The sequence below is a fragment of the Babylonia areolata genome, chromosome 3 (assembly GCF_041734735.1).
Source record: "Babylonia areolata isolate BAREFJ2019XMU chromosome 3, ASM4173473v1, whole genome shotgun sequence".
In the NCBI taxonomy this organism is placed as follows: Eukaryota; Metazoa; Mollusca; class Gastropoda; order Neogastropoda; family Buccinidae; genus Babylonia; species Babylonia areolata.
This window is the reverse complement of record NC_134878.1, coordinates 30268404-30332810: the sequence shown is the minus strand read 5'-3', so window position 1 is coordinate 30332810 and position 64407 is coordinate 30268404. Positions and strand designations below refer to the sequence as shown.

The following is a 64407-nucleotide window of genomic DNA, read 5'->3' as shown; positions in this document are numbered from 1 at the left end:
AGACTGGGCTTTTATAGTCTGGAAGTGAACTGTCCAATTTCCTTCAAAATAAAATAAAATAAATAAATAAAACAAAAAGAAGAAGAAGAAGAAAGGCACTGAAATATAAATGAAAGGAAAGTTATTGTGGTTTGGTAGTATTGATAAGTTTTAGACAATCTAGTGGGGGAAAAAACAGCAAAAGGATGAGTATCGAGTTAGCCAGGTGGCAGCTGAAGACCCAACCGAAGTCAAGTCCCCAGCAATCCAGTGCTTCAGGCTCAGTGGAAACGAACATTGATTGACCCACCCAGCCACGGCTCACCCCGAATTTCTATATTGTCGCTGGTCTATTTGACAGAACTCAGTGGTGGTGCAATGAACGTTTGGCAGTTCTGCAAAGACAGCAATGCTGAACGTTAATTGGTTAGCGTAAGTAAAAAAAAATTCAATGTACAGTCCACCAGTCATGTTACGTTTGTGTGTGTGTGTGTGTGTGTGTGTGTGTGTGTGTGTGTGTGTGTGTGTGTGTGTGCGTGTGTGTGTGTGTGTGTGTAAGATAACTGAAGATCAGAATGATGTATTTATGAACAAACTCATGAAACATATTTACATACAAACATTGGCCTACACAGCAAGCACCAATAACAGGCCTGTGATAGCCTAACTGACTGTGTTTTTATAGTCCGGTAATGAACTGTCCAATTTCCTTTAAAAAAAAGAATAATAAAAAATAAACAGAAACGAAGAAAGGTTTTGGAAAAAAAAGGAAAATCATTTTGGTTTAGTGGTATTGGTGAATTTGTTGTTAGACAATCTAGGGGGAAAAAAACAAAAGGATGAGTATCGAGTTAGCCAGGTGGCAGCTGAAGACCCAACCGAAGTCAAGTCCCCAGCAATCCAGTGCTTCAGGCTCAGTGGAATTGAACATTGATTGACCCACCCAGCCACGGCTCACCCCAAGATTCTGCATTGTCGCTTGTCTACTTGACTGGACTCAGTGGTGGTGCAATGCACTGCTGGCAGGTCAGCAAAACCGCGTACGTCTATGCTGAACGTTGATTGGTCAGCGTAAGTAAAAATGTACAGTTGATCACTAATAGTACGTGTGTGTGTGTGTGTGTGTGTGTGTGTGTGTGTGTGTGTGCGTGTGTGTGTTCCTGCATGAATTGAAGTAGGCTACTATGAAAGAGGATATCAAACAAAGTAAATTTATCGTCTTGAAAAAAAGCATCTACTGTGACATATGTATGTGACATAATTTATGTAGATAACATATATCATTACAAATCATAAATAGGTGTGTGTGTGTGTGTGTGTGTGTGTGTGTGTGTGTGTGTGTGTGTGTGTGTGTGTGTGTGTGTGTGTGTGTGTGTGTGTGTGTGTAAAGCTGTATGAACGTGTGTAGACTGATACATGTGCATATATGCATCATGTGTATGGATGTGTATGCACGTCAGTGTGTGTGTGTGTGTGTGTGTGTGTGTGTGTGTGTGTGTGTGTGTGTGTGTGTGTGTGTGTGTGTGTGTGTGTGTGTGTGTGTTGTGTAAGTGTATGTGTGTGTTGTGTGTGTCACGGTGTGTTGTGTGTGTGTTTGTGCAAATAACCAAACAGGGAGAAAACGTTCCATAACTGAAGATCAGGAGAATGATGCATTTTTTATGCGCAAACCGCTCATCTAATATGTTTACAAACAAATATAGGCCTTCATAGCAAGCACCAATGACAGACCTGTGACCGTGAGCCTAACTGAACAGCATCAGACAGACTGGGCTAGTATAGTCCGGAAATGATCCGTCCAATTTCCTTTTTTACAAAAAGAAGGAAAAATAAGTAAGGCTATGAAAAATGAATGAATGAAAAATCACTGTGGTTTGGTGATACTGGTGAATTTATAGTTAGAAAATCTATTTGAAAAAAGAAAAAGAAAAAAAAAAAAACCAGAACCCAACATACAAACAGCAAAAGGATGAGTATCGAATTAGCTGAGCGGCAGCTGAAGACCCGACCGAAGTCAAGTCCCCAGCTATCCAGTGCTTCAGGCTCACTGGAAGCGAACAAAGTTCGATTGAGCCACCCAGCCACGGCTCACCACACTGTCAATCGTGTCGCTGGTCTATTTAACTGTACTCAGCGGTGGTGCAATGCACTCTTGGCAGTTCTGCACAGACAGCTATGCTGAACGTTGATTGGTTAGTGTGCGCGTGTGTTATCCTACCTGTATTTAGGCAGGCCACTGTGAAAGAGGATATCAAACCAAGCAAACTTAATGTATTGAAAAGAATCAACTCTGTGTATGTGTGTGTGTGTGTGTGTGTGTGTGTGTGTGTGTGTGTGGGTGTGTGTGTGTGTGTGTGTGTCAGTGTGTGTGTGTGTGTGTGTGTGTGTGTGTGTGTGTGTGTGCCTCTGTGTATGTGTGTGTGTGTGTGTGTGTGTGTGTGTGTGTGTGTGTGTCTGTGTCAGTGTGTTTGTGTGTCTGTATGTGTTCTTGCATGTATTGACTCGGAAGTAGACTACTGTGAAAGAGGATTTGAAACAAAGTGAACTGACTGTATTGAGGAAGGAACTTCATCTACTATGATGTGTGTATGTGATATCTATGTATTTGACACAATGTCATTACAAATCATAAAAAGGTGTGTGCGTGCGTGTGTGTTTGTGTGTACTATGTGTGTGTGTACTATGTGTGTGTGTGTGTGTGCGCGCGCGCGTGTGCTTGTATGTTTGACTGAAAATGAACGTGTGTAGAAGCAAACATGTGCATCAGTATAAATATGCATCATGTGTATGGATATGTATGTATATCAGTGTGTGTGTGTGTGTGTGTGTGTGTGTGTGTGTGTGTGTGTGTGTGTGTGCGTGCGTGCCGGTGTGTGTGTATGTATGTGTGTGGTTTGAAGCTGATATCACGCTTTTGTTCCCACTGATGACTGACTTACTAAGTCAGCCTGGTGAAAAACCAACATCTACTGTGACATGTGTATGTGACATATGTATATAACATATGTTATTACAGATCATAAATAGGTGTGTCACGTGCTTCTATGTGTGTGTGTGTGTGTGTGTGTGTGTGTGTGTGTGTGTGTGTGTGTGTGTGTGTGTGTGTGTGTGTGTGTGTGTGTGTGTGTGGTTTGAAGCTGATATCACGCTTTTGTGCCCAATGGTGACCGCTGACGTACTGAGTCGGCCTGGTGAAATACCAGCAAAAGTATAAAGACTGATTGGTTTAACAACACGATATTTCAGATTCCGATAAGAGTCAGCCAACAAGAACATCACTGGCTGGTGACTGACAACAAAGAAGGAAAACGGAAGAAGATAGAAAGAGAAACGAAAAAAAAAAAAAGAAGAAGAAGAAAAAACAAGAAGTGGAAAGTCGTAATAAAAAGTTGATACAGAAAGAGGCTGCACAGAATAACCAAACGAGGAGAACACGTGAGCTGACTGATGATCAGAATGATGCATGTTATTGACTGATTAATTGATATGGATACTCATCTAGCGCCTATCCTTGGTCAGAGTCCAAGCTGGAAGCACTTTACAAACATGGGGTCATTGGCACAACAGGCTGCCTTCCATGGTAGAACCCACTGACGGCGGACACTGGGCGCTCGTCACTTCGTTTCCTGTGTCATTCAATCCGATTTCAGGCATGCACACACTGATACACACTCAGACAGACATGTGCATGACCGTTTTGTGTAATTACCCCGCCATGTAGGCAGCCTTACTCCGTTTTCGTGGATGTGCATGCTGGGTATGTTCTTGTTTCCACAACCCACCATACGCTGACATGGACTGCAGGATCTTTTAACTGACGTGCGTATTTGATCTGCGTGCGTATCCACATGAAATGGGTTCGGGCACTACTGAGCAGGTCTGCACATATGTTGAATTGGGAGATCGGACAAATCTCCACTCATCCGTTACCCACCAGGTGCCGTCACCTAGATTCGAACCCGGGACCCTCAGATTGAAAGTCCAACGCTTTAACCATTCGGCTATTGTGCCCTGTGTGTGAATGTTATGTGCAAACTCATGTAATATATACATACAAACATAGATCGCCTACCCAATCAGCACCGACGACAGGCATACAACAGCCTTACAGACTGGGCTTTTATAGTCTGGAAGTGAACTGTCCAATTTCCTTCAAAATAAAATAAAATAAATAAATAAAACAAAAAGAAGAAGAAGAAGAAAGGCACTGAAATATAAATGAAAGGAAAGTTATTGTGGTTTGGTAGTATTGATAAGTTTTAGACAATCTAGTGGGGGAAAAAACAGCAAAAGGATGAGTATCGAGTTAGCCAGGTGGCAGCTGAAGACCCAACCGAAGTCAAGTCCCCAGCAATCCAGTGCTTCAGGCTCAGTGGAAACGAACATTGATTGACCCACCCAGCCACGGCTCACCCCGAATTTCTATATTGTCGCTGGTCTATTTGACAGAACTCAGTGGTGGTGCAATGAACGTTTGGCAGTTCTGCAAAGACAGCAATGCTGAACGTTAATTGGTTAGCGTAAGTAAAAAAAAATTCAATGTACAGTCCACCAGTCATGTTACGTTTGTGTGTGTGTGTGTGTGTGTGTGTGTGTGTGTGTGTGTGTGTGTGTGTGTGTGTGTGCGTGTGTGTGTGTGTGTGTAAGATAACTGAAGATCAGAATGATGTATTTATGAACAAACTCATGAAACATATTTACATACAAACATTGGCCTACACAGCAAGCACCAATAACAGGCCTGTGATAGCCTAACTGACTGTGTTTTTATAGTCCGGTAATGAACTGTCCAATTTCCTTTAAAAAAAAAGAATAATAAAAAATAAACAGAAACGAAGAAAGGTTTTGGAAAAAAAAAGGAAAATCATTTTGGTTTAGTGGTATTGGTGAATTTGTTGTTAGACAATCTAGGGGGGAAAAAACAAAAGGATGAGTATCGAGTTAGCCAGGTGGCAGCTGAAGACCCAACCGAAGTCAAGTCCCCAGCAATCCAGTGCTTCAGGCTCAGTGGAAGTGAACATTGATTGACCCACCCAGCCACGGCTCACCCCGAGATTCTGTATAGTCGCTGGTCTACTTAACTGAACTCAGTGGTGGTGCAATGCACTGCTGACAGTTCTGCACAGATAGCTATATATATGCTGAACGTTGATTGGTCAGTGTAAGTAAAAATATTCCCAGTTGATCATTCATACTACGTGTGTGTGTGTGCGCCGCGCATGTTTTATCTTCAGTTTAACGTCTATTCACTATAAGTGTTTTTAGACGGAAAGGAGTAAAGAAGTGGATAAAGGAAAGGGAATGCATGTGAATATTAGTGTATTCATGTTATGTATCAGAGGAAAAGTATAAGGTCTAAAGAGATTGTGGTGTGTATTGAATGAGGTGTCATGGGAAGGAGAATATGTATATGCATATCAACAAGTATTAACCTACAACAATGTAAATGTGTGTGTGTGTGTGTGTGTGTGTGTGTGTGTGTGTGTGTGTGTGTGTGTGTGTGTGTGTGTGTGTGTGTGTGTGTTCATGTGTGATCCTGCCTGTATTGTAGGCTACTTTGAAAGAGAAGATAAAAAAAAGCAAATTTAATTATTGAGGAAATCATCTACTGTAACATGTGTATGTGACATGTGTATGTCATTACTCAAATCATAATTATGTGTGTGTGTGTGTGTGTGTGTGTGTGTGTGTGTGTGTGTGTGTGTGTGTGTGTGTGTGTTTGTGTGTGTGTGTGTGTGTGCCAAGTGTGTGTGTGTGTGTGTGTGTATGAACGTTTGCGTGTTGAACGTTAATTGGTCCATGTTTATGGATGCTATGCACGTCAGTGTGTGTGTGTGTGTGTGTGTGTGTGTGTGTGTGTGTGTGTGTGTGTGTGTGTGTGTGTGTGTTTGTATTCAGTGTATTTCTTTTTATCACAACAGATTTCTCTGTTTCAAATTAGGGCTGTTCTCCACAGGGAGAGCGCGTCGCTACACTACAGCGCCCCCCATTTAAATTTTTTTTTTTCCTGCGTGCAGTTTTATTTGTTTTTCCTATCGAAGTGGATTTTTCTACAGAATTTTGACAGGAACAACCCTTTTGTTGCCGTGGGTTCTTTTACGTGCGCTAAGTGTATGCTGCACACGGGACCTCGGTTTATCGTCTCATCCGAATGACTAGCGTCCAGACCACCACTCAAGGTCCTCAGTGTGGAGGGGGAGAAAATATCGGCGGCTGAGCCGTGATTTGAACCAGCACGCTCAGATTCTCTCGCTTCCTAGGCAGACGCGTTTCCCGGTCTAGGCCATCACTCCACTCCACTGTGTGTGTGTGTGTGTGTGTGTGTGTGTGTGTGTGTGTGTGTGTGTGTGTGTGTGTGTGTGTGTGTGTGTGTGTGTGTGTGTGTGTGTGTGAATGTTTGTCAGTGTGTGTGTGTGTGTGTGTGTGTGTGTGTGTGTGTGTGATTTGAAGCTGATATCATGTTTTCAGTTGTACCCTCTGATAACTGACTTCAGTGCTAAATCAGCCTGGTGAAAAACCAGCAAAGTGTAAAGACTGACTGATGTAACAACACGATGTTTCAGATTCTGATACGAATCAGCCAAAAAGAACATCAAACGAAAACGGAAGACAGAAAGAGAAAAGAAGAAAAGAAAACTCATTTTATAGTCTGGTGATGAACCATCCGATTTTCTTAAAATAATAATAATAATAATAATAATAAGACGATGAAAAATGAATGAATGGAAAATTACGTTGATTTGGTTATGTATAGTTAGACAATCTTTAAAGATAATCTATGAAAAAGAAAAACAGCAAAAGGATGAGTATCGAGTTAGCCAGGTGGCAGCTGGAGACCCGACCGAAGTCAAGTCCCCAGCAATCCAGTGCTTCAGGCTCATTGGAAGTGAACATTGTTTGATTGACCCACCCAGCCACGGTTCACCCCAAGTGTCTATTTTGCCGCTGATCTTTTTGATTGCACTTAGTGGTGGTGCAATCACGGACCTGTCTATGTCTGTGGATGGAATGTGGTTTTACACAATCTTCACGGACATTGCTGCACCTGAGAGTCGACTGGTCGCCGTATGTACAATTACGTAGAATCACAATATGCATTTGCGTGCGTGCGTGCGTGCGTGCATGCTTGTGTGTGTGTGTGTGTGTGTGTGTGTGTGTGTGTGTGTGTGTGTGTGTGTGTGTGTGAGTGTGTGCGTGCGTGTGTGTGTGTGTGTGTGTGTGTGTGTGTGTGTGTGTGTGTCGGCCGGTGAGTTACACTGTGTGTGTGTCCAGGGACGATGAGACAAGAGAGTAAGCGGGGACTCCATATTGATAAATAACAAAAAACAAACAAAAAAACCCCTCTTATATGGAGAGAAAAATAAACCGAGTGGCCTTTTGTGGTTGCAAGTGGAGTTAGTTTGTTTTTATTTTATTTTTTATTTTTTAGAATTATTATTATTATTTCATAATAATAAATCATATTTGCAAACCTGTTTCAATGTATACCATAGGAAAATGTTCTGTACTTCTTCGGAAAGAGTGAGAAATCCTCTTGAGAAATTTCCCATAATGATGATGATGATGACGACGATAACAATAGCCATGGGCATTGCAATTGAATTTCGAAATTATTCGGTTTAAAGATGTCATTTATTTCCCTTGAAAACACAAACATGGCAGTCACGGAGGGACCACTTAGTAAATGGACAAATGTCATGAAAGGCTGGCAGTACCGCTGGTTTGTTCTTGACAGTATTTCAGGCATTTTATCGTACTACACTGTGAGTAAAATCTTTCTAAGTTCTCTAGAATGTAGAATCGTTCCCTTTAATTGAAAATCCACGTTTGTTGTTGACAACAGTCGCATGATAACGTTAAAAGATGACACGCCTACTTTCCCTTTTCACTTCACTCAGGAGAAATCTGTTTGATAATTTTTGTTGCAGTTTATAGGAACTGATATAAATTAACGTTACTCACATGAGCATTTTACATACCACCTGAACCCTGAATGAGACAATTAAATATCTGCAACCTCATCCTACAGTTAGTACTGGATGCTGTTTGTTTGTTTGTTTTTTTGGTGTGTTTTTTTGTTGTTGTTTTTTGGGTTTTTTTTTTGTTTTTGCTTTTTGCTGCCCTATCATCTGCATCATTTAAGTTGCATTACTCCCATGCCGGTCATTCTGAGCCCCCCGCCCCCTCCCTCCCCCATACATGGCCACACCTGGATTTATCTGTCAGGCTGTGTGGCAGTCCACGGGGAACCATCAATGTTAGGTCGCCAGGAGGCCACACACCAGAGGAGACCCTGCACTGTTGCTGAGTCACTTCAGTGGTGCTTTTTTTTCTAATTTATTGTACTGAGGACACCACCTACCAAGCCCCCAACAAAAATGGCTTAGTTGTGGAGCCAGATTGAGTTAGCTTGGAGTGGAAACTGCCACCATATCCCTCCAACAACAGACCCCCATGAATCTGCCAACACTGAAGACATTGACAGTACTCACCCCTATCATGGAAGCGGAGGGGTATCGAAACTGAGGTCACCATGACAGCAGGGCATGAAAGGAAACATAATTTGTGACTTTTTTTTAATCAATATTTTGAAGATGAAAGAGGATGGTAATGATGGATGCTGCATTTTTTCTTTCTTTCTTTTTTCTTTCTTTTCTTTTTAAGATATTTCTTTATTCTATAGCAGATGTAGTGTCACATACATTGATCAGTTTGCGTGACCTGCTTGTCTGTTTTGTTTGAAAGACCTGTTAAGCATGGTAAGCAAATCAGCTACGTTGTCCATGGCATTGGTTATAAAAGAGCAATAGTAGGATCAGTACTGGCACCACAACTTACGGATTCAGAATAAAAAGAAACCATAACGTTTCTGGTTTGGCATAAAAAATAGCTGTCAGTTGATTTTTTTAAATCTGTATTTTTGTGCTTCAGAGTCTGATGAAAGCAAGCTTGCTTATTTTCTTTAGAATATTATTTCATACACTTAGACTTATTAAGTTAATAGTACTCTTAGCACGTCTGTATTGTTGTTTCATGTCATGTCATTTTGGATTAAAAAAAAAAAAAATCATTACTTTTCAGTCCAAGGAGAAGATGGTAAAAGGAACTCGTCGAGGATGTGTGAGGCTGAGTGTAAGTTTTTAACAGATCAGTTTTTGTTTAATATTTAGAAGTAAAACTTGAAACTTAAAACTTGAATAAAAGCATGAAACATTGATGCTCACACACACACACACACACACACACACACACACACACACACACACACGTCTGTGCACAAGATTCAGTGCTATATAAATACCATTATTATTACACACACACACACACACACACGCGCGCGCGCACACATGCACACAGTACACACAGGCACACTCATACTCTTGGTGTGCTATTCAGGAAGAAGCAACAACATGCCTTGCCGGTGCTTTATTATTTTTGCCATTGTCAGAATATATTTGAATGATTATTAGTAATCCTACTCAGTGGAAAGACAGTTTATACTTCTAACTGATTGTGTGCAAATAAATACATGTCACGTATACAAATTGTAGCCAGAAAGGGCAATGAGCAGTTGTTTACTAGTGATAGAAATCTGCAACACCATCCATATCAATCAAATAATCCACTTCAGGCTTTAGTAAGGCATCAATTTTGTGATTACAACAAGAAGCAGAAGAGCTCTGAAATTTGAAAAAAAGAAGAAAAGAAAAAAAAGGGACACTAACAGCACTGAATAATGTTATGCATTGTCTGTCACATAGAAATTAGAACAAAACATCTTTTAGTTTTGTTGTTGTGGCTATTGTTGTGTGAACACAGATTTATGAATGTTTGCATATCTTTGCAAACAAGTGGAATGATTGAATATGTGCCTTTTTAGCTTGTGCATTTTACAAATGAAATTAATTAACTTCAGGGTGCCATCATTGGAATTGATGATGAAGATGACAGCACGTTTACAATTACAGTGGACCAGAAAACATTTCATTTTCAAGGTATGTTCTTCTAACTGATTGTGTAGAATTTTTCAAACATAATATGAGCAAACAAGTTAACAAGCAAACAAATAAACAACCACACAACCACACATACACACACACACACACACACACACACACACACACACACACACACACACACACACACACACACAGTGTTTTACAGATTCTGTGTTGTGATATTATACAATACATGATATGAGAACATACATATATGTTATTTATATGGAATTTATGAGCACATCCTCTATTTTCTAAGAGAGCAGTTCTATCAGTTGATCAATAATGTAGTGAAAGTTTTTTTGTTTTTGTTTAAATTGATTTGAAAAACATAATGTAAGCAATGCTTCATAGAAATCAGACCCAGGTAGTGTGTGTGTGTGTGTGTGTGTGTGTGTGTGTGTGTGTGTGTAGATATAGCAGTTGGTATAATTTCTTTTCGTATCTTGGACTATACAAACAGAGAGATCTATGACTGTCCATGATTACACAAGTTGGGAATAATACTTTTTGATAATGCACAAGAGTGAGAAAAAAAATCCTGAAATTGCTACTCTCAAAACCGGAGATTGATTCAATGACTGTGAAAATAAAAAGCACAGAAAAATGCCTGTATAAGTACAAGGCTGCGCACAGGAAAACATGCAGTTGAGAATTGCATGTTATGAATGCAGTAGAACTCATTGTGTATTTTTTGTCTCGGGCCTTTCTGTGTTTCGCATTTGTTCTCATTTTCTGTCTGATAGCCCGTGATAGTGATGAACGAGAACGGTGGATCACTGCTTTAGAGAGAGCAATTGAAAAGCAACTGTCTTCAGCATCGGTGAGTACATGCTAAGATAATTAGTTCTTAGACTGACAAAACAAAATGGAATGTGGAGCAACAGTTGCCATAAGCAAGACACACACACTTGTGCCCAAGTTATATTTGATACATGAGACACGAAAAGACACTTTCTCACTCACACAGCATATTGCATACACACACACACACACTCACACACACACACACACACACCCACACACACACACACACACACACACACTACACCACACCACACCACAACACAACACAACACAACACAGCACAACATGCTTGCATGCGCAAGCAACACAACACAACACGCTTGCACGTGCAGGCAACACAACAACACAACACAACACATGTTTTATGTATAGAGAGTGATAAGTCGATAGATATGAAACACACACATATGCACGCATGCACGCACACACATGTATTCATCTGTGCATGCTTGGCATAAATAGGTAATCACAATGCATTATGGGAATCTGCAGGGGTCAAAGTGAAGAATGTAACACTAAAAGCGTCCCTGAGCCTGGGTTGATTTAGCATAGGTTTTGTATAAAATTTTCCTTTTCATTTTTGACTAGAATTTACTCAGATTGGTAGTTTAGTTGATAGACAGCAGTAATTATAACTTAAAGACAGATATATATGTGTGTGGTTTGGTGTGGTGTGTGTGTGATGTTTTTTATTCATTTTTTCTTAAAGAAAGCTTTTGGTTGAATTACATTTCAAATTATTGCCAGTCTTGGAGAGTAGGACTTCTACTTTCACAGCATTGAAAGTTTTCTAAAGATGTGTGTGTGTGTGTGTGTGTGTGTGTGTGTGTGAGTGCATGTATGTGCGTGTGTGTTCATGTGAGTGAAACAAATTAAGTTTTTACAGTTATGAGAATGTGTGTGTGTGATGGCATGTGTTTGTGTCAGTGTGTATTTGTGAGGGTGTACACACACAAATGCACACACGCACTGGTCAAGTCAAGTCAACATTTTTATTTCAAGATGGTAATTGAATAAGCAACAACTGCTTTTTTACATCAAGCCATCTAGATAATAAACAAAACAAGTATAGATAAGAAAGAAAAGAAAAAAGAGGACAAATATAGAAGGGGAAAAAAAAGAAAAGAAAATACTAGCATTGTGCGATAATGAAATGCACAGTAGCATTCACATACCCCCTCATATAACACAAGTAAACCGCCAGCCAAAACATATACAAAACATTTCACAAATAATGGTTTAGGTGGCAGCTGATAGATATATATTTGTGTTATTGTTCATCGTTGGCACAGTTCATAAGATGATTTTTGATATTTTTCTTAAACACATTCTTATTCTTTATATTCTTTGAAATGAGTGGAAGGTTATTCCGTAAGTTTCCAGCAGAGTATAGGAAGCTGGATTTATACAGGTTATTTCTAGGTCTGGGTATACATAACATATGGTTGTGTCTGTGGTCATTAGTTTTAAAAGTTTCTGTTATCTTTCTGGGAGCATTTCCATATATCACATTATGCATACAAACAGCCCTGTTGAAGACCAGCCTGTTGTGGAAAGATAATACATTAAGTAGTTTATAATCAATATGGCTCAGAGAGCTCGACTTCAACAATACTAATTTTAACGCTCTTTTATACATACGATGAATAAATTTTAAGTTTGTATTGCTGCAGTTGTCCCATAGAGTTCATGCATAATCGATAATTAGCAGAACATGTGCACAGAAAAAAAGCTTTCGTGAATGAACGTCAAGGATCTTTTTTATTTTTGCTAATGGCGTATTTTGCTGGAAAGATGTTTTACTATGTAAGTCATATGGTCAGTCCAAGACAGATCTTTATCAATAAAGACACCCAAAATCTTATGTGTTTCTGCCTCTTCAATTCTGTTTACACCTAGGAAAAGTGGTTTGAATATGTGTTTCATCCTTTGTCTTTTTTGTCATGCAGCTACATACTTGCATTTAGTTTTCTGTGTGTTGAAGGACATATGATTTAATTGTGTCCAGTCACTAAGTCTCTCAATGTTGTCTTGAAGATCATCTGTGAGTTTGCCTGCATCTGAATTGCTGGAATGAAATGAGGTGTCATCTGCGAACATTTCACATTTACATGTCATGGAACAAGGCAAGTCATTAACATAAATAGAAAACAATATTGGCCCGAAGATGGATCCCTGTGGTACTCCATGTTTGATTGATTTAAATTTTGAGGTTTGATTATTTACTGCTACTGTTTCCTGTCCGAAAGAAAAGATTCTATAAGACAAGTAAAATCCGGTGTTAAATTATAAACTTCTAATTTACGTATTAACAATGAATGACTGATTACATCAAAGGCTTTTTCAAAATCTATAAAAAGAAGACCTGTAAATTTATTTTCATTAATGTTGTGCAAAATACTGTCAGTAAGTTGTATTAGAGCAGTGTGGCAAGAAAGGTTTTCACGAAAACCAGACTGATCTTCGTGGATTAGATTGTTATTGACAAGGTACGCATTCGAACCTTTTTGCAAGTGTTTTTCGATAGGTTTTGATAGAACAGACAAGACAGAAATTGGTCTGTAGTTTGATGGATCAGATGAATCACCTGATTTGCGGAGAGGAATGACTCTAGCTTGCTTGAATTTTAAAGGAAAATATTTCTTATCAATACACAAATTATATAGATATGTCAGTGTATCAACAATAACAGTGGAAGAAAGCTTTAATACCAGCCCATCCAACCCGTCCAAATCACATGTGCCAGACTGTTTTAGCAATTATAAACTCTTACTAACATCTAAGACCGTCATCGGTTGGAGACTAAATGGAACATTAATTTCCTTTGAATGAACATACTGTTTTAAATCATAGAGGTCATTTTCACTGGTTCTATCGTTTGGTATAATTTTATCAGCAATGTTTGCAAAGTGATTATTTAAGTGATCTGCTGTTATATCTGTGATAATGTGTTGGTTTTTTGATACATGTTTATTATTTAACATGTTAATGGCTTTCCAGATTTTACGGGAATCTTTTGTGGAAACCAACATTTTTTGAAAATAGTGACATTTGGATTTACGTTTCATTCCATTTAACTTATTTCTCTGTTTCTTAAATTGCTCCCTTGTTCCATAGGTATTAAGATAATCTCTGTAAAATATTTTTCAATATTGATTTCTTTAGTTATCCATGGTGGTTTTGTTTCTTGTCTAGCTCTTTTCCTTACAAAAAGTGCATGTTTGTTGTATACAGCAGAGAATGTATTTATTAAAAATTCAACTGCTTCATCAGGATCTCTTATCTGGTATATGTAATCTAAAGGTGAGTTTGCTAGATCTGAAAGAAAAGCATCTTCTTTTAAAGTTCTTGAAATTCCTATAATATATTGTCTTATGTCCCACCTTTTGAGTTCTAATATTATTTCTGAACTATGTGAGACAAATAGGGTAATGGTCACTACAGCCACATGGTGGAACACATACCTCGACAGTGTTTTGTTTTGTAGTTGTGATCTGTTAATGTGGATTTGCTTACAGTTACACATGTTGGTCTGTCAGTCAATTGTTCTAGGCCATGCATTGAGTAGTTCTGATACCATTTTGGTTTGGGTTTTTGTAAATCTAAATTGAAGTCTCCCAAAATGATAGTTTCATAATTAGATATTATCACATCATCCACAACAGAACTAAACCTATCCTCCCAGTCTGTATTCTCTGATGGGTTTCTATATACAAATCCTGTTAAAAGAGATTTATTGCCATTTATCTTAATTTCAACCCAGACTGTTTCTACATTATAAGCTTCAAGATTACTTAGTCGTTTAAAATTTAACGAAGATGCAAAATATATAAGTAAACCTGTAGTTTTGGGTTTCGTTGGGTCTGATCGAATAATTTGGTATCCTGGCATGTTCATATCTGCATCTGAAATGTGTGAAGACATTTGAGATTCAGCAAAGCAGAAAAGATGAAAGTGATTACCAGAGTTATGAAGGATGGTAGCAATATCTTCCTTCTTGTTTGTTGCATTGTTTATGTCTAAGTGGCCTACCCAAAGTCCCTGCTTGGTTGGCCACGAAATTGATGTAACTGACATGGTTCAAATCATTAGAAGATCAAAATTAATTGCGGACGATGGTAGCCTTCTAAGTTAACACTTGTGTATAAGTACAAACCCAATATAAAGTGACCAGGTCACTACAATTAATAAGTTAACATGAAAGAAGACAAAATCACTGAAGCAAAGTACAGTGATAAGCTTAATAAAAGTTTAAGAAAACGAGGAATTTAAGCAAGAAACAGTTCGTGCTTTCAAATACTGAAGAAAGGTTACAAAAATGTGGACAAAAAGAAGTCCAGTATGAGTACAATGACAGCAGGCAAAAGGTTATCAACTGCTGAACAAGGCAATCGTTTCGACATTCGTGACTGGTGCATGAGGGCCTGAGTATTTACAGTCATAGCTGCACATTGGTCAACATCTGACCACTGTACACTTCCCATTCACACAACCAACCAAATACCTATTGTGTAGAACATATTTGCATATTCATTTACACAAGTAAACAATATTAGTGGAGTTTATCACAAAGGAAAAAACACATGGCTAATTATGTATTGGATGGACTTTGGAAGCAGGGGAGTGTGTGTGTGTGTGTGTGTGTGTTTGTGTGCATGTGTGAACATGACGTTTACTTCTGAAGTGACTTATTCAGCCAAATGTGTATTACTATTATATATATAAATACATATGTATTTGTGTGTGTGTGTGTGTGTGTGTGTGTTGTTTTATATGTGCATTTGATTATTGTTTTTGCTACAGCAAAAAAGTCATCATCTGATTACTCCTGAACAATTTGAACACAAGTTGATGGAGACAGATGCTTATCTTCAACTGCTCATTGAGCAAAATGAGGTAACCATGGACTTTTTTGCAGGTGTATTTTTCATCTGTGTGTGTGTGTGTGTGTGTGTGTGTGTGTGTGTGTGTGTGTGTGTGTGTTCTTAGATTTAATGATTTTTCACTTTGAGCGATTAGTGTGTGTGTGTGTGTGTGTGTGCATACTCGCGCGTGTGTGTGTGTTGTCTAGGGTAATAGGGCAGATGCCTGTCAACAACTGCTTGGCTTCAGCTCTTCATTTTTGTATTTCTCTTTTGTCTGTCTGGTTTGTCATTGTCTCCCTGTGTGTGTGTGTGTGTGTGTGTGTGTGTGTGTGTGTGTGTGTGTGTGACCATTTTGTCAGAAACCAAGTTGTCGTGAGTATAACTATAAGTGGAACACACTTTGTTGTGGCAGGTCATGAGTACCTAATAAAACAGAGCCTCGGGTGTGTTTTTTTCCTTTGGTGTGTTTCAGTATCTGAGTTCTTGTAATGTTTACAGTCTGCTTCTTCATTCAGATCATGTGGGAGCGTTTGAGTGACTGTGACGGTGCAAGCCAGCAGTTTTGAGTTAACTGTCTCTCTTTTTCTCCATGTTCCTCTGCTGTTCTGGAAGGAGGAATTTTGTTTAATGTCCCGTCACACATATCGGTGATTGAAGACATTTTGTTAAAGTATTTATGAATACATTTGAGTATTATCGGTTGGAAGGGGTGGGAGATGTGAATGAATGGAGAGTTGAGGGAAACTGGGTAAATGAGGGTGAAATGTGGGAGAAATTTGAAAAAAAGAAAAGAAAAAATATTCCAAATACAATTTCAGGAAATTACTTAAAGGACTTCGTAAAAGAGAAGTCGTTAAACTGACAAGCGAAACAACTGATAATGAATGCAGATAGTCAAAAACATCAACGTTCTCAGTCACTTGTGAAGACACACTTTCGTGTACATAAGGCTTCATCAAGCTACAGTAAAAAAATTATATGCTATTCTGTCTCTGACCTCCTGTCAGTCTCTTCCACCATACCAAAGTACTTGTTTTCTTGGATAGCATGGAATATTAGTTTTGTACAGATTTTTTTTTTTTTTTTTTTTTTTTTTCAGACTGTGCAGAGAAGAATCAATGGATGCGAGGATGTGGCCACAAAAGAGAACTACAGTGTTATCAATGTCACAGCTGATGTAAGTCATTTAAAATGAAAGAAAAACTCATTTTGAATACTTTCTTTTGTGTGTGTGTGTTAGCTGTTTTTTCTTATTTTGCTGTTTACTTTATTTTGAATCTGTTCTCTCTTGCTTCAGAATTTTAATTTTAACTCTGTGGTGACTTTTTTTAGGTGTTGTGTGTGGGGGGTGGGGGTCGGGGCGGGGAGGGTGGGGGTATTGGGGAGTTGTCGTTTTCTAAAACATTTCATGATGTCGATAGCTATGGTTTTGCTTTGTTGAAAAGAGAAGAGATAATTATGCCTGAATAAGGATGAAATTGCAACTTTCGCTACATCCTTTGATTTCAGAGTACATGAGTTGACTGTCATTTTGGGATGAATATGCACCCTGCCGCCCCCGCCCCCCCAACCCCCCAAATGACACACACACACAGACACACACACACACACACTCACACACACACACACAGTGACACATACAGACACACGTACACACACACACTCAGTGACACACACATACACACACAGTCACACACACACACACACACACACACACAATGACACACACACAATCAATGATGTACATGCACACACACACAAACACAAACACACACACACACACACACACACACACACACACACACACACACACAATGACACACACACAATCAATGATGTACATGCACGCACACGCACACACACACACACACACACAAGACCAAAACACACACACACACACACACACACACATGCACAACACACACACAAATGCTTGGACACAAAACTCCCCTGCTCCCAAAGTCTTTCTCTTTCCCCCTCTTTTTCTTCTGTCTGTCCATGCCTGTGTCTTTTTTCTTTTTTCCCCCCATATTTCTGCCTCTGCTTCTGTCCTCTTTATGTTCTCTTTTATCTCTTTTATCACCCTCAAGGTTTTATTGAATTGCTTTTATGTTTTTAATCATGTCATGTTCATATGTGGGTTTTTTCAAATGTGTGTGCGTATGTATATACATATAGATATATACATACATATAGATACATACATATATATACATACATATATATACATACATATAGATATATACATACATACATATATAGATATACATAGAGAGAGGGAGAGAATAATATATCCAAGCCCAGATGTCTTAGTTTTCCATAAAGAAGTGGAAGAAGTGTAAAAAACCAAAACAAAAAAACCCAACCCAAACTAACAAAAAAAAACCACCCAACAAAACAAAACAAAACAAAAAAAACCCCAGCCTTGGTTTAACTGTGAACCTTTAAAACTGATGTATGCATGGGATGGGCTGAGTTGGTGGTTTAAAAAATCTCTACTTAATGTCGGTCATATTGTTCCTCCTAGACAGAAGTTAGTATGCACAGTAAGCCACAGCTGTTTCGCACTGTATAGTGCTTTTATTGATTTTTGGTATTGTTGCAGGCCATGATTGACGCTATCAAGCATGCCATTGTAATGCTGCAGATTGCAAAGGTAACTTATTTTCTGGCAAATGTCTTAGATACTTAGATTTGTGTATTTTGTTTACTGTTAATATGTACCTCAGTTCATATTTTGTTTGCTGTTAACTTGTGTGTACTTCATTTATTATTTTGCTTGCAGATATTTTGCTTACTTACATTTGAATATGGATTCTTCTGTTGCAAATTCAAACTATATTGGCAGGTAAGTCTTGTATTGTTGTTATTTTTGTTATGCTGAGAAAAGATCTGATCTGAGAATGAGAGAGGACAGTTGAGGTTTTCTGGTTTACTCTTTTGATGCTCCTGTTTTGTGTCGTATCACAAGTCTGCATATACCCAGCATGCACCCCCAAAAAAACAGAGTGTGGCTGCCTTCATGGCAGGGTATATAGATAAAACAGTCATAAACGTTAAAGTGTTACATGTCTGTTTGATGTATGTGTATGTGCATGACTGAAACCTGGCTGAATTATCCAGGAAACAAATGATGAGCGCCCAGTGGCAGCTCTGTCGGCTCTGCCCAGGTGGGCAGTCTGTTGCACAAATGTTTATAAGTGCTTAGAGCTTGGTCTCTGACTGAGGTGAGGCCTGTATATGTATCCTTTATCATCATCACTGATGTTGGGGCCCAGTAGTCTAATGGTTGAAGTGTTAGACTTTCCATTTGTGTTGGACATTCCATGAGAGGGTTCTTGGTTTGATCAGGGAAACAGGCAATTTGATGTATTAAGGGTGGTGATTTTTCTGATTTCCAGCATCAACATATTTGTAAACCTTCTAGTGCCTTTACCCCCCACATGTGAATGCAATTGCAAAAGATTAAATAGGCATGTTAACGATCTGTAATACATGTATGTCAGTGTTCAGTGGGTTATGGCTGCCTCTATGTCAGGCATAAAAGGTCACACATGTAAAAGGCCACTTGAACATACAGGTAAATGTAGATAACTGCAGCCCATATGCCCAAAGAAAGGAAAAGTCAGTTTTTGGTAAAAAAAAACACACAAAAAAAACTGTTTTCTGTGCTTCAGTTTTACGCTATGAAATGAATGTGATTGAATGTGGTGTACCAAGAATTTTTTTCTGCCACATCAAAATCTCACCAAAACAGTGGATTTTGCATAAGATGAAGGAATCTTGCAAACCAATATAGTTTTTTTTTAATAGTTTTTGACATACATTAGATAACATTGTATTGCACCCTCTGATTTCATTGATTTCCACGTGAATATATTCAGTTTGTAAACTCATTCCTCTCATTTTTTTTTAGCCCTTGGTATTCATAGTATTCACCACATGGCTGATACTTAGCACACTGTTTTGTTTTATGCTGGACATTCTGGGTAGCTGTGTGTGTTAGGATATACAACCTGATTTTCTTCAGGGACAAATGGCTGCCAGACTTGACTCACCCCCCATCAAGGTGAAACTTCTCCAACAGTCATTGATACTGATAATCAGAGTACTCTCACTTGGAAGTGCAATGCTGGCATGCCGTCAGAGTCTCTGTTCAAGCAGCATGTGCCGCATACTTGTCAACCCTGTTTCAATTCATTGGCTTTGCATCAACCTGCTCTTTGTTTCCCCATTAATGAGTATTTCTTTGAAACATTTGCTCGGTGCAGTCTTCAAGGCATTGTGCAGCCCCCAAAGAATTATGCAGTGTTTAAAAAGAAAAGAGAAGGAGAGAAAGGAGAGGGTCTGTGGGTGTCTGGGGACAGGGCAGCAGATCACAGGGTTATCTGAATGATGTATCCTGATCAGGGGAAAGGGGGAAACTGACCACGTCACTGTTCATTGCACAAACTCCGTGATTCTGGTTATTCCAGCTGACAGTGACCATAACTGACTGGCCTGTTCATAATCTGGCTTGACACTTTTTTTGAAGTGAGGGGTGGGTTGGGAATGGGGGTGGGTTGGTGGGCTGAATGCAGGTACCACTGTCAGCGAACATTTATCGTTCATTTTGAAAATGAAGATATCCAGTCGGAAAATGCAGATGATGATTTTTTTCATCTTTGCTTGTGGATATGTGACATGACAGAAATGTACTGATGATTGATGGGGTACCCTCATTAGTTTAAGTGATAGTCTTTGGCTTGTCTTTCTCTGTCTGTCTCATTTGAGTGGGAAAAAGGCTTTGTTGATGTGCTCCAAGGTGATGTAACATTAAAAAATACACTGATTTTTGATAAAAGATGAAATGTTTGGCTAATCTGTTGGGTTGACAAGTATGAGGTGTTTTTCATGTAACATCCTGATCAGTATGTAACGGGACACCTCCTCAGTAAACTCACAAACTTTTCTGCCCATGGAGTTCAGCTTCAGGCCTGGATTGTTAGCTTCTGGCTGCTTTATACTGAGTATCAGGGGATACGTATTGCGCATTGTTACTTTCTTTCTTTATCCCAAAGAACATGTACTGATTTTTGCAAATCTGCATGCTTATTCTGTGGCCTCAGCGTGTACTGACCAGTATTTTGGGCATGGATAGAAATGAGGTTGCTCAGATATCTGAACCATGTCAGTAGTCTGTATTACTTGTCTTAATCCTTTTGACTCTTTAAGGAGCAAGGGGCCCTAGCAGGCCACACTGCTTGTCCTGAAATGTCGCAGGCGGAGGTGGAAGAGTGCTGCTTTTGTGGGATGCCTGCTTCACGTTTTGGTCTTTGGGCTGTGGAATGTAATACTCTACTTGATAACATTCTGCCAGGATTGCACTGAAACGGTGCACGATGCAGGGCTGAGACATGAGCTGAACTTATCACTGTCGATGTCTTCTTGCACTGTTTCATGTCCCTCCACCAATTCCATACTAATGAAAAAAGAGGAAACGTTTTTGTATGTGGTTAGGCTCACCGGTTTAACCCTTTCACTGCCAGTCAATTTAGAGTACGAAATTCCCATGTGAGATAAAGACAGAAAAGACAGTGACTAAGAATAGCTGAGGATTCCCTGTACAATGTATAGAAAATATGGCCTATCCTACCACCAAACATTAAGAGCAGTAGGTTCATGGATAACAGACCAATGAATGGTCAGCTTTCAGTGATGTGGGTCCTCTTCCACGCCTGTGCATAAATGTGAGCTTGGCGGTGAAAGGGTTAACCCTGGTGCCCTCAAAATCACCAGTTCTGTGATGTTATATATTGACCTGTCTGAGGTTGCCCTTCCTTTTTATGTGTTGTTGTATTGCTTAGATTTGTTGTAGATAAACTTGCCTACCTGGTAAAGGTACATATTTCCAGTAGCACCAGGTTTAACTCACTCGGGACGACAAGTTTTCTCCCTTGCTTTTCCCCACAGACAGCCCATTTGTAAGGGTTTGGAAAAAAATTACAAAAAATACAAAATACACAAACTTTCAGAACTGGTTTATTACGTGTTGAGCTGTTACATAAAAAAAAAATCAAATTTCTCATCTTATGTTTACAGTTTTGCCATATGTAGAAAATACTGCCAATTTTTCACCCCGAATCACCATACCCAAGCTCGCTTTCTGCATTAAATTCACTTTCTTCTTCGTCATCATCCACCTCTTCAATGTCCGACCCTTCAGTTTGTAGCATTTCAAGTACTTTGGCAACCCTAAAACGTTGCCGTCGCTGCCTTGTTCGCTCCAGAACATTTTGAGAAGAGCCCGCTTTGCTAACAGGCTGGCACGCGAGCAGACGACCAGTCAGTGACTTTGTCAGCGTGTGTGCGAGACGGGCCACACATGGCAGGCTGGCCAATCATACCATTCGATTGTGGAGTGACCCAGAATAGCGCACTCTGCTTGGCTAATCACAAGATGACGTGTACAGCGAGTGATGGATTTTTATTTCTTGAAAATGCTGTTCCATTCCGTCGTCTGAAACCGAATACATTTTATGTAGGAATGTTCACGCATTCCTTCGTCCGGAGAGAGTTAAAAGCCGGATCCACAATCGCATGCAGTGATGCACACAGCAGCATAAATGTCCATGCTTGCACATGTATGCACACATTTTACCCATTGATGTATGCTTTTGGGTCAGATGTAACTCACTGGATGCATGGCTTTGCTGTATATAGTTGAAATATTAATGATGAAATAGAATGATGATGCTAATGACAATCATAATGATGATGATTGCTACTGTTGTTGCTGAAGTTGATGTTTTCACCATCACTGCTTCCTTTTTTTGTCATCACCATCATCATCATCTTCATCGTCATGATTGTCAACATCATCAGTGTTAGTCATTAGTATAGTATCATCATCATTATGTTTGTTGTAATGAAACTTAAAGCAGTAATTAGTACAATGTAATATTACTGTTGATGTTGTTGTTGTCATGATAAGTCCAACAGGAAAAAGAATATTGAATCTGTATTCACTTAGCTTCTTATGTTGTCATTGGCTGGTTAACTCTGTTTGTTAGTTGTGGATTTTCATGTGTTCTGTTGTAGAAAGGCTTCCAAAAGAAAATGGTATGGCTTGGCTTTTTTTTTTCTTCTCACTCTTCTAATTACTGTGGAGTGCTTTAACCATTGAAACTTGACACCCAGAGTACAGCTGAGTTTCTCCTCTTTCTTGTGCAAAAAGACTGGCTTGTAACCTATGCTTTGCCCAGGAAACTGTATGCACATTGCCCTTTCTGCACCAGTTGTAACAACCCAGATGTATGCCAGTCAAGCCCCAGCTCCAAATACCCTCTATCTCAAAGTGTGTGTGTGTGTGTGTGTGTGTGTGTGTGTGTGTGTGTGTCTGTGCATCACAGGTAACTATCATTGCATAGCATTAGCATCCAAATAAATAGTTTTACATAATCGTTTTAATAGTTAATTTTGATGGATAATAATGTGATTTGTATTTATTTTTGCATGGTTACATGTACCAGAAACGAAGAGAAAATGTGTTGGGGTGTATGAATAGATGAATGATTTCTATATATATATATATATATGTTCATCTTTATTTATGTATATGATGTGCTTACATTTGATAAGATTTATACAGCGAAACTCGAACTGTTTATTTCTGCAAAATGTAAATATTACCACAAGTGTGCATGTGTTGTGAGGCTAGTGTAGTGTGTATGTGTGGGCAGGGGGTGGGTGGGTGAGTGTTTGTTAGTGTGTGTTTGTCTGTGTTTGTTTGTGTCTGTGTCTTTGCATGTGTGTTTTAGCATAATCTCTCTCTGTCTGTCTCTCACACTCACACACACACACACACACACACACACACACACAAGCACGCACACACGCACGCACGCATGCACGCACGCAGAGCTACTCATTCACAGACAGACAGATACAAACACAGACATATTACTTCATGTATGTGTATTCTTCAGATATTCCCTTTTCCCCCAGCTTTCTTTTCCCTGATGTGACCTGTCTTTACCTGTTCCACTGTCAGTTAACACTGTTTAATTGTGCCTGTCCTGTGAGGGGAGTGGGTGAGGGGGTGGGGGGTGGGGGGGGGGGCAGTGGAATGGAACCATCATTGTAACCAAAGAAAAAAAAAAGAAGGAAAAAAAAAACCCACTAAAGAAAGAAAAACAAGAGAGGCAAGGCCTTCAAGACTCACTTGTGGCAAATTAAGTCCCCTAGCATTAATTACAGAGTAATTTCCCTTTTTTACTATCTGCACCAAAAACGTTTGCAAAATAAATAAAACTTCCATGCTTAGCAAAAGAAGTTCCTGTTTGAACAGAAAATGATAATAATGACTGCTCTTGTTGTTGTGTCAGAATATCAGATCAAAGTGCCAAGTTTAGAGAATACAAAAAATATAAATATAACAGTAAATTCAGTTTGCGTATAATTAGACTTCATTTTTTATTTTTGTGTGCCCATCCCAGAGGTGTAATATTGTTTTAAACAAGATGACTGGAAAGAACTGAATTGTCCTATTTTTATGCCTAATTTGGTGTCAACTGACAAAGTATTTGCAGAGAAAATGTCAATGTTAAAGTTTACCACAGACACACACACACTCACACACACACAGGCAACTGAACACCGGTTTAAAACATAGACTTACTTTGTTTACACAAGTGAGTCAAAAATTACAGACAGTTATATTTCATCTCTTATGGTTCCAGTGCATTCTCTTGCAAAATAATCTCACCTTAATTGTTTATTACAAGCTGACATTGTTCTTTATTCCTAACTCATTCATCAGTAACTCAATTAACACTACTACTAGTACTAAAGATAATATATAATGATAATGATAGCGCACATATAAATTACTTTTAAACATCTCAAAGTGCTTTACAGTAACATATCAGTTGGACACAAACGATGATGTGTTTAACTATAAAAAAAATGGGGAGGGGGGTAGATTAAAAATGATACTGAACATTATTATTTGTAAGACTCACTATCTTATGAACAGGGAAAAAAAAAGAAGATTCATATCTAGATGATAAAGTAATTGACTAACATTTTAAGATGTAAAAGAAATAGTAAACAAACTTCTTTTTTTTTCTGATTGGAAAGATAAGGGAGGTGAATGAGAGAAACTTGAGAGGGTACTTGGTACTTTAGGAATGTTGAAAGAAGTTTATGATTGATTACTTAAAACTTTTTTTTTAACAAATGCACAGGATCTTTTCCCAATTTGATAAATAAAAAGAAAAGGTCAGCTTAAATTTAAGGAACGCATGGTACCTTTACTGTCAACAGAAATTCACGAAGACATAAGAGTTTCACTTGTATCTGTTTGTTTTGCGAATGTTGGTGGTCATCGTCAGCAGTGTAATATATGAAGTTATACAGGGTTTTACTAGTTTGATATTAGTCAGAACTGATCATTCTGTTTTGTGTTTAAAAAGAAATATTGATTTTTTTGTGAAGTAAAAGTATAAATCAAGATCATTGTACATTTTCAAATTTCTTGTTTTATCTTCCAAAAACAAATGGAGAGGATCTGTTTGGTTATTGTTCCTTGTTCGGTTGTTGCGATGTCATATTATTTGGAAGCAGTGATTGCCTGTAACACTGTCGCAGGTGTCAGTGTGGTTATGTTAGCACCTGTATGGCAGGTCATCCAGAGTTCGTTCATTCTTTAGTTTAACATCTTTTCACTGTAAGTGATATTAGACGAGGGTAGTAAAAAAAATTGAGTGGGAGGAAGGGGGGAGGGGGGGGGGGGATTACTGTGTACGCATGTGAGTAAGTGAAAGTGTGTGTGTGTGTGTGTGTGCGTGTGTGTGTGTGTGTGTGTGTGTTACATATAGAAAATGATTGATTTAAGTTTTGTTAAAAAAAAAAACCCAAAAAAACAATATAACATATTTCTAATGAGAAACCAACAACTATAACAGCGAACCAACTGGACTATTTAACAAGGAGTTGAAAAAGTCATACATTATCAATGGACTGCTGAAGATCGTCAACACTGAAGATTTCAGTTCAGGGATTTGAGACTTTAACATATCGCAAGTTTGTATATGATCGGCTGTTATGTGAGCACCACAGATGCAAGAAACATTACTGACATATTTTGTCCTAAAACAATTCGTTTTCCATCTGCAATCTGTAATACTGACATGGGCTGTATTAATTATGTGTAATTATGACATATTGATTTTTTCATTGCAATCTGTAATACTGTCATGGGATATGTTCTGTGTAATTAGACATACTGATTTTTTTCCCTTGCAATCTGTAATACTGTCATGGGGTATATTATGTGTAATTATGACATTGATTTTTTTTCCTTGCACTCTGTAATACTGTCATGGGGTATGTTGTGTATAGTTATGACTTACTGATTTTTTTTCCCCCTCATGTGTCAGTACATGCTGTTGTAAGTTCTTACGTATCTTTCTGTGTGTATTGTTTTATGGGAGGTGCTTTGATACCAGTATACGAGTACTGTATGTTGTTGTTGTTGTAATTATCATGATCAGTTTGTTGTTGTTGTTGTTGTTGTTGTTATTATTATTATTCACTGTACACCTATTTTGCCAAATGAATATTTTCTTAAAAATGGAAAATTGATTGCTTAAGATAAGGGACTAGTCTACCCATATTACTGGACTCTGGTGACATGCATGTGTTTGTACTGTCAACTACGTTGTTAGCAACCCCCACCCCCACCCCCAACCCCTCTTTAAACAAGTTTCACCCTTACGCTGGTGATGGGTGTTTACTAGGTACTCTGCTATTCCTTTAGTAAGTGTCACAATAGAGTACTGGTTGTGCGGTCACTCGTGTTTACTGGGTACTCTACCAATCCTTTAGTAAGTGTCACAATAGAGTACTGGTTGTGCGGTCACTCCTGTTTACTGGGTACTCTACCATTCCTTTAGTAAGTGTCACAATAGAGTACTGGTTGTGCGGTCACTCCTGTTTACTGGGTACTCTACCAATCCTTTAGTAAGTGTCACAATAGAGTACTGGTTGTGCGGTCACTCCTGTTTACTAGGTACTCTACCATTCCTTTAGTAAGTGTCACAATAGAGTACTGGTTGTGCGGTCACTCCTGTTTACTAGGTACTCTACCATTCCTTTAGTAAGTGTCACAATAGAGTACTGGTTGTGCGGTCACTCCTGTTTACTGGGTACTCTACCATTCCTTTGCTAAGTGTCACAATAGAGTACTGGTTGTGCGGTCACTCGTGTTTACTAGGTACTCTACCATTCCTTTAGTAAGTGTCACAATAGAGTACTGGTTGTGCGGTCACTCCTGTTTACTAGGTACTCTACCAATCCTTTAGTAAGTGTCACAATAGAGTACTGGTTGTGCGGTCACTCGTGTTTACTAGGTACTCTACCAATCCTTTAGTAAGTGTCACAATAGAGTACTGGTTGTGCGGTCACTCCTGTGTACTGGGTACTCTACCATTCCTATAGTAAGTGTCACAGTAGAGTACTGGTTGTGCGGTCACTCCTGTTTACTAGGTACTCTACCATTCCTTTAGTAAGTGTCACAATAGAGTACTGGTTGTGCGGTCACTCCTGTTTACTACGTACTCTACCATTCCTTTAGTAAGTGTCACAATAGAGTACTGGTTGTGCGGTCACTCCTGTTTACTAGGTACTCTACCAATCCTTTGCTTAGTGTCACAGTAAATTTTTGGTTGTGCGGTCACTCCATGTGGGAAAAAGTCCCCTGTGAAACTCATAGTTTCAGAAAGGTAATTCAGTGCTGAGATTTAGAATGAAACTGTATGCCTTTGAGATTTGTTTCACAGCATACTGCTGACTGGTTTTGGCTTGGATAACTGAATATCTGCAAATAGTTGAAAACAGAAGACTAGTTGTTCAAACAACACATAGAGTGATGTCATGGTTTCGTTTGCAGACACATCCATTTCTCACGCAAACGTTCTGTTCTTTATCGCAAGATCAGAATCTGCACTGCTTTGAAAAGCAGCGTGATGCCAGATAGCAAACTGGTTATCACTTTGGTTTTTTTGTTTGTTCATCTTCGAACGTGGGGGAGGGCATTTACAAGGTACTTTATGCAGTGCACAGTTTTTAACCCAAAATTGGGTGGGCATTTTCCGGATAGTGGGCATTTAGATTAGTATATGTTAATTATTATGTCCGTGCATGCATACCTTGTGTGTGTTTTTCATCATGTGTGTAAACTGTGTGGAAGCATGTTTGCTACTTTCTGTATAATCATATATAAAGGGTGTGTTTGATGAAACTGTAATAGTAAATGCACAAGCATTCATTTGTTTGTACATATGCCCTTGCATATTGGTGTTAATGAATTTATTATATGTGTACACACTTAAAGTGACTGTTGTGCACATACATAGTGACTGACTTTGATCACTCATTTAGAACGTGATGATTGGTTCCTGATCTAGCCATTTACAAGTCAGAACCTTTGAAATCTGCTTTTTTGCCACAAACATTCACCCCCTTTACAGTATCTTCTTCAGGCGCAGTTAATGCTCAGTACCGACTGACGCAGGAGACAAGGGTATCATGTCATGTTAGTTCAGTATGACGGATGTTGGGGAAACTTTACGATTATGCAGGGATGGAAGGGTGTGTGCCTTGCATCTTGTGATGTAAGTGCTGCCAGGTAGGTGGGGGACAGGCTGTGTCTGTGTCCTGTGATGGCTTCAGGAACAGTATGCACTTCTGGATGTGACAGCTGTTGAAGAACGCTTCAAGGGGAATCATGACTTGTTGGATATAACCTGCCCACTATCTCCTGAGCAGTTCTCTTATCACAAAGGCACAAGATTGAATCTTTTGATGGGTGTAATTGAGTGTTAAGAGCATTTGACTGATGTGAGGTTCAGATCTTGGCGGTGCCATGCGGATGAAGGAAAAAGATTTTTACTGGTCAGATCCCCTTTTGTGCTGTGTGCAAGTAGAAGAAGAAAGCAAAAACAAAACAGCACACACACACACATAAATGATCCGGTAATCCATTTTAACGTTTGTTGGGGTGTGAAACTGGAACATAATATGTGTTCATCATGCTTGCCAAAACCCCACCCCCAAAAATAAACAAAACAACCCAACAACAGTACATATATATACCTTAGTTATGAGTTGTTATGATCATTATTATTATAATTATTGGTGTTGTCATTATTATTATTCGTGTTATTATTATTATTATTATCATTATTCATGTTGTTGTTATTGTTGTTGTTGTGAGCGCATGCTGGCATCACAACCCATAAACAGAGAACAAGTGCACCATACACATCTGAAACCCAGAAGGTGGCTGTGTAAAGAGGATGAGAGCTTGAAGTCGTGACGAAAAAATCGTGTGCCTATGAGTTTTTGTTGATGTTTTTTTCCTTTCTGTTTTTATAAACCCAGCTGATGACTGTATTGTTGAAGGAAAGTGTGAAAGAGCCAGTGTTGAACGGGACAGCCAATGAGCCGGCTCTGACAGAGGATGCTAACTTTGACCACTTCAAGCCACCAGGTCAGCCGAGGGACATGTTGAGGGTGTGAATAGAATTACGATGATGATAATTTTTTTTTTTTTTTTTTTTTTTTTTTTTTTGTATTATTTTCATTTTATGATTATTGTTGTTATTATGGGTATTGTTGCTGTTGTTGTTAATCATTTTTTTAACAACATTTTTATTCTGGCAAAGGTTTATTGATACAAGAATTGATATACTTTTTGTATTGGGAGTTAAAAACATAATGATGCTCTGAATGTTTACAATTCCGCATCAACATGATGCAGGCAGAACAATACATAGGTAGTTGTTTTTAGATATTGATATTAATATTGATCATGATGTTGATGATAGTAATGATAATTATTATAATTATATCATTATTGTATTATTATTATTGTTATTATTCGTTTCATTGTTAACAAAACACTACTGTGGTGATAAATGTTTAGAGGGATATACAATACAATGCAATATAATACACCAATACAGTACGATACAGTACAATACAGTAGTTCAGCACAGTGCAGCACAATGCAACACAGTACAATACAATACAGTAAAATACAACATAGTGCAATACGATGCAATACAATATAATACAATGCAGTGTGATGATCAAAAAACAGAGGCCGAGGATGAGTTGTTGGCAGTGTCTGTCGGTCATTCATCCTATGGGAAGGCAGCAGCGGAGGACGATGAAAGTCTTGAAAATTTCCCCACAACCTCCTATTCCAGCAGTGACGATGATGAGTTCTATGACGCGGAAGCTCCAAAATCGACAGTGTGAGTGGATACCGATCCTCATGGCACTTAGGATGGAGTTAGTGAAGAAAACTTGATCTTAGTGAACGTCACGTAGTCGTTTGGCATTTATGAACTACTTATTGCTGTTCTTGTCCACACCATATTCCACAACAGACTATGTTTCCTGTAATTTGATGTCTGCGGTGTTGGTTTGAACTCTGTCGTGTATCTGTCTTCTTTCTGACCTTATTCTCTGACGCAGGTTACTGGTTGACAGCATAGATTATGACTGGGAAGCACAGTTTTACTGTTTTTGTCCATGTGTCAGGACAAGGGTGTGTATATATATATATATAGAAAACTCACACTTGTTTTAACAAATCTGTTACAATGAACATAATTTGGCATTATTACATGTCATTACAATACTACTGTCAGTAAATGAAAGGATTGTATTTTTCTGACCCTGCAAAACGCTTTGATAAAAGGAAAATCAACAACAACAACAATAACTAATCCTCTGGTACAGACTTTATAGAAATTCATTTTCTTTTCATGTAAGTGTTAATCACTGAAACACAGACCCACAGACCAGCTTTATAAAAGTTTATTTTCAGTTCATGTTAGTGTCAGTCACTAACATGCATACCCACAGGGCACTGAAATGAAAAAAAAGCTTATGATTTTTTGTGTGTATGTGGCAGGGAAAAGCAAGAATCAGTTGCTCCCCCTGTCATCGCAGCTGAGGACGATTGTTTTGACGGTATGAGTTGATGTGCATAGGGCGTGATTTAAACTGACACTGATTTTTTTTCTTTCACTCAAAAACTGGCACGGCACAAACAACTACATTACAGAACAGTGTGGTAAATGCAGCTGTTCTGTTCATTTTGAATTTTTCAGTATATTTTGCATTGTGTTGCAGGGTTTGCAGTTTGTTCAAGATTAAAACAGTGTTCTAGATTGGAGAAGATTTATTTCGTCAGCCTCTGGATTGGCAAGATTTTCTTTGGATGATTTCTGAATTAGTGAGAATTGTGTCTGGCAGAATCTGTTTTGCTAAGTTGCGGTAATAAGACAATGTGACCGTCCATTATTTGCCAGCAATTAATAGAATAGAGAAAGAATAATCTAATCTTCTTTGAATTCCAAAGTTTAAATTCTGATTCTATGTAAAATGATGTTATTGTAACCTGTTCAAAAAACAATGATTGTTTTTTTTTCTATTTCCAGATGCATATAATATGTGTTAATAACCCCCCTGCCCCTCCACACACACACAGACCCTACGCTTTGCCTACAACCATACCCATCCACACACATTTGATAATTACTGATGTAAAGTATTTTCCAACAAGATCTGGAAAAAGGCTGGTCTGTTTTGTTTATCTTTTCTTTCTATAGATGGAACCCTGTTTCAGTGACACAAATTTATTAATATTTGATCTTTTCCCTTTGCCCTACAGACTTGTACGATGTGCAGGACGAAGAAGACTGTAAGTATTTCATTGTTATACATATATGTATAGAGAGAGAGAGAGAAGAGAGAGAGAGAGAGAGATATGTATGTATGTATGTATGATAGTGTGTATGGATGAAAGTCATTTGAGTCAACCATGACCATCAGAACAGCAGAGGAGTCAAGTGCTGTCCTGACCATTTGGGTTAGTAGAATTTGATTACAGTGGAGAGCGTCTTGCCCCAGTTACATCTCCACTCTCTCGGTCAAGGGGGTTTTAGGACAGTCAGCACTGGGATGATCCCCAGAGGCCATCTAGCCCCCAAGGTTGCAGCACTAAGAGCCAGTGTAATCTTGCCTCCTAGTTTGAAAGTCATAGTCCTTCACAAAAAAACTGAGCTGTAAATGACTTCCCGAAGCAGTTGATGAACCATTTATCACACAGCTCTCACTTTGCTGTTGGCCCAACTTTAAGCTTATGTCAATATCTGTAATGAGCCTCTGTGATACGTAGCAAAATGTAAATCACTTGATACCATAACTGGAAGTGTGTTACGGTCCAAAATTATTGCAGTTAGAATTTTGCCCTGTTGTGGATGATGAAAGTAAGTACTGTAAACTACCTTGTAAGCACCCACCCCCACTTTGCACAAATTATACCCTAAAGTTGAGGGTGGGCATTTACTGGGTATTTTACCCTTTGCAAGAGACCATTTCTTTACATCGTTTCTCCATGCAGCACGGTCTGGGCTGGGAGTGAGAAAAAAATGGCTACTGGAAAAAGACACTGAATCATGGAACAATGTTATGCTCTCATTGGGTTTTTCAAATATACACAAACCCAATACTGCACATAAAAAGCACACGAGTCCAGACACATATACTCACCCACACGTATACACATGCATGCACACATCTACATTCTACATCTATCTTGTATGCCAGCTACAAAACCTGAAAGAAACAAAAGAATGGGAGGAAAACCATGAAAACCTCAAACATCTCTCCAGCACAATCATTTCACCCACTCTGGGAAGACATTGTTGGGAATGGCCAGAGGGCAAAACTGATGCAGAGGTGAAGCTACTCATTGAGGAAGACAGTAAAGAAGAGGACATTTTTATATATACTGATGGCTCAGTCACCAAAGACCAGTCCTGTTGGGAATTCACTGCAAAGCAAAACAGAAAAACAATTAGGGAAGAGAATGCTGCATACAAAGTCACAACTTTCAGCCTGACAATGGAAGTTGAAGCTGTGACACCTGCTCTACAGTGGCTGTCATCCGTTCTTGCATCTGGAAATCAACATGCTATGAATCTGACTGACTCAATGAACATCCTACAAAAAAAAAAACTGAAAGTGGTGTGGGGATCCCAGAATGGCATGAGGCAACGCACGACTTTCAGACTATAAAGCTATATACAGCCCTGGACATGCAGGGAAATGAGTGAGCTGACAGGTTTGCTGGTTGTAGAACAATGAGCTGTCTACATCTTGGAAAATAAGAAATCCCAAGAAAAGTAAAACAGTACCTCAAAAACCAGGTACAAGGCCATCAGACCATTGATCACCTTACAGAAAGAAGGATAGAGAGAGGGAGTGGCCATAAGTCTAGCATGAAAGGTAGAGTACGATCCTTTGCTAGTCAAACGAATATTGGCAACATTTCCGAACCAACATTGGGCAGATTTTTTCAAAATGGAACAGGGTTTCTTTGGACTTTCCCAAATACATTAGACTGAGCAGCAGGCTAGACAATGGCATCAGAGATCTTTTTCTACCCCTCTTGCGGCAAATACATAGGAGTGTGTGTGTGTGTGTGTGTAATGTGGGAGATACGGAATGTACATAAGAAATGTTTTCAAGATACTGGGTGCTTACAAGTTAGTTTAGCATATCCATGTTGAGTGCAAAAGAAGGGACCACCTCTCAACACCCCCCAACCAAAATAGTTCCTGAAGATGTTGACTGTTTGGTTGCAGTGGGGTCGATGGAGAAGCACGGCAGCATGATTGGTCACCTGCTGTCTCAGGTGCGCATTGGGATGGACCTGACCAAGGTGGTGCTCCCAACCTTCATTCTGGAGCGACGGTCCTTGCTGGAAATGTTCGCCGATTTCTTCGCCCACCCAGACTTCTTCTGCAAGTCAGTGATGGGAAAGTTTTTGAGGGAAAAAGCATTGTGGAAAAATAGTTTAAGCTGGAATATAATGTTATTGTAGTCAGTTGTGGTCAGTGGTGCACGGACAAAAAAGATGAGGACAAGAAAAAGGGCATGTACCTAAGTGAGTGAAACAGCAACAGCATCCAAAACATCCAGTTGATGTGTTCCAGGGTTGGGTTTATGTGTAGGTCAGGCTTCAGCTGCTTTTTTTTTTTTGTATTATTTTTTTTAAGGAGATGTGTTGCATATCTGGGTCAGTCCTCACACGTTTGACTCCTTTTTGAATTGAAACTGTTCCCTGACATTTCACAAGCTTTTCTAGCTTACAAAAATGTATGTATTTATGTGTGAGCATGTGTCTCGTGTGTGGGCATGTGTTTTGCTAAATCATCCACAGAATATTTTTGATACAAGGACAGCAAATCTACCTGTTCCAAAATGATTGAACACAGCAGCAGCACCAAAAAAGTTTGAATGATAATGATAACGCAGATTGATCTCACACCACCCAGGCAGGGAGCTTGTAGCATTTATAATAAAAAAGTTATACATACATAAATATTCATGCATCAAGTACACCATACATGAACTAGCGTGTGCTCACACAATCACACAAACAAGCACACCCGCATATGCACTCACACATCCAGCAGAAGATCAAGAAACATATCAGTTTATAAGATCATAGGCAAAACAGAAGAGGTGTGTTTTGAGAGACTTTTTGAATTGAACTTGGGTAGTCCACATTGTGGACTTACACAGGCAGTTTGGTCCACACTACTGGGCCCAGATAGGAGAAAGAGAGCTGACTTTGTGGCTTTTTGTTTGTTTCTTTCTTTCTTCCAGAAATTGTCAACACTTTAAAATCTTCTTCTTCTTCTTCTGCGTTCGTGGGCTCCAACTCCCACGTTCACTCATATGCACACGAGTGGGCTTTTACGTGTATGACTGTTTTTACCCCGCCATGTAGGCAGCCATACTCCGTTTTCGGGGGTGTGCATGCTGGGTACGTTCTTGTTTCCATAACCCACCGAATGCTGACATGGATTACAGGATCTTTAACGTGTGTGTTTGATCTTCTACTTGCATATACACACGAAGGGGGTTCAGGCACTAGCAGGTCTGCACATATGTTGACCTGGGAGATTGTAAAAATCTCCACCCTTTACCCACCAGGCGCCGTCACCGTGATTCGAACCCGGGACCCTCAGATTGACAGTCCAACGCTTTAACCACTCGACTATTGCACCCGTCTACTTTAAAATCAACTTTTGGTTGATGTGTCCAGGATTGCTGAAATGCCAACCCCCAAGGACCGAATGGTGCAGGTGGTACGCTGGTACCTGTCAGCGTTCCATGCCGGTCGGCCCAGTGAGATTGCCAAGAAGCCCTACAACCCCATTCTGGGAGAGACCTTTGAGTGCTACTGGAACCTTCCTGGTGCCCCTGCCTGTGACGTAAGATGATTCTGTTGTTTGCTGTGGATCAGATCAAAGCAGGTCAACAGTGTGCACACTTATGGAGCAGTCTGTGCCAACCAACGTTTGTGAAATATTGTTTTTGTATATGCAAATTTGTGTGTGTGTGTGTGTCAGAGAGAACATGTGTGCGTAAGTGTACACAAGACAGTATACACAGTTGTTTGTGCAGCTTCTTTTTCTGTTCTTCTGCATTCATGGGCTACAATTCACATATGGACTTGTATGAACAAGTAGTGTTTTTTTTTTGTTTTTTTTTTTTTTACTTATATGACCCTTTTTACCCCACAGTGTAGGCATCCATACTATTTTTTGAGGGTGTGAATGCTGAATATGTATATGTTTGTATAAGCAACCAAATTATATGTATTTGATCTTCTGTATGTGAATAAACATACAGAAGGGATTTAGCCACTAGCAGATTTGCATGTTGTTGACCTGGGAGATTACAAAAACCAACTTCTACCCAAAATCCGCTGTGTGCTCAAACCCAGGATAATCGGATTGAAAGTCCTACACTAACCACTCAGCTGTTGTGCCCATTCCTCTGTGAGTGTGTGTGTGTGTGTGTGTGTGTGTGTGTGTGTGTGTGCGCACTTGTTATATTGTGTCATACATACACAAATAACTGCATTCATTAGACTATTTGTGCATAACTCTGTGTGTGTGTGTGTGTGTGTGTGTGTTTGTCTGTGTGTGTGTGTGTATGTGTGTGTGTGTGCAATAAATAATGTTATCAACTCTGTAATGAAGTCACTTTACTGCTGAAGGTGTGTGATTTAGTACAAGCCCCCTCTTTCACTTTGTCAAACCTCTGCACTCAGCTCTTTTAAGTCTGGCCTTAAAGCCTACTTCTTTCCAAACCAGCCCTCCCCTCCTCTCCCTCTTTCTGGTCTACAGTTTCTCTAACTTTTTGTTCACATGTGTGTTCATAACTCATGTCTTTCATCCCCATGAGATCAGTTATGCATGCGTGTGGATGACTGGTGTGAAAGTGCTTTGATTTGCTTCTGGCCAAGATAAAGTTCTGTATGAAAACCTTTATTATCAGTATTATTATTATTTGGTACTGTTATATGTTATTGTTGACTTCAGGCTTCTGGCCAAGATTAAATGCTATATAAATACCTTTGCTATTGTTATTTGGTATTATACATTAATTATGACTGTGGGCTTCTGGCCAAGATAAAGTGCTGTATGAATACCTTTGCTGTTAGTATTATTATTTGGTATTGTTATTTATTATTTGTGACTGCAGGAGGTGAACAAAGAGGGGCCCATCCCCACAGCCAGCAAGGAAAACCTGTGTTTTGTGGCTGAGCAGGTCTCCCACCACCCACCGAGTAGGTGGAACGCTTTGGTTTATCTTGTTTGCTGGAGTGTCTGTTGTGGATAATGTGAGCTTCTGTGTTTGGTTTTATCAGAGTGGGGGGTTTTCATGTGTGTGCGTGTGCGGGCGTGTCATGCGCGTGTGTCCATGCATGTGTGTGAAAAGAGAGAGGGAGAGTGACAGAGGACAGTCTTGTCTGTTCTGTAGAGTTGCTTTGAGCGAAGTTTTTTCTAGCGTTGCCTTGACGTATTCACTGTATAAACGTTCAGTCTGGTTTTTCTTCTCAGTAACCTGACCACACCGATACCTCTCACTTTCTTCTTCTTCTTTTGCATTTGTGGGTTGCAACTCCCTTGTTCACTCACATGTACACGAGTGGGCTTTTACATGCATGACCGTTTTTGCCCCACCATGTCGGCAGCCATACTCCGCTTTCGGGGATGTGCATGCTGGGTATGTTCTTGTTTCCATAACCCACCGAACGCTGACATGGATTACAGGATCTTTAACGTGCGCATTTGATCTTCTGCATGCATTTACACAAGAGGCACTAGCAGGTCTGCACATATGTTGACCTGGGAGATCGTAAAAATCTCCACCCTTTACCCACCAGGCGCCGTCACCGTGATTCAAACCCGGGACCCTCAGATTGAAAGTCCAATGCTTTAACCACTCGGCTATTGTGCCCGTCTCTCTTTTAATCAACAGCATCTGCACACTAATAGTGTTTAGAGCGTTTGTGCAAAAAGGAGCACAGACAAGTGGAAAACTAGTTGACAGACTGATCCCTGCCTTGCTGATTTGCCCTGTTGGATGTTTTTATTTCTGTATGTTGATGTGCAATATATTATTGTCTTAACTTAGGTGTGGGTGTGTGTGTGTGTGTGTGGTTTAGTCAGTCAGCGGCTACTGTGAATTATTGTTTGACAAGTTTTAGAATCTGTTTATATCGTCCTTGATCTTGTAATGTTGGTATTTATACTGAGCCTGTGATTGCACAAGTTAATTTCAATGTGGATTGATAAAGTGATTTTTATTTGATGAGATTTGATCATTGCCTCTTTCGGTTGTTGTTTCCCTGTCGTTCCTTTTCCTTCTTATACTGAGGCATTGTACAAGAATGTTTTGTGTGAAAAACACCTTCTTATTTTCTTTCTTTCTTTTCTTTTGTTGTTTGCCTGGAATCCTGTGTTGTGTATTGGAGTAGGTTTGTTTTATCATTTCCTTTCATTCCCTGCATGTAAATATTTGAGTTCTAAGGGAAAATCAGCCTGGTTTGTTAAAATTCTCAAGATTTTTTCTTCGTTTTAATGTTAATCAGAAATCTAAGCTGGCAGCATTGTTGACTCCCCCCCCCCCCCAGGACCCCCCCACCCCCCACCCCACAGCCCTTTCTCCCTGCCCTGTCATTGTGTCGTTGTTGACATTTTCCCCTCCCTCTGCAGTGTTCTGACCGGCAGTGCGTGTTGTTCAGTTTCAGCTTTCTACGCTGAGCACCAGAACAAAAAGATCTCACTGGATGGCTACATCTGGACCAAGTCCAAGTTCCTGGGGCTGTCCATAGGTGTCCACATGATCGGCCAGGCGGTCATTTCAGTCATTGACCATGAGGAGGAGTACATTTTCAACTTCCCCAATGGATATGGCAGGTGGGTTTGCTTTTCAAAGGCTGTTATACACACACACACACACACACACACACACACACACACACACACACACACACGCACACACACACACACACACACACACACACACACACACACACACGCACCCACACACACACACGCACACACACACACACATACACACATATATATATATATAAAATATGTACTTTAGCCCTCCTTTCAGGTCAGAATGTCAGTTACCATTCTTTGCTTGAAATTCTCTCTTTTAGGTTTGCATTACTTTTATTCAACAGAATCAACTACACCACTGTAAAGGGCACAAAAAAGTAGAAACTGCACTTTAAACTTGTAGCACACTGACCTCATTTCACCAAGGGTCAGCTGTCGAGGGGTAAGAAAACATGCAGGTTCCTGTGCTTTGAAACAGCTAACCAAATGAGACACACACGCATTATAAAAACAGTACAGATTATATTCATCTAACATCTTAATTACATGTAATGGCATACTTACATTTAAACTGACATTCAGACTGACTGACCAACTTGTAAGCATATTGGAACAGGCTTATTATTAGAAAAATAAATGGAAATAACAGATCTTTCTTTATTTTCTGTGCAGTGCAGTTTGAAAGCAACCAGCGTATTGTTTATATTTCATGAAAACTAGTTCAGTTATCTGTGGGAAAAAAAAAAGACTGATAGGAAATTACATGCTTGTGGCTGAGTTGTAAACTGATGTAAATGCTGATGTTTATCAGTCAAAAGCAACTGATATAAGAACAATTGCCAATATATCACTATATTTCTTGATTCCAGGTCCATTCTGACAGTACCCTGGGTGGAATTAGGAGGGAAGATTCAGATTTCATGTGCTAAAACAGGGTTCAGTGCCAACATTGAATTTCACACAAAGGTGAGGGAGCGTTTGGTGTCATATACTGTACCATGTCAAACTGATGCAAACTAGGCCTATCGGTTTCCTCTGCTTGGCCAAATTTTGCGCGGCTAATAGTGGAAAGACGAGCCGTCTTGCCCGGTCCACTCTTAGCCAGCCAAACGCCTCTAAAAGCTATAAAAGGGAGCGTTTTGTTCTGTACTCTATGACATATGTGAGATTGAAGAGCATGGTCTTGGCATGTGATGAAACAGACTGTGTTTTCAGTGATTGGGCGCCATTGTGTCTTATCTGTTGATAGTCATGTTTTTGGTAGTGGAAAAAGAGTTACTGTTTGATGAATCTTCACTTCTTCAGTGACATTAAGAATTTATAAATGGATGAGTTCAAGTGAAGGCTTTGCATTGTTATATGTCTTGCAGAGCCTTAGCTTGGTTATCGCTGCAAGATGTTGCTGTGTAACAATATATATGGTGTAATAATATAATATAGATATATATGTATATATCCTTTCTTGCCCACTGTGTTCTGTATATTATCTGAACAGCCAGAAGTTGTGTTTGTTTGGTTAGTTTAGGTATGAGTAATAATGACGATGCTGGTCATTTGTTTTGGCTTGAAAACTGCATGACAGGGAGAAATGCACTCTTCGCTTTGTTTCATACGGGCTCAAGAAATAACAGATATGCACATTGTTGGTTGAGAAATTTCTGTGAAAACTAAGTGATCTCGGTCTTCTTTTTAGAGTCCATACCACATGTGCGTGGTTCGTCCGTCGGGATCGATGAGGGCCATCTATTTGTATTTGTATTTCTTTTTATCACATCAGATTTCTCTGTGTGAAATTCGGGCTGCTCTCCCCAGGGAGAGCGCGTCGCTACACTACAGCGCCACCCATTTTTTTTGTATTTTTTCCTGCTTGTAGTTTTATTTGTTTTTCCTATCGAAGTGGATTTTTCTACAGAATTTTGCCAGGAACAACCCTTTTGTTGCCATGGGTTCTTTTACGTGCGCTAAATGCATGCTGCACACGGGACCTCGGTTTATCATCTCATCCGAATGACTAGTGTCCAGACCACCACTCAAGGTCTAGTGGAGGGGGAGAAAATATCGGCGGCTGAACCGTGATTCGAACCAGCACGCTCAGATTCTCTTGCTTCCAAGGCGGACGCGTTACCTCTAGGCCATCACTCCACTCCATCTAGTCATCCTGGGGGTGGGTGGGTTGGGCTCTGGGTATGCAGATGACTGGTCAGGCCAATCCGCGCCCGGAAGGTTCTGACGCAGTGTGGACAGGGGATGGTGGCGGTTGTCGGGGACTTGCTGGCACTGCTTTTCCTGGCCTGTCTGCGTTGCTTTGATGCAGCGATTCTGTTGGCCCCACAGGATTTGGTGCCTTTGTGGACAGCTGAACGCCACTTTGGTCTGTCCATTGCATTCAGCTCCCATGTGTCGTGGCTGATGTTGAAGGCCTTCAGAGAAGCTTTCAGAGTGTCTTTGAAGCGCTTCTTTTGGCCTCCATGGGAGCGCTTGCCATGGAGTTCGCGTACAGCAGTTTCTATACCACATACAGCTGTGGGCAGGAGGCGGTGACGGCTGATAAATCCTTCAGTGGTATGAGGGGGTTGTTTTGGTCATGTCATGGGTTGTCAGTCCAGAAGCTGCTTTTGAGTTTGATCAGGTTGTACTTGGTAACATTTTATCATTTGACTGCTGCTCCTTGGTGAAATTGTTAAGATGAGCGTGGCAAGAATTTGACAGACATCGCTACTTTTTTATGTAGATGTCAGTGGTGTAACTGATTTTACTGAACACTTCTGTTCAGTTCAGTTACTTGAGGAGGCGTCACTGCGTTCAGACAAATATATTTTTGCTGCACCACATCTGCTAAGCAGATGCCTGACCAGCAGCACTACCCAACTGAACAAAAGTGATTCGGTCCCAAGAGGAAGAAGTCCAGATTCAGAATGGTGACTGACATCCTGTAAGCTCAGTAAGACAACAGCTCTTCACAAATGAGCATACTAATCAGCTGCAGTCAAATGGTTGGTACACACATTCCAGGATTTGCAGGTTTGAACAAGTCAGGTAGTGTGTCTTATGTACAGGAGCAAGACGGTTGATTACAGTACTGATGAGAGTCAGATCCACATCCTTGCAGTCACCATCCTTTGACACTGATTAATAATGTCATGGTGGCTTTTCAGTGTATATATACATAATATATATACAAAATTTTATCATGTACCTGTATGTGTCTTTCTTGCCTTTCTGCTCAGTGTACTTCTTATGATAATCATCCTGTAAGACTAGTGTCTTTTTTTTTTTTTTTTTTTTTTTTTTTGCTGCCCCATCATCTGCACCGTTTCAGTGGCATTACTCCCACGCCGCTCATTTAGATTCCCCCATACACAGCCACACCCGGGTTCGTCCGTCGCAGTTCCAGCGTCGGCAGTCCACAGGGAACCATCGATGTTAGGTCGCCAGGAGGCCACACACCAGAGGAGACCCTGCACTGCTGCTGAGTCACTTCGGTGGTGTTCAGTGGTGCCTGTTCTGTTTTAACGTACTTAGGACACCACCTACTAAGCCCCCTACTAACGACAATAATGGCTTAGTCGCGGAGCCAGACTGAGTGAGCGTCCCTCCCAGAGTGGAGACCGCCACCACGTCCCTCAAACAACAGCCCCCCATGAATCTGCCGACACTGACGACATTGACAGGACTCACCCCAAGCACGGAAGTGGAGGGGTATCGAAACTGAGGTCACCATGAGAGCAGGGCATGAAAGGCCACAGACTTTGAGACTATTTTGTTTATATTGATGACGATGAAGGAGCAGGAGGATGACGATGATGATGACGATGTTGCTATAGAGGTCCATTTTGGTTTGGGACTGCGTGACAAGGCTGTACTCTACGCTTCCTGTCATAATGATATCCCGGCGTTAACCAGGCCCGAGAGATACAGACACTTGCAGTGTTGGTCAGGTAATTAGAGCAACACACCCAAAGACGCATCCTTGAAGCGGATGACACTCGACTGTGTGGTCCCAGTCTCCCCATTTAAGCCCACAGCACACTCAACTCTGGGTAGGAGCCGGCCACGGGCCGAAAAACCCACCTCCGCTGGGATTCGAACCCGCGTCCTCCCAGCCGTCAGTCCGCGACGCTAACCACTTCGCCACGGCGGCTGGTAAGACTAGTGTCTTTGTAGCTAAGGCCCTAACTGTAGGTCGTGTTGTCACTGTTTCAGCCATTTTATGGTGGCAAAAAGAACCGTGTTACCGCCCAGATCTTTGACCCATCGGAAAGGAAGCCTTTTGTGGCAATTGAAGGAGAATGGAATGGAGTCATGTATGCTAAATACAACACAGGGGTAAGTTTAAATCATATTTGGGTTCATGTGTATTCAGGATTCAAAGATTGTTGTGAGGTTTAGTATTTTTGAAGACTCATTATTAAGCAAGACATTTCATCATCAAGGGTGTGGTTCTTGATTGTTTTAGGTTGGACTTTATTTTATGCAGTATGTTCAGAAGAATTGATATGATTCTGTCATGTTCAAGCAACAATAAGAAAAATTTCCAGGACATTTTGCATATATTCATGATGAGACAGATTAGTTTAAATTTCGGAGCTGCAGGTATGGGCACAATAGCTGAATGGTCAGAGCAAAGGACTTTGAATCTAAGCATCCTGGGTTCGATCCCATGTTGGCTGCTAGGATGTAATTTTTTTCTTTTCTGATCTCCCAGATAAGTGTATGTACGGACCTGCTAGTGGCTCAATCTACTTTGTGTTTATACACATGCAGAAGATAAAATACAACCGTTCCAGATCATGTGATCCATGTCAGAGAGTGATGGAAAGAAATTTGAGCACACCCTAAATGAGTGAAATGTTGCCCCCCTAACGGCAGGGTAAAAAAAAAAGACATACATTCAAGTTAAAGCCCCCCTAAGGGCAGGGTAAAAAAAAAAGACATACATTCAAGTTAAAGCCCCCCTAAGGGCAGGGTAAAAAGAAAAAGACATACATTCCAGTTAAAGCCCACTCATGCATGCAAGTGAACATGGGAGTTGCAGCCCATGAATACAGAAAGAAAGAAAGAAAATGGAGCTGCAAGGACTGCCAGCAAGTTCTCCTCACTTTTTAGAATCTTAGTGCTCCTCATGCCCCCCCACCCATCCCCTCTCTCCAAGCCCTTCACCCTTTCTTACCACCCCCTAACCCCCCCCAAAAAATAACAACAGTTTAGCTGCAAACATGGCAGGGTAAAAATGGTGATAAGATTACCTGCAGAAAATCCCTGCCATTGGATTGAGTACACATGGGAGTTTTAGTTGCCAAATACAGAATACAATGTCAGCTGTTGAAGTTCAAACAACTAAACAACAACAACTTTTTTATAGTTTGATTCTATGATTGCATCTTGCACATTGGTTCACTCTGATCATTGTCTGATGTATACGAAAGAAAGAACTCACAGGCCATTCAAGTCTTGAGTCTTTTTGTCTTTTCTCAGACATGTTCTTGATTGTTGTTCAGATGAACGAAGCGTTTGTTGACACTAAAAGCATTCCCATCTTCAAGAAACGTGTCAAACCCTTGGACCAGCAAGGGGAGTTTGAATCTAGAAGGTAGGGGTTTGCTTCCTCTGTGGTACCTTTTTAAGCGTGTGTGTGAGAGTGTGTGTGAGAGTATGTATGTGTGTGTGTGTGTGTGTGTGTTGTGCGTGTGTATATGAGCATGAATATGTGTTTGTGCACGAGTGTATGGATGTGTATGCATGCATACATGCTTTTTGTGTGTCTGTATGAGATTTAGTCTTTGACAACTTTTCTTTTCTCAGCTGATAACCCTAGAGAGATTGGTTGTTTGGTTTAACCACCATCACCTGAAATTGTACCATGCAGACTCGTAAAGATGATTCTCCTTCCTGTCATAGTGTGTGTGTGTATGTGTTGTGCCGTGTTTTGTATGTGTTTGTGAGGTGTCTTTGTCTTTTGAGAAGAGACTTTACCATTTTGTCTTGAGGTGTTTTGGTCACAATCTCAACCCAAAGATATATATTTATCTCTATATTTTTTTAATGTCATTAAGGTTGTGGAAAGAAGTGACGTACAACCTGAAGGCAAAGAACATAGAAGCTGCCACAGAACAAAAGCATGCTCTGGAGCAAAGGCAAAGAGAGGAAGCCAAGCAACGCAAAGATGAAGGCATCAAGTGGGAAACAAAGGTAATGAACTCGGCTTATTTATTGTCTTCTTTTCTGGGGGGGTTTACATGCACATATAAGAATTAACATGTTTGTGAAATCTATATGTGTGTGTGTTTGCGTTTGTGTATGTGTGTGCTTGATTATGAGGATCTTTTCTTTTTTTTTTAAAGCAAAATCATGTGTGCCACAAGGGTACAGAGATACGAATTCATGCAGGCTTAACGGTGTTTGGAGTGAAGTTAAAGCAAGTAAGTGGGTGTAGATTTAAGGATGCGGGACAGTCGGTTAAAGGCTGGAAACTTCTGACTGACCTTGGCATGTTTCAGAACTTCCACGAGGAAGGGGAACACTGGGTCTACAACAGACCGCTGCTGAAGCGACTTGGGATGCCTGGTGCCTCGGACTCGAACCTGACCGAGTGACATTCTGGAACTGTGATGACCCAGTCTGACAGTGTTGGTGCTGGTGACTGGGGAAGGAGTCTCGTGCCAGAGCTGTCAGATTGAGGGTGGACTCTTGACTGACAGGTCTTGATGGTGGATCCAGTCCTTCTGACTGATGACTGACTGGAAACTGTCGTCCGGTTCTTACTGACTGGGCAGGGACACACATTTTACTGTCCTTGTGTGTATAGACACATAATGTGTATGGGTTGCCTTTGATTTCCTGGTTTGTTTTAATTTTTGTTGGCGCATTATATGCACTGTTTCGATGGTATCACCCTGACGCTGCTAATCTCAAATCCCTTACAGCCCCAGAGTTGACGACTCGCACGAGTGAGGTATGGATGCATAACTAACTGGATGGGTAATTCCCACATTGACTGACCCAGATTTTGCTGACTGGAAATGCTCCAAACTCTTCTGACTGACTGGCTGTGGATCCTACCCTGCTGGTTGAAGAAGCCTTGTACACGACAACGAACACTGACTTTGAAAGTGGGCTCAGGTTTAAGAATGCAGGGAGGGCTGATTGACCCCTTGACCTCTGAACCTTGGTGGAATGAGGTCAGTGAGGCATGATTTTTTTTGTTTGTTTGTTTTTGTTTGTTTTTTGTTTTGTTCCAAGTGCAATTACTACTTATTGGGTGTTTTTGAGTGGAGTTATTGCTTGTGCTGAACAAAATTAATGCAGTCCCAAAGAAGAGGACTTTCAAATGAAAAAATGGTGACTGACATCACGACCTGTGAACTCAGTGAGGCGACAGCCATTTGCTGACAAGTATACTTACAGATGAAGTCAAGGTGTTAAATGCTGATAATGTTTTGTTAGTTTTTTTGTTTTTTGTTTTTTTATCTGACTGCATGTTTTGAATGTAAATTGTAAGGTTACTTTTTGTGCTTGATTTCTAAACACTAGCCAAATGGGTATGGGTGGGAGCATCTTACTTATTATTGGGTATTCATTCAAATCATCTTTCTGAGTGTATCAGACCAATGGGACATGTACTCATGTACACAGAGAAATTAGTCACACACACACATGCTTGCAAGTTGCATGCATTCACAATATACATGCAAAATCTCATCACACCCACAGCCAGAATTTTTGCCTTTTTTTCCACTTGATCTCAAATAAAGTTATTCAGAAAAGGAAATAGAGTCAATATTTGTTTTGTTTACATATAACTTTAACATCAGTACTGTTTTATTAAAAATAATGATTTAAAAAGTTTTTACATGATATATGTGTTTTTATTTTTATTTAAAAAAAATAAATATATGCTTCGAGTTTTTGTGATTGAACGAGGGTGTGTATATTCTTGTTGTAATTTGTTTTATAAGCAGCAAGTAAATTGTTAATGAACGTAATCTTAGATTATCTTATCTCATCTCATTGTGTGGTTAGAGCAGTATCAGACCAATCTTCTTTTGGGCATTTTTTCATTAGAAACAAAAACAGTACTTTCAGTTTTTCTTTATGTGCAAACAATTTTATTCTCTCTGTTTTTGTTGTTGTTGTTGCTGTAAACATATTTTGTATTCCAAGTTATCATATTATTCCTTCATTCATTCCAGTATTTGATTTTGTTTTCCACTTTCCAGTTCCTTTTTCACTCAATGAATCACATGCCTTCGACCTTCAGTTTATAAGAGATGTGTGCACTTGTATGTTTAGGTGGGGTGGTTGTTGTTGTTTTTTTGTCTTCATGTAGCTCTTAGGTGAGTGAATGTTTGTGTGCTGGTATGAGTGTGTGTGTGTGTGTGTGCATGCATGAATGTGTTTCATTATGGAACAACGTTTTTACGGTTGCTTATTGTGCAGGGAAACTGTTCATTCCTGGTTTCTTGTTTGGAACAATTGTTTGAATGTCAGTGTGTGTTGTTTGTCTGTCTGGGTGTGCCTGTCTTTACATGAGTAAAGGAAATTGCGTATTCAAATACATCTGTGTGCATTGATATTAGTATCAGTGAGGATCAGCTGAACATATATGCTGCAAGATCAAGCGATTTGATTGAAATAAGACTGGTTAAGTTATTGAGCTTTTTGTCGGTGTGTGTTTGTGTGGGGAGAGAGAGAGAGATGTATGTGTGTGTGTGAAAGTGGGGGGGGGAGAGAGTGGATGTGTGTGTTCCTAAAATGCACAAACTAAATCAAACTGAATTTTAGTTCATACAAATTTACTTTCATGACCTGAAGTTAAGTCAGATGGGTAATTCAGTTCACTGTGATACCTGAGCAAATGTTAATTCTAATAAATTGAGCTATGCACTTAAAAAAAAGATGTGTCACTACTCACGTTCAGTTTGTTGACAGTTTTTTGGCTCATAATACAGCATTGTATTGTGGTTTTGAATTTGAATGTATCTTACATAAAAAAAAAAGAAGAAAAAAAAAAGAGGTATGTATTTGTGTGTGAGTTTTTGTGGAGTACATTCATATGTATGAATACACAGAGAAGTGCATGTGTGCGTTTTAGTATTCACTGATATGTTGAGTATACTATATTCATACTGTCAGTGGTGGTATATATATATAATGTATATGAAGCCAAGAGACAAATAACGTATACTTCTTTTCTTTGTGCACAGATATGAACATGACATTTGTATGGAAAACTGCATGTGTCAAAGAAAACTGGGAAACAGGCTGGGTTGTGCATATGATCTTAGCAGGGCTAAGTTTGCCCAGCATTAAGAATTTTCAATTAGCCTTGATTTAGGAACATTTTTAACACCAGGCAAACTAAATCACTGCTAAGATCACTCATGCCACCTAACTAAGAACTGTTTGGGATGCCTGTGGAACCCATCAACTTTTTTTTTCTTTTACTACCAAAAAAAAAAAAAAGCTGTGTGTTTTAAACAGCTGTGTGATAAACCTTTTTATGGATTGGTTTCTTTCGCTGCTTAGCAAGTGGCCTTAACATAGTTGTTCAATGTGTTTTTGCAGTTTTAAACATTCTGTATGAGTCTATTTTAATGTTTTAATGAGCTGATTTTGTAATCTTAGATATATGTTTGAAAAATGAAAATGAAAGGATTGAAATATATATCACATGTTCCATCTTTGCCTGTTTTCAAGAATTGGAATTAATTGTGTGTGTGTGTGTGAGAGAGAGAGAGAGAGAGAGAGAGAGAGAGAGAAACTCCCATGCACTTGAGAAGGTTTTTTTTTATTTTATTTTTTTTTATTTTTTTTTTTTTTATACAGTACAGTGCCTTCCTCTTGATCTCCATTTTCTATTTTAAAAAATCAAACAAAAAACATTTGGACTTTGAGAAAGATAGGGTGAGGGACTTTACTCAAGTTGCTCAACCAGTCAGCGGTGAACAACAGGGGGGTGGGTGTAAGTTTGATCCTCAGTCAATCTCACAACATTGAACACTTTCTTCTTGTCTCCTGCCATCTTTGAAAGTTCCACTGCATGTGGTTATGTAAACCTGTGATACCTCTTTGTGAAACAGGTGAGTATATTTCAGGAACTATGTGTGAATAATCATATTACTCAAATCAGCTAGTCACAGATTTGTGATTCCACAACCCACGGACCTGTAACATGAGTTACAGGGTTTTTATTATGCATGTTTCATGCTCCATGTGTTTTTACACACTGAGAGGGTGAAGGCACCTGCAGGTCTGCACATTTGATGACCTGGGAGAATGGAAGAACCGACTTCCACCCCGGAGTTCACCAAGTAGGTGTCACTGATATTCTCTGTTGATCTGTGTAAGTTAAGTTCCACGTCATAAACTCCATTTCTGCTGGTTGTTCAATCTCTTCAATAAGAGACTGAGATAAATATTCCGTCAACACACACAGCCAGTGCAGCCAGCCACATTGGTTGTGGTAAACTATTGCATTTATTTTATTAGCAAGAAACAGCAGCTCATGGCATTATAAGTGTACAACATTCACTCACAAACATAACTTGAACACACGCATGCACACACACAGTACATGCACACACAAACACTGATGCGTGCACACACATGCACACTACACACATGGACACATGCAAATATTGGCACACATACATATAAATGGCAGAGACACACATTCACACGCACATCGGCACACACACAAATCATATGAGAATGATAAATGACATATAAAATGTTAATTTCATTGTACGTATTAAGATCTCCACCTAGTCACTGCCAGGATTCAAAGCCTGAACACTGACATCACTGAGTCATGGCACTTAGGTCCAATACTCAAACCATAACTATAAACCATTGTCTCCAGCTGTACTTGGCTTTCTTTCTTAACTTTCTTGCTTAAGTGGAGTGATTGCCAAGAGGTAACATGTCCACCTAGGAAGCGAGAGAATCTGAGTGCACTGGTTCTAATCACGGCTCAGCCGCCAATATTTTCTCCCTCTCCACTAGACCTTGAGTGATGGTCTGGACGCTAGTCATTCAGATGAGACAATAAACCGAGGTCCTGTGTGGCAACATGCACTTAGCGCACGTAAAAGAACCAACGGCAACAAAAGTGTTGTTCCTGGCAAAATTCTGTAGAAAAATCCATTTCAATGGGAAAAACAAATAAAACTGCACGCAGGAAAAAATACCAAAAAATGGGTGGCGCTGTAGTGTAGTGACACGCTCTCCCTGGGGTGAGCAGCCCGAATTTCACACAGAGAAATCTGTTGTGATAAAAAGAAATACAAATACAAGTACAAATACAAACTTGCCTTTTCTGGTTCATTCATTCATCCAGCTTAGAGTCTTACCACACACAGTGTATAGGAGGACCAACACTAAAAGAGAGTTCAGACTATATTACCAAAGAGCTTACAGAGAAAGTTTTTTTTTTAAATGTTGATTGTAAACTAAGACTCACTTTCAATAACAAGTGTCCAAAAGCATAATCTTTATTCAGACTAAAGGGAATGAGAGAAGGAAAACAGAATCCATCCATGATGATGAGGAACCTGCCTGCTGCTGACCAAATAACTGAGTTAAAAGTGCAAACAGTTAAAACCACTGGAATCTATATTTCAAGGTGTTAGAACGGGTGGAAACTTTTCCAGGACCACCATCAAACACTCACACACACACAAATGATAACAATGATAATGATAATAATGACAATGAGGAGGAGGAGGATTGCATCAATCCAATAAAACAACAAGAGGCATATTAGAACCCTTACGATATGCCAAGATACCTATGCAGTCCCAGAACACCATCTCACAGTTCACAAGGAAAAACTCGCGCTGCTTTAACATCGAGTTCAGCAACTCAGAAGTATATAAAAATAGCCCCCCATCCCCACCTCCACCAAGAACTGTTAGGGACTGGACTGAACTGACAGCCTCAGTGAGGAAACCGATAATGCTGAAGTATGTATGGGTGAGTTTAAAGACCTTTTGCCATAACGCCTGTAAGGTCAAGTTGTTCATGGCTGTGGTCTCTTCCATGAAGGGTGGTGTGGTCGAAGCGCTGGTAATAGAAGATGATGTTCGTTTTTCGGATTCGAAGATGACCATGGCTTCAAAAATCAGATGGAAGATTGGTGGCTGTGGGTCCGGAGGTAACTGAACTGATGAAGCCAATCCGGGCCCTGAAGGCTCGCCCACATGTGGGACACAAGTGAGAGGGTGCTGTTGTGGCAGTGGATGTTGCTGTGGCCTTGCGCACATCACGCTTTCGTTGCGCCTCGGTGATGCGCCAGGCTTCAGCTGCACGAGCTCCTGTGGTGATCTTGCTACACCAAGCTGGACGTGACAGTCCAGAGCAAGCGTCTCCCACGTGTTGATGTCGACGCCCAGGTCTTTGAAGGACGCCTTGGGGCAGTCTTTGTAGCGTTTCTTCTGCCCTCCAAGCGCTTGCCCTGACACAGTTCTACGTACATCAGCTTCTTAGGCAGTCAACTGTCTGGCAATCTGACCACATGTCCGGCCCACCTGACTTGGGCTTTCTGCAGGAGGGTTTAGACGCAGAGGCCAGCTCGTTCCAGGACTTCTGTGTCGGGGACTTTGTCCTGCCGCCTGATGTTGAGGAGTCAGCGGAGACAGCTCCCAGACGTTCTCGCAGAGTCTCCCGAAGGTGGCGCTGGCTTTGGCGATGCTGTTGCTGACCTCAGTGTCCGTGTTCACTGCGAGAGAGAGCGTGCTGCCCAGATAGTGAAGATGTCGACTGCCTGGAGGTTCTGCCCCTTCACTGTGATGCGCGGCTCCTGGGATGACTTTCCTGGGGCAGGCTGGTACATGACTTTGGTCTTTTTGGTGCTGATGGTGAGACCGAAGTTGTCGTAGGCTTGTGAGAAGCAATCCATTCCACACTGCATCTTCTGCTCTGTGCTGGCGTTGAATGCGAAGTCATCAGCAAACAAGAAGTCTCTGATGACAGTCTCTTTCACCTATGTAACAGCCTCCGCAGGCGCTGACTGCCTGAATAAAACAATATAGATATTTTACAGAACAAAAAGGATTGCTTGTACTGATAAGCCCATGCACCCCCCCCCCCCCCCCACACACACACACACACCTGTCTCTCTCTCTCTCAAACACACACACACACACACACACACCGGCACACTCGCACACACACAAAAAAACCAAATATGATGTTATTTAATACAGGATCAGACCCAGAAAAGCTCCCCGTGTTTACAATAAATGGTACCATCATCAGATATACACAATCTGTTAAAATTTTGGGAGTCTATCTTTCTTCAAAGTTTTCGTGGGATTTTCATATTGACTATATACTAAACAAAGCAAGAAAAGGTCTAAATTTCCTTAAAATAATTTGTAAACAGCACTGGGGGCAAGATACCAAAGCGTTGAAATCTCTCGCTACCTCCCTCGTACGTTCGCGCTTGACATACGCTCAAGAGGTATTCTTCAGTGCACCACTGCATTTGTTAAAGAAGCTGCAAAGCATTGATTGTAAGGTTTATAAACTCGCTCTAGGTGTGCCCATTCTTACATCAAATTTAGGGACTTACAGAGAAGCAGGTGTTTTATCTCTTGATGAACAAAGGAAAGCTTCAGCCGCGAAATTCGTTATCAAATCTTTCGCACATGAAACCTTTTCAAAAGAAGAAGCTAATTTGAGTTCACAAAAAGATTTTGCTAAAAGAGCTAAGACGATACAATCTATGACATCCGTTAATACGTTTGCATTAGATATCATTAGTGCTACGGAATCAAAAGACAAACAAATTGCAAAAATACCTACTTTTTCACCAGTCCCTGAATGGGAGCAGTGTAATACCTTTGACATGGATTATACAGATTTATCCAAGAACCAGTCACCATTTTTGTTAAAACCTGAAGTGTCTCCCATAATTATAGAAAATCAATATTCAAATTATCTAAAAATATACACAGACGGATCTGTTCTAGAAGATGTTAATTCAGGAGCGGCTTTTGTAACTCCTTCATTTAGAATAGAAAAATTATACTATATTGGTAGACAATATTCCATTTTCACAGCCGAACTTATAGCCATATTTATAGCCTTAAATTATATTTCAGACATTCCGAAAACTGTAAGCGAAATTTTATTATGTGTAGACTCAAAGTCAGTACTACAAGCTATAGAATCTTCAAATTCAAAGAAGCGAATTGAGATGACAATGGAAATAAAACATATTATTTACCAACTGACAAAACAGGGCATTAAAATAACTTTCTTACCTTCGCACTGTGGAATATCTTCAAATGAGTGGGTAGACCAAGCAGCAAGAACAGCAGTACGTAGGCCTAATTTCGAAGGCACAGTACAACTTGACATCTAGTTAGATCTGCATGAATGCATTAGTTGTATAGAAGATGTATCTAGAAATCGATTTCAGAAATTACTTATAGATTCAAATAATCAATATTACCACTGTTGTGTAAACACAAAGAATGCAGCTAATCCCAAACATTTTCTAAATTCGACACCAGCAGCACATTCAAGACAAATTACAAGTCTAATGTATAGAATTCGTTTAAATGCCTTTCGTACAAAATTTTCTAAAAATATAAAATGTATATGCGGTAAGCAAATAACTGTAAGCCATCTACTCATTCATTGTCCGAGCATAATACCGTTAATTCCAAAAGATGTAGTTGATGACTTTTCTTCCAATATTTCATTAGCCACTGAAAGGATTTTGAATGATTATTCATTGCTAAGAATGTTTTCAAAAATTTTTAACTCCAATCCAGTTGGTATCCTCCTTTGATGTGTTATAATTAATGTTGTTATTTATATTTACATTGTTGTAGGTTAACTCTCTCCATACGAACGGCGAAAGAGACGACGTTAACAGCGTTTCACCCCAATTACCATCATCAAATATTGCAAGCGGAAGGCTCTTATACTGAAGAGGAGAATGTTGACAAAGAATACCACAATTCTGACGACGGAAGCTAAAGGTTGGGTCATTCAGACACCCACTGGACATCCGAGGGGTCTGTGTAGAGGAGAAGAGAGGACTGGCCGTACTGAGTGAGTTAATACTTGTTGATATGCATATACATATTCTCCCTCCCATGACACCTCATTCAATACACACCACAATCTCTTTAGACTTTTTCTTATAATAATATACCTTTCCTCTGCTACATAACATGAACACTTTTTTTTACACTAATATATGCACTCCCTTTCCTTTATACGCTACTTTACTTCTTTCCGTCTAAAAACACTTATAGTGAATAGACGTTAAACTGAAGATAAAACTCACACACAGAGAATTTGAATAGTAATAATAAACGGATAAATAATGTAAGCAACAGTGACTAAAATTTAAGGTATACCGAAGTGCATAATCGATGATATTGGTACCTGATTAGAGGACTGAAGGAAGGGCGTTTACAGAATAGGCTGTGTTGTTGTTCAGTGCACGCAAACATCGTCTGTGTCTTACAGCCTGTAGTGGTATCTCCACTGACGTTACTTGGTTTTATTGATACAATAATAATTTGTACGTCGTTTACATTGTGGTGCTTTCAAACCTCACGAAGCGCTTTTCAATTGCACGACACACACACACAGGCTCTCTATCTCTCTCTGTCTCTGTTTGTCTGTCTCACACACACACACACACATTATGTAGATATGATTTATTATGCTTATGCACACACACACACACACACACACATACTTTTCTCTCTCTCTCTCTCTCTGTGACATACTCACACACGCGCGGGCGCGCACTGATGCAAGCCGGCACACAGAAACGGGTCACAGAAGAAATACTGAGACGTGGACCCATTCTACAAACAGGTATGGACTGGAGTACCTCGTTTTATTACAAGTTTTATGACGGATGATGTAAAGACATCAACAACTGCAGGTCTAAAAGGCGTTTGACCTGACCATACGTTTTGTTTTGTTTTTCGCGTGTGTGTGTGTTGTTTCTTTTTGTTTTTTTGCATCCATGGGCCTGTTGACTTGTTCGTGCACGCACGCAAGTTCATGTCAAGGGAGACTAATTACTGGATTTCACTGGTAGTGTCTGTGTCGCACAGCGGAGTTGTCTCTCTTCGCTTCCACCATCGGCACGGGCAGACAGAAGTGGAAATTGGGCGCACGGACGTATATACATTACAGTTACGTACGTGGGTTAGGGGTCATACGTTCACTTTGTTGTTCAGGCCTTGGCGATTATGATTATATTGTCCCCTTCCAAATATAACTAATAATAATAATTATGATTATTATTATATTTGTATAGCGCTGAATCTTGTGCACAGACAAATCAAAGCGCTTTCGCACCCGTCATTCAAACGCATGTATAACTCTAAAACTGGAAAAAAAACACCCCACAAAAACAACAACAACAAAACTGAAGACAAGGAAGAGCAGGGAAGGGAGGCTATTTGGGGAAGAGGTGGGTTTTAAGGCCAGACTTGAAAGAGCTGAGTGCGGAGACCTGACGAGGCGAAAGAGGAAGTTCATTCCAATTACAAGGTCCAGAGACAGAGAAAGAACGGCGGTCAACAGTCGAGTGTTTGAATCTGGGTATGTGTAAACAGAGCGGATCCAAAGCCGATCGTAGAGAACGAGATGGAGTGTAGAGGTGAAGGCAGCCACAGAGATAGGAAGTGGCAGATTGTGATGAGTTGCTTGTTTGCATTATTTCACTGATCCCTTGTTCATCAAAAAAAAAAAAAAAAAGAAAAAAAGTTTTAGATGTTAACTTTTGGTCTAATAGGTATTTTGTACTTCTTAGTTGGTGAACAGGAAGTGAATCTCATAGCCGTGCATTTATTTTGCAGTTTTTTTGTTTTGTTTTTTGTTTCTTTTTCCAGCTGGTTAGTATTAGGACCAACTGTGCACCGATGAAGAAATTGTCAGAATTTCATGTTATGTCATATTTAGCTAACGTGAAAATCTTATCTTTGTCAGCATTATATTCAAGACTATCTGAACGTTTCATTTACCACAGCAAAGTCTCCCTTTGATTTTCTGCATTTTATGGATTGCCAGTTATGATATTTTGAGTCTGTCGTGATGCTTCACTCGTTTTATCTATTTATTTTTTCGTCAGTCGCGTTCCGCCTGCTTGTTCTCTCTTGATAGCCATAGACTGTCTTTGACGGTATGGATACTAATCAAAGTTGGCATACTGTCTTTGACGGTATGGATACTAAACAAAGTTGGCATACTGTCTTTGACGATATGGATGCTAAACAAAATTGGCATAGTATATTCGACAATATGGATGCTAAACAAAATTGGTATACTGTCTTTGACGGTATGGATACTTAACAAAGTTGGCATACTGTCTTTCACGGCATGGATACTAAACAAAGTTGGCATAGTGTCTTTCACGGCATGGGTACTAAACAAAGTTGGCATAGTGTCTTTCACGGCATGGATACTAAGCAAAGTTGGCATACTGTCTTTGACGGCATGGATACTAAACAAAGTTGGCATAGTGTCTTTGACGATATGGATGCTAAACAAAGTTGGTATACTATCTTTGACGGTATGGATACTAAAAGTTGGCATACTGTCTTTGACGATATGGATGCTAAACAAAGTTGGCATGCTGTCTCTGGCAATATGGGTGCTAAACAAAGTTGGCATAGTGTCTTTGACGGTATAGATACTAAACAAAGTTGGCATAGTGTCTTTGACGATATGGATTCTAAACAAAGTTGGTATACTATCTTTGACGGTATAGATACTAAACAAAGTTGGCATAGTGTCTTTGACGATATGGAGACTAAACAAAGTTGGTATACTGTCTTTGACTATATGTATACTAAACAAAGTTGGCATAGTGTCGTTGACGGTATGGATACTAAACAAAGTTGGCATAGTCTCTTTGACATCATGGATACTAAAAATGTTTGGCATACTGTCTTTGACGATATGGATACTAAACAAAGTTGGCATAGTGTGTTTGACGATATGGATGCTAATCAAAGTTGGCATACCATCTTTCACGGCATGGATACTAAACAAAGTTGGCATACTGTCTTTCACGGCATGGATACTAAACAAAGTTGGCATACTGTCTTTCATGGCATGGATACTAAACAAAGTTGGCATACTGTCTTTCATGGCATGGATACTAAACAAAGTTGGCATACTGTCTTTCACGGCATGGATACTAAACAAAGTTGGTATTCTGTCTTTGATGGTATGAATACTAAACAAAGTTGGCATACTGTCTTTGACGATATGGATGCTAAACAAAGTTGGTATACTGTCTTTGTCAATATGGATGCTAAACAAAGTTGGCAAAGTGTTTTTGACGATATGGATACTAAACAAAGTTGGCATAGTGTCTTTGACTATATGTATACAAAACAAAGTTGGCATAGTGTCTTTGACAGTATGGATACTAAACAAAGTTGGCATACTGTCTTTGACGGTATGGATACTTAACAAAGTTGGCATAGTCTCTTTGACGTCATGGATACTAAACAAGTTTGGCATACTGTCTTTGACGGTATGGATGCTAAACCAAGTTGACATAGTCTATTTGACAATATGGATGCTAAACAAAGTTGGCATATTGTCTTTGACGATATGGATACTAAACAAAGTTGGCATACTGTCTTTAGCAATATGGATGCTAAACAAAGTGGGCATACTGTCTTTGACGGCATGGATACTAAACAAAGTTGGCATACTGTCTTTGACGGTATGGATACTAAACAAAGTTGGAATACTCTCTTTGACGTCATGTATACTAAACAAATTTGGCATACTGTCTTTAACGATATGGATGCTAAACAAAGTTGACATAGTCTATTTGACAATATGGATGCTAAACAAAGTTGGCATATTGTCTTTGACGATATGGATACTAAACAAAGTTGGCATAGTGTCTTTGACGATATGGATACTAAACAAAGCTGGCATACTGTGACGGCATGGATACTAAACAAAATTGGCATACTGTCTTTGACGGTATGGATATTTAACAAAGTTGGCATACTGTCTTTGACGGCATGGATACTAAACAAAGTTGGCATACTGTCTTTGACGGCATGGATACTAAACAAAGTTGTCATAGTGTCTTTGACGATATGGATGCTAAACAAAGTTGGTATACTATCTTTGACGGTATGGATACTAAAAGTTGGCATACTGTCTTTGACGATATGGATGCTAAACAAAGTTGGCATACTGTCTTTGGCAATATGGATGCTAAACAAAGTTGGCATAGTGTCTTTGACGGCATGGATACTAAAACAAAGTTGGCATATTGTCTTTGACGGTATGGATGCTAAACAAATTTGGTATACTGTCTTTGACAGTATGGATGCTAAACAAAATTGGCATACTGTCTTTGACGGTATGGATGCTTAACAAAGTTGGCATGCTGTCTTTAGCAATATGGATGCTAAACAAAGTTGGCACGCTGTCTTTGACGGCATGGATGCTAAACAAAATTGGCATACTGTCTTTGACGGTATGGATACTAAACAAAGTTGGCATACTGTCCTTGGCAATATGGATGCTAAACAAAGTTGGCATACTGTCTTTGACGATATGGATGCTAAACAAAGTTGGCATACTGTCTCTGACGATATGGATGCTAAACAAAGTTGGTATAGTGTCTTTGACGATATGGATACTAAACAAAGTTGGCATACTGTCTTTGACGATATGGATACTGAACAAAGTTGGCATACTGTCTTTGACGATATGGATACTGAACAAAGTTGGCATACTGTCTTCCATGGCATGGATACTAAACAAAGTTGGCATACTGTCTTTCACGGCATGGATACTAAACAAAGTTGGTATTCTGTCTTTGATGGTATGAATACTAAACAAAGTTGGCATACTGTCTTTGACGATATGGATGCTAAACAAAGTTGGTATACTGTCTTTGTCAATATGGACGCTAAACAAAGTTGGCAAAGTGTTTTTGACGATATGGATACTAAACAAAGTTGGCATACTGTCTTTGACGATATGGATACTGAACAAAGTTGGCATACTGTCTTTGACGATATGGATACTGAACAAAGTTGGCATACTGTCTTCCATGGCATGGATACTAAACAAAGTTGGCATACTGTCTTTCACGGCATGGATACTAAACAAAGTTGGTATTCTGTCTTTGATGGTATGAATACTAAACAAAGTTGGCATACTGTCTTTGACGATATGGATGCTAAACAAAGTTGGTATACTGTCTTTGTCAATATGGACGCTAAACAAAGTTGGCAAAGTGTTTTTGACGATATGGATACTAAACAAAGTTGGCATAGTGTCTTTGACTATATGTATACAAAACAAAGTTGGCATAGTGTCTTTGACTGTATGGATACTAAACAAAGTTGGCATACTGTCTTTGACGGTATGGATACTTAACAAAGTTGGCATAGTCTCTTTGACGTCATCGATACTAAACAAGTTTGGCATACTGTCTTTGACGATATGGATGCTAAACCAAGTTGACATAGTCTATTTGACAATATGGATGCTAAACAAAGGTGGCATATTGTCTTTGACGATATGGATACTAAACAAAGTTGGCATACTGTCTTTAGCAATATGGATGCTAAACAAAGCTGGCATACTGTGACGGCATGGATACTAAACAAAATTGGCATACTGTCTTTGACGGTATGGATATTTAACAAAGTTGGCATACTGTCTTTGACGGCATGGATACTAAACAAAGTTGGCATACTGTCTTTGACGGCATGGATACTAAACAAAGTTGTCATAGTGTCTTTGACGATATGGATGCTAAACAAAGTTGGTATACTATCTTTGACGGTATGGATACTAAAAGTTGGCATACTGTCTTTGACGATATGGATGCTAAACAAAGTTGGCATACTGTCTTTGGCAATATGGATGCTAAACAAAGTTGGCATAGTGTCTTTGACGGCATGGATACTAAAACAAAGTTGGCATATTGTCTTTGACGGTATGGATGCTAAACAAATTTGGTATACTGTCTTTGACAGTATGGATGCTAAACAAAATTGGCATACTGTCTTTGACGGTATGGATACTAAACAAAGTTGGCATACTGTCCTTGGCAATATGGATGCTAAACAAAGTTGGCATACTGTCTTTGACGATATGGATGCTAAACAAAGTTGGCATACTGTCTCTGACGATATGGATGCTAAACAAAGTTGGTATAGTGTCTTTGACGATATGGATACTAAACAAAGTTGGCATACTGTCTTTGACGATATGGATACTGAACAAAGTTGGCATACTGTCTTTGACGATATGGATACTGAACAAAGTTGGCATACTGTCTTCCATGGCATGGATACTAAACAAAGTTGGCATACTGTCTTTCACGGCATGGATACTAAACAAAGTTGGTATTCTGTCTTTGATGGTATGAATACTAAACAAAGTTGGCATACTGTCTTTGACGATATGGATGCTAAACAAAGTTGGTATACTGTCTTTGTCAATATGGACGCTAAACAAAGTTGGCAAAGTGTTTTTGACGATATGGATACTAAACAAAGTTGGCATACTGTCTTTGACGATATGGATACTGAACAAAGTTGGCATACTGTCTTTGACGATATGGATACTGAACAAAGTTGGCATACTGTCTTCCATGGCATGGATACTAAACAAAGTTGGCATACTGTCTTTCACGGCATGGATACTAAACAAAGTTGGTATTCTGTCTTTGATGGTATGAATACTAAACAAAGTTGGCATACTGTCTTTGACGATATGGATGCTAAACAAAGTTGGTATACTGTCTTTGTCAATATGGACGCTAAACAAAGTTGGCAAAGTGTTTTTGACGATATGGATACTAAACAAAGTTGGCATAGTGTCTTTGACTATATGTATACAAAACAAAGTTGGCATAGTGTCTTTGACGGTATGGATACTAAACAAAGTTGGCATACTGTCTTTGACGGTATGGATACTTAACAAAGTTGGCATAGTCTCTTTGACGTCATCGATACTAAACAAGTTTGGCATACTGTCTTTGACGATATGGATGCTAAACCAAGTTGACATAGTCTATTTGACAATATGGATGCTAAACAAAGGTGGCATATTGTCTTTGACGATATGGATACTAAACAAAGTTGGCATACTGTCTTTAGCAATATGGATGCTAAACAAAGCTGGCATACTGTGACGGCATGGATACTAAACAAAATTGGCATACTGTCTTTGACGGTATGGATATTTAACAAAGTTGGCATACTGTCTTTGACGGCATGGATACTAAACAAAGTTGGCATACTGTCTTTGACGGCATGGATACTAAACAAAGTTGTCATAGTGTCTTTGACGATATGGATGCTAAACAAAGTTGGTATACTATCTTTGACGGTATGGATACTAAAAGTTGGCATACTGTCTTTGACGATATGGATGCTAAACAAAGTTGGCATACTGTCTTTGGCAATATGGATGCTAAACAAAGTTGGCATAGTGTCTTTGACGGCATGGATACTAAAACAAAGTTGGCATACTGTCTTTGACGATATGGATGCTAAACAAAATTGGCATAGTATATTCGACAATATGGATGCTAAACAAAATTGGTATACTGTCTTTGACGGTATGGATACTTAACAAAGTTGGCATACTGTCTTTGGCAATATGGATGCTAAACAAAGTTGGCATGCTGTCTTTGACGGCATGGATGCTAAACAAAGTTAGCATAGTGTCTTTGACGATATGGATGCTAAACAAAGTTGGCATACTGTCTTTGACGATATGGATGCTAAACAAAGTTGGCATACTGTCTTTGACGATATGGATGCTAAACAAAGTTGGCATAGTGTCTTTGACGATATGGGTGCTAAACAAAGTTGGCATAGTGTCTTTGACGATATGGATTCTAAAGTTGGCATACTGTCTTTGACGATATGGATACTGAACAAAGTTGGCATACTGTCTTTGACGATATGGATACTGAACAAAGTTGGCATACTGTCTTTGACGATATGGATGCTAAACAAAGTTGGCATACTGTCTTTGACGGTATAGATACTAAACGAAGTTGGCATACAGTCTTTGACGATATGGATGCTAAACAAAGTTGGCATAGTGTCTTTGACGATATGGATGCTAAACAAAGTTGGCATATTGTCTTTGACGATATGGATGCTAAACAAAGTTGGCATACTGTCTTTGACGGTATGAATACTAAACAAAGTTGGCATACTGTCTTTGACGATATGGATGCTAAACAAAGTTGGCATATTATAACTGAGTGAGGTCTAATCTATTAAGGCTTTGTATACTTTTAGAAATATCTTTTTTTTTTTATCCATGTGGAGGAATGTTCTGCTGATAAGTCCAATCACGTGACTGGCGATATTTAGTACATTTTGTATACACGTGGATCAAATAACTGCCAATATCATCAAATGACACAGCAATATTTCTTTCCTTTTTATTTTTTTTTTAATTAGCAAGAATTCAGTGTGTGTGTGTGTGTGTGTGTGTGTGTGTGTGTGTGTGTTTTAGCTAGTGTGTGTTGCTTTGCATTCAGAGATGTTGAAATATAGTCCACGCACCTGTTCCCAGCAGTCTGTACACTCTTTTGGAGTCTGCATTTGAGCTGCCTTTCTCAGCAAGACGACACACCACTGTGACAGGTGGGAGACAAAAGGTGGCATGCTCTTCTCTCGCGTCTTGTCCTGCCTTCCCAGTTGACAGGAGTGGAACATTGTTCGCCTGACCCCTGTCTTGACGAATTTGTGGGACATAGGAGGCAGAATAGTTTATTCTTCTCCCTCCCCTACCTCTTCCTTGTCTTCAGTTTCTTTCAGTTTTAGAGTTATGCATGCGTGTGAAAGTGCTTAGATTTGTCTCTGCACAAGATTCAGCGCTATATAATAATATTAATAATAATAATTATTATTATTAATATTATTATTATTATCATTATTATTATTATTATTACAGGCGTTGAACTTCTGATTCTGTGTTCAACGGTCAACAGAATTCGAGGCCCATTTTCGGCATTGTGTTTATGTCCTTGGGGAAGGCACTATAGTCCGGTTTTTCTCACCCCAACCAGGCGTATATGTGGACTCGCTGTCCTATGGGCCGTAAAAGTTCACGGGGCCTACTAACCTTAACCCTTAAAGTTCTGACAGGATCTACGGAAGACGTGTAACAGGAAAATCACATTCAACAATCGTCTTCTTCTTGGAAGCGTACTTCAGAGCGTACAGATCAAACTCTGTTCCGCCACTGTTCGTGAGTATGAAGGCTATGTCTCTCGCATAGCGGGCCTTGCTGATGTCTTTTTTTTTCTTTTTCAAACTGAAATGAAGACTGCCATGCCAAGTGGTTTTACACGGAATCATCTCCAGAATCTTCACGATATCAGTACCGTATCGGCCTGCTATCAGTACAACCTCACTCTAGTCATCTGTTGTGATTAAAACAGCCAGAAAAAGGTTCTGACATTTTGTGGGAAGAGCATGACGAGAATCACGTGCAGAGATAACAGACATTACTTACCGAATTCAGATTGAAAGACAACGATATGGATCAACCATGATATATATATATATATATATATATATATATATATATATATATATATATATATATATATAATTCACTGGGCAACGATTTTTTTTTCAGGGGGATGAATTAACTACAGCTACGCCAAGTATAATTCGTGTTTATTTTTGTAGATTTGAATTTTTCTTTTCAACAGGTCTACTGCGTTTTGAACAGTGATAATCACGAGCTGTTTCCATCTGCTGTTTTCATCGGAAACTAAGAAATCGTGTCCACGTCATCGTTGTTAAAAAAAAAAAAAAAAAAAAAAAAATCCTATGCTTGTCGTTGGAGGGGTATGGACATGTTTCTACTTTCTACTCCTTTTATCTGCGTTCCCAGTTTTAGTTTTCAGTTTCAATTTCTCAAGGCGTCAATGTGCTCGGACAAATCCATATACGCTTAACCACATCTGCAGATGCCTGACCAGCAGCATAACCCAACGCGCTTAGTCAGGCTTTGAGTGCGTGCATATATATATTTGTTTATCTGTCAGAGCGGATTTCTTCTACATAATTTTGCCACATGATAACACTCTAGTTACCAAAGGTTCTTTTTCAGACCGTCAATTGCGTGCTGCACACGGGACCTCGGTTTTTCGTCTCATCCGAATGACTAGTCGTTCAGTTTGATTTTCCAGTCAATCTTGGGAAGATTGGGCGAGAGCGGGATTCGAACCCAGACCCTGACGGATTCTCTGTATTGGCAGACAGAGCGACAACCATTCTGCCACCTTCCTCCTTGTTCCCAGGTTCAAACTCTCCACAATCAGCCGCCTCTGTTTGTCTCTGAACCGTATCCTTGGAATGAGCTCTCCCTCTTTCGCCCCATCGTTTGCCTGCACGCAGCTCTTTCAGGTCTGGCCTTTCCAGATCAACTCATCCCTTCTGCTGCCCCATTTCTCGTGTGTAGTTTCTCAGGCATTCTGTCTTCATGTGTTCATAAGTGGTGTTGTTCATCCCTTTCTTTCAGAGCTATGCATGCGCGTGAAAGCACTTTTATCTGTTTCTGCACGAGAGTTTGTGCTATACAGAGACTGATTATTTGCGTTATTTTCATGGTACTCACTGCAAAGGCAGAATATTCCAATTTTTGTCTCGATAAACATTTTTAGAATACAAAAAAAAAAGAAAAGAAAAAAAAAAGAAAAAGGATAATAGCATGGACGACAGGAATATCTTGCTATTGTAAAATTCCATTTGCATGTTGACAGTTGACGATACAGGTTCATGAAAAGTGATTCAGACAAAGGAATATCATAGCTGCATTACTTTTGGAGTTAATCAACGGTCTGTGTTGAGTATTCCAATATGTTAGGTTCATCTCAATTCCACGAGAAATCCATACCATGATTTTGCCCTGCTTGACTGGTTTCATTAAAAGTGATGACTATTGAAAATATCAGTCGCAACTTATCAAGCCTTTCTTGCAGCCCGGCAGTAGATGCGCGATATTTGCCCACTGAAAAACTAAACAAGGCGCTTTTAAACCCGCTTCTTAAAGAATGAGATATTGACGGAATATATCATTTTTCCTGGCTATTGAAAAACGTCTGCACTGAAACGTACTTCATGAAGAAAAAAAGAATATATATATATATATATATATATATATGTGTGTGTGTGTGTGTGTGTGTGTGTGTGAATGTTTTAAACGAACTTAAAAAAACTCTGTATTGAAACGGTCTTCATGAGAAAAAAGAAATTGAGAAAAAACTAGTATATATATTGACGGAATCTATATTTCACCGGCTGTTAAATTGTCTACATTGAAACGCGCTCCATGAAAACAACAACAGCAACAGCAACAACAAAAGCAACAACAATAACAGCAGCAGCAGCAACAACAGTAACAATAACAGCAACAACAACAAAAACAAAAGCAACAACAATAACAGCAACAGCAACAACAACA

The 64407-nt window shown here is 39.6% G+C and overlaps 1 protein-coding gene across 3 annotated transcripts; it reads left to right on the top strand.

Moving 5' to 3' along the window:
* Positions 1 to 7622: 7622 nt before the first annotated feature.
* On the top strand, positions 7623 to 47602 carry LOC143279930 (oxysterol-binding protein-related protein 9-like). 3 transcript variants are annotated; one of them, XM_076584270.1, is made up of 21 exons: positions 7623 to 7742; positions 9061 to 9111; positions 9896 to 9974; positions 10724 to 10800; positions 15588 to 15680; positions 16749 to 16826; positions 18255 to 18305; positions 22730 to 22750; positions 29096 to 29183; positions 29796 to 29952; positions 30618 to 30676; positions 31380 to 31409; positions 33358 to 33520; positions 34827 to 34995; positions 36275 to 36359; positions 37821 to 37995; positions 38796 to 38892; positions 42130 to 42252; positions 43425 to 43516; positions 43980 to 44115; positions 44424 to 47602. In XM_076584270.1, the coding sequence occupies exons 1-21, from the start codon at positions 7635 to 7637 to the stop codon at positions 44517 to 44519; spliced, it is 2028 nt and encodes a 675-aa protein (XP_076440385.1). In that variant the 5' UTR covers positions 7623 to 7634; the 3' UTR covers positions 44520 to 47602. The 3 variants fall into 3 exon arrangements, with proteins under 3 accessions (XP_076440385.1, XP_076440384.1, XP_076440386.1); XM_076584269.1 differs by lacking the exon at positions 22730 to 22750 and adding an exon at positions 19680 to 19718; XM_076584271.1 differs by lacking the exon at positions 22730 to 22750.
* The last annotated feature ends 16805 nt before the right edge of the window (positions 47603 to 64407 follow it).

Excerpts from the sequence above, each read along its gene's own strand:
- LOC143279930 (XM_076584269.1), top strand. The coding sequence starts at position 7,635 with ATGGCAGTCACGGAGGGACCACTTAGTAAATGGACAAATGTCATGAAA. Across the intron at positions 9,112-9,895 it reads GAGGATGTGTGAGGCTGAGT|GGTGCCATCATTGGAATTGA; the intron begins GTAAGTTTTTAA and ends AATTAACTTCAG. Across the intron at positions 9,975-10,723 it reads GAAAACATTTCATTTTCAAG|CCCGTGATAGTGATGAACGA; the intron begins GTATGTTCTTCT and ends TCTGTCTGATAG.